Below are 72,089 nucleotides of genomic sequence, written 5' to 3' on the forward strand. Positions count from 1 at the left end.
AGGGCTGGAGGCCGTGGGGCAGACACTCTGAGGACCAGTCGCTGGCCACACTCACACACCACTGAGGCCTGCAGGCCGGGGAGCAGGGCAGGCCCGCTCTGCCTCTCCCTGCGGTGCCGCTGCAAGCGCAGCCCTGCAGACTGTGTGGCAAGGAGGCGTCCAGGCGGCTGCTGGGGAGTCAGTTCAGCGGTTTTCTGTTCCCAACCCAGCATTCCTGCAGGGAGCAGCACATTCAAGGACACCAGGGACACCTCCTCCAGCAGCCACAAGGGTGGAACTAGGGCCACCTTGGGGCTGAGCCCGAGGGAGATGGGGAGGGACAGCATCTCTCTGGGAACTCCTCCCCTCTCCAGCTCTCCGGGCCCTACGGACTCTTCCTGGCTCCTGGCCCCTTGGGCTGCAGCCCTCGTGGAGGCTGCACAGGGCCAAAGCTCGGGTGGGGAGGGATGGTTCTGAATTCCCCCCCTAGGACCAGGACACCCACTGCTGCCCGTCATCCCTGTACATGGCTGAACACGCAGGGCCATCAGAGGGACCCCGAAGCTACCACCACCACCTGTGTTCCCACTAAAAACCACTGTGCCCCCCCATGGAAGGGCAGCCTTTACTTCGGAGGAAGGGTTCTCTCCAAGCCCCCTTGAAATGCAGATGGGTTTGCAGGACAGGGCACACTACGCTTCTCATATCAGAGATTAGCTGGTTAGATACCTAACCAAATGCCTGGAAGGGGCCATAGGGCAGACAACGCTTTGGAAAGGGGAGTAAAGAGGGACAGTCCAATTGGGGTTGGGAGCTGTGACACCCCCAAACCAGAGTGTTTCCATGGCAGCGAGGTTATTTTCGCCTGGAGGAAGGCAGAACGAGGGAGACGCAGGGAACGTCCTGGGCAAAGGAGGGACACCGGGACAACGGCCCCCACCCCCGCCGCACCCCTGTGTCCAGCTCAGACCCACTGGGAAAACCGACGAAAGGTATAACTGAGTCTGACCAGTCTCACTCCCTCTGGGTCGCTTTTTGTGACCTTTGAGTCAACCCCCCTGAAGTCCTCTCCCCCATTTTCACAGGTTTCCCCACCCCAGCCCTTGTCACAGGGCAGCAGATACAACTACTTTTGTTGATTTTACATAAACTAAATTAATGAGTTAAACAGTTCATTGATAATAAAAGTCAGCGTCCCTGGATTTTATGTTCATGCACGCAAAATAATTCTGAAAGTTACAATCAGCCCTTCCCAGCATCCCACCTTCCAGAAAGAATCCTCTGGCCAGTCACCTGTGGAAACAGCTAAGCAGCTCGGTCTTCCCAGCGAAAGCTCCTGCCTCTGGGGGCTTCCCAGGGGAAAAGGTGTCTCCTTCACAGCCTAACAAAGCTTTGCCCACCCAGCACAAACCCCAGGGTGGATTAACTGGACTTCCCTTGATCACAAACAGCACGTGCTAATGTCTGATTGATGTCACAACACAAGATTTTGCAATGAACCGACACTGACAGATCCTACTGAACCAGTCACTGGAGGAATGTGAGGCAGCCCAGGTGCCTTCAGGAATCTTCTGAAGGCATGGGGGGTGGGGGGGAGAAAGGGGGAGAGAGAGAGCCTTGAGCATACCTAACCTGTGAGCCACCAGCGCCTTCCACTGCAGAAGCCACCACGCTTCGGCTTTATTTTAAACCAAAGTGCAGGCTGACAGTGACCGTGACCATGTCATGGGACACGCTGCACACCATCATCCACTGGCAACTGAGCACGGTTGTCTTCGAGACCCGAGCCCAGGACCTTACAAACAGCACAACCTCCCTGAGGCATCACATGGATTTGCGAAGCCCACGCAATTAGGATCTACATTCTGCAGCTGTGGAAGCGACTTTCGGAGAGGCCAAATTAATTTGCTCAAAGTCAGAGTCGGGACGGTAAGCCAGGTGGGTCTGACCCCAGAGCTCCAGGCTTAACCACCATCTCACACCTTGAAGGATCTTTGTAGGCCAACACTCACTCCCTTAACCTTGGGCTCAAGCTTATCCTACCAAGTCTCCAGCACTCAGAAAGGGCTCTGCCGTGGCCTGGTGACAGAATGCCCCTCAGGGGCAGGGGGTCTAAAACATCCCACCTGAACCAAAACCTTAGCTGATTTTAATAGAAAACAATAATTTATTGGACACTGAAAAATTACCTGCTGCATAAATTGAATTAACAACAGACAGCTGACATCTCCTTTCATTTATATTAGGGACGCAGACTTGCTTAGTTACACGCGGTGGCATAAACATACCTCTTTTTGAGATCTCTTTTATGAGTTCTTTAAACACGAGCTCATTTGAAATGTCACTGCGTTAATTCGGTTCCAGCTTGAAATGTTGCTGGCTCATTAGGTTGCCCCTGGAGAGCCCCGGTTTAACCACTGAGGCAAAGACATTAAAGGCCACTTATGCTGTATCATACAACATGTCCATCTTATTAATAAAATATTTTAGGGCTTCCAGCCAAGATGGGGGTGTAGATAGGCACACTGTGCCTCCTTGCACAACGAAAAGAAGGACAACAAGTTTAAAAACAAAAAACAACCAGAACTGACAGAGAACTGAACTGCATGGAAGTCCGACCCCACAGAGTTAAAGAAGAAACACTCACCCAGACCTGTAGGAGGGGCGGAGACGGGCAGCCGGGGCGGAGAGGACTCAGGGCACTGCAGTGGCTGGAGGACCAGGCGAGGCGGCAGCTGGCAGAGCAGGTGGTCCCACATTCGCATGTGGCTAAACTGAGGAAAAACTGGTGAGCAAGACAGACCACGCAACCCAGGGCCCCAGCGTGGAGAAACGAAGCCTCAAAGCCTCTGACTGAAAACACCTGCGGAGGTTATGGCAGTGGGAGAAACCCCCAGCCTCACAGGAGAGCTCACTGGGGAGACCAACAGGGTCCTAGAATGTACACAAACCCACCCACACGGGAATCAGCATCAGAGGGGCCCAATTTGCTTGTGGGTATCAGGGGAAGTGACTGAAAGCCAGCAGAGAGCAGAGCAAGTGGCGCTGTTCCCTCTCGGACACTCCCCCGCCTGCAGCACCACATTCGCAGTGAGTGGGTTGCCCCACCCTGGTGAACACCCAAGGCTCTGCCCCTCACTACGCAACAGGCATGCCAAGACAAAAAAATGGCCCAAATGAGAGAACAGATCAAAGCTCCAGAAAAATTACAACTAAGTGACAAAGAGATAGCCAACCTATCAGATGCAGAGTTCAAAATACTGGTGATCAGGATGCTCACAGAAATGGGTGAGTATGGTCACAAAATAGAGGGAAAACTGAAGGCTATGGAAAGTGAAATAAAGGAAAATATATAGGGAACCAACTGTGACAGGAAGGAAACCTGGACTCAAATCAATGGTTTGGAGCAGAAGGAAGAAAGAAGCATTCAACCAGAACAGAATGAAGAAACAAGAATTCAAAAATATGGGGAGAGTCTTAGGAACCTCCAGGACATCTTTAAACCTTCCAACATCTAAATTATAGGGGTGCCAGAAGGAGAAGAGGAAGAGCAAGAAATTGAAAATTTATTTGAAAACATAATGAAGGAGAACTTCCCCAATCCGGCAAAGGAAATAGACTTCCAGAAAGTCCAAAAAGCTCAGAGAGTCCCAAAGAATTTGGGCCCAAGGAAGCACACACCAAGGCACATCATAATTACATTACCCAAGATTAAAGATAAGGAGACAATCTTAAAAGCAGCAAGAGCAAAGGAAATAGTTACCTACAAAGGAGTTCCCATTAGACTATCAAGTGATTTCTTTAAAGAGAAGGGGCTGGAAAGAAGTATTCAAAGTCATTAAGGCAAGGACCTACATCCAAGATTGCTCTATCCAGCAAAGCTTTCATTTAGAATGGAGGAGCAGATAAAGTGCTTCCCAGATAAGTTCAAGTTAAAGGAGTTCATCATCATCAAGCCCCTATTACATGAAATGTTAAAGAGACTTATCTAAGAAAAAGGTAAAAAATATGAACAGCAAATTGACAACAAACTCACAACTATTAACAACTGAACCTAAAAACAAAACCAACAAAACAGAAAAAACAAACTGAGCAGACAACTAGAACAGGATCAGAATCACAGAAATGGAGATCATGTGGAGGGTTATCAGTGTGGGGGAAGGGGAGCAGGGAGAATGGAGGAACAGGGAATAAGAAGAGTAATTGGTAGGTACAAACTAGACAGGGGGAGGTTAAGAATAGTATAGGAAATGGAGAAGCCAAAGAACTTATATGTACAGCACATGGGCTTGAACTAAAGGGCAGGGCAGAGGGAAATAAAGAGAGGGAAATGGAACAAACATAATATCATAATCAAAATATATTAACAAATAAATAAATAGAATATTTTAGACATGTGACAAGCAGAAAACTTTAACCCACAATCGAGGACAAAAGCAGGAACTAGATACAGATCCTGAAATGACCCAGAGGTTAGACTTAGTATATAAAAACTTTGAAATAGATATTTTATATATGTTCAAAGACTTAAAGGAAAATATGGTCTCAATGAGTGAGCAGATAGGGAATCTCAGCAGAGAAACTGACGCTATAAGAAGAAATAAATGGCAACTCTAGAAACAAAAAACACACAAATCTAGAATGAAAAACTTAATTGCAGGATCAAATTAGATATGGCAAAAGAAATGGTTAGTGAACTCAAAAACAGTGCACATAGTCGTGCAATCTGAAGAACAGAGACGAAGGAGATCAGACAAAACCAAGTAGAGCCTCCGTGACCTGTGGACTAACACACAGATAATGAAGTCTCAGAAGAGAAGAAGAATAGGAGCAAAAAAACGTATTTAAAGAAAGTATGATAAAAAATTTCCTCAGATTTGGTGAAACACATCAACCTACGAAGGCAACAGTCTAGAAAACAAAACCAAGGCAAATCAGTCAAAATTTTTAAACTAAAAAAAAAAAAGAGAGAGAGAGGGGAATCTTAAAATAGAGGGGGAGGTAGAAGAGGAGCAGGAAGAAATGACCTGCTCCATCCAGAAGAACAAGTCAGATGGTGGCTGACTTCTCACCAGAAACAATGGCGGCCAGAAGACAATGTGATGGAATTTTTAAAGCTCTGAGATTCAAAAACAAAAAGTCATTCTCAGATAAATGGAAGCTGAGAGAATTCATTGAGAACAGACCTTCATTACAAGAAATATTAACATAAATTATTTAGTATAAAGGAAAATGATACCAGATGAAGACTCAGAGCTGCAAGAATGATTGAAGAACACGAGGCAGTTAAATATATGGATAAATACAAAAGACAGGTTTATTTCCTCTCTTAAGTTCTATAACAGAGAATTATTGTTAAAGTAAAAATGCTAGCATTATAGGATGAGATTTGTAACATATGTAAATAAAATACAAGACTTAAGCCCAACCATATCAATAATTACATTGCATAAAGAGAACTAAGCCCTCCAATTAAAAGGCAGACATTACAAAGCAAAACCCTATCATGTCCTGTCTGTAAGAGACATGTTCTAATATAAAGGCACAAATGGGCCAAAAGTAAAAGAACAGAAAGACGGAGCAAATGATGAGCACACAAAAACTAGTAAGGCGGTATTAATATTAAACAAAGTGGACTTTAAACCAAGGAGTATTACCAAGGATAAAGAGGGACATTTCATTAAGAAGTAAAAAGGTCTGTTTGAAATGAAGACGTACAAATTCACTGGTACGCTCTTTGTATGGATACATTGGTGTTTTTCTCTTAACTCTTGGTTGTCTCTCCATTCCGCCCTGCTTCCGGCCGCTTCTCTGTGACCCAGAGTCGGGAGAAAGACCATCTGCATTGCTCAGACCCCCCTGCCTCTCCAGGGTCCTCTATGTGACCATGGATTCAAACAAACAGATGTTCTCAAGTGAGTTTGACGCAGAAGTGAGGCCGAAGCTTGGTATTTGCTTCTCCTGCCGGTAAACAAAGAAAAATGCTTGGTGTCTTACTCTTTGTTTTGTTTTGTTGTTTAGTTTCTGTTCCATGCCAATGACAGCAGCGGTCTCAGTGTCTAGGAGTGATCCGAGTGTCCACTGGCAGGGAGTAGGGTCTCCCTCCTTCTACCGAGGATCAGAGCCAGCCCTGGAGCCAGGAGTCCCACCCGCTTTCCTGGCTGTGGTGGCCTCCTCCTCTCCGGGCCCTGTGTGGGGGGCGTGGCCCTGGAGTCAGCCGCTCCCTGGGGGCTCAGGGCTGCAGTGTGCTTTGGGGACATATTCCTGAAAGGGCAACACGCAGCCTGTTCCTTCAACACTCCCAGGGATTCTCTGAGCCAGACAGGTCTTGCTCTCAACTTGACCCTGACAGATGCAGGTGCGTTGCTCTAGTAGCCGAGGTGATCCAAGGCAGATACCAAACTGACCTTTGGTGGTAAAGGGGACGTGCCTGGACGTCATTCCTGCTTCTTTCTTCAGGCGAGTTTCTGTTGTGCTTTGAGGCCTCGCTCTCTCATCTGCGGAAGCTTTCCTGACTTTCGCAGGCTCCCTTACAACTCCTTCGATTGTGTTACCACCAGTTTGCCTGGACCTTACTGTTAGTAGACCTTTACATTGTATCATATTATTGACTTACAGTTTATCATGTAAAAACCATCTTCCTCCTTCACAGGCCTGTACAACCCTTGAGATAATAGGATATCACATGTGTGCCTACATTTCCTGTCCCCAAGAAAAAGGCTAACATACTGCACATGTTCAGTGCAGTATAGGCCAGGTGGCCTAGGGGGCCCCACACAGAGTAGCTTCCTAGTCCCAAAACAAATGTCACCTGACCGATACTGACCCCTGTGGGTGCCAGTCCCTGCGCTGAACGCTTTCTCCTAAAGAAAAGCAATGACTTGTCACCACCCCCAGCCCCGACAAGGCAGCACCATCTTATGCTCATGTATAGATAAGGAAACAGTACTCCTCAAGTCAGCTTCTGCTGGGAGCATGGAGGGATCTGCCCAGCCACCCCACCCATGGCCCCAGCCATGTCACCTGATATGCAAAGGCCACTGGTGGAACCAAGATGGACCCCGGCTTTAGTGAGAAAAGCAGAGAGGAGGACCCGGCCTGGCCCTGGTGAAGCCTCCGACCGCTGCACCCAGGCTGCCCTGCCCCATCCCCACCTCTGGCCTGGGCTGGGCCGTGGGCCCCCGCCAGCCCCCTTGCTCCGTCTGTATCGCTGACCCCCAGTTGTCCTCTCAGTGCACTGAACTCAACTTTCCTGGCTCTGGACAGAGAAGGTGCTTGTAATTCAGTTCTGTTCCCCACTCCCTGGTCCCATGGAGGAAGTCATGGCTTCAGCATTTGCCAGCGGCAGAGCCCTCACCTGAAATCTGGCCTGCGCATGTGCACACCAGCAGCCTGGGGAGGAGTCAGGTCCCCCTCACTGGGTCCGGGGGTGCCCACACCAGTGTCCCCTCTGCCTGCCAGCAGTTGGAATGACACCCACTCCAGCTCCTCAAGTGACTGATGAGTCACGGCCACAGCTCTCTGGTGGCAGGTGCCAGACTGACCTCATCGCCAGGTGGGGCCTGGTTGGGGCTGACAGTGAAATCTTCCACGTGCTTCTGTGCACATTTCTGTTTACGTTTCCAGTGGGTTTTATTAAGTATGATTCCCCATGGCTCCAAAGAGTCTGCTATTATGATCACAACTCATTTAAGGGAAGAAAAATGAAGGCAGAGAGAAAGTCAGCAAGTCCACGGGCAGAAGTGAAGGGGCAGGCAGGCCCCACACCACATGCCTGGCCAGGGCCTTACTCAGCTTCCCTGGTTCAAGTTTTTTCATGGCTCTTTGGACAAGGGGGGACTTTCATTAAATCACGTTCATAATTCGTTGGTCCCAAGAACTCAGTCAAGCCTTGAGAAGCCCACTCTCCTATAAAAGGGCTTCAAGGACGGCTCCAAGCCCTGAGCCTTGTGACAGTCGGTCCATCTCCTGATGGGGGTGGGACGACGTGGGTGTGGCCTGTCTCTGAACAAGAGGTCTGCTGGGAGAATGTTCATCAGACAGTCAACTGCAGCTTTGGGTCTTCGATTTGCAGGGAGCTGGGCAGAGAAAAGGATGAGTGACTAAAAGAAAGGAGATGTTATTTCGGGGGCAGAAGTGTTCAAAATGTCACGAGGGACTGGCTCATGACCTGGCTGGCGCCCATCCAGAGGCCGGGAAGTCCCGCAGGAAATAAGAATTAAGTGGAAAAATAAAGCCCGAAACTTGTAGGATGACCAACAAGTCACTGGATCCTTTGGTTTGCGCCAAAACTATTGAATGTAACACTTTGTTGACACAAAATAGTTTCATCAGTTATGAAACCTAATTATGAAAAGAGCATCCGGGAACTACCACTCAGCTGCAGAACCAGACCGATACTTCACAGCAACCCAGCTGTCTGCTCCTGATGGGCGGGCCTGATAGGCAAACTCCTGCAACGTGTATTTCTCGTTGCTACTTTTGAAAATGGTTTTACCTATGTGTCTTTCAGCACTACCTCATTTAGTTTCCCCTTTGTTGAGCTTTATAAAAATGGTGGTACCATAATGATTTTCCAGCCTTCTTAGATTTGCTTTTTTGCACTCAAAGTTTTTTCCAAGATTCATCCAGTTGCCACGGTTTGTTCCTTCATAAGATGTTATAATATCAATGCAATTGATTTATATATTGATCTTAAGATGAAACCCAATCATCTTGCTAAAACACTTCACTTTTGAGGTTTTTAACCCATATTGAACCTTATCACCTGTCAGTCATGATAGTTCTTTCTTTCCTTTCCTATCCCATTACACATACTTTTATTTTCTGACTGTGCTCACCGATTCCTGCCACAACAGAAACGGTTATTGTGGTATCTCTCTGGTTCTTGAATTTAAAATTCATCCTTCTGGAATCTCACTGCTGAGAACTGCGCGGCTCTCATTGCGATGAACCCTGGGTATCGATCACTAAGGAAGTCTCCTCCCACCCTACTTCACTGCACAAAACGGGCAAAAGTGCGTTTACAGTTGTGACCACACAAACACAGTTTGTCCTTGTATTACTATTTATCGATTATTGCATTATGTATTTGTATTGCTACCATGAACCCACTTTGCCTGGCCCATATACACGGCAGACAAATGCCATGTGACAGACTGAGCTCTGCTTGTTTTCAATAGCTATTTCATTCCCATGGCAACCCCATGAGGCAGGAAGTATTAATAAGGTTTAAGGCTAATATCTTAACTCCTTGTAAATAATAATCAGAACCTAAAACACATTACTCATTCTCTTATCAAATTACAGGCTATTTTTCCTGTATTTCAGTTATTTTTCCTTCTTTGGTTGCTTTCTTTCTGAATTACCTCTTCCAGTCATTCTTTTAGGGAAAGCCTGTCACACACTCTGGTTTTTGTGGAATTGTCCCATTTTCTTCTTTAAAAAAATTTTTTTGCTGTGAAAATTTTCAAACATGGCGAAGTTGACAGAATTCTATGGTGAACACATGTCAACTCGCCTTCTAGATTCTACCATTAAAAATTATACTTGTTTATCAAGATCTATCAAGGTATTGAGCCATTTATCCATCTAGCAAGCTATCTTACTTCCTGATACATTTCAAAGTCAATTGCACACACCCAGACTCCATCGCCATATCCCACAGCCCACCTGTCATCTACACCAGGGGTTCCAGAGTTAACAAAGAACCTCCGTGAGCAAGCCCCTCCTGGTGGTCAAGCCCCCTCACCTGCATAGGTCCTTACCAGAACCCTACAGAGGACACATTCCCAAAGAGGAGACCAGCTCGGCAAGCTGCCCCCCAGTGAAGAGCTGGCATCTGCAGAGAAGACACTTGAGTCCCCACCCTGTTGAGTCCCCATCTGCAGAGAAGACACTTGAGTCCCCACCCATTGATTGAGTTCCCACTGAGAGAACGGAATGCTTCAACTAAAAGCATGCTTTGTAGCACAAAACGTCCTCAGGGAGACATCATGGAGTCCGGCTTCCTGTTATTCACACCTTTGGTTTGGATTAGCTTTGTCTCCGTGCCGGGGAGTTGAGCTGGACGCTGAGGGGGTGAGCATCCAGGAGAGACAGAGAGGCACAAAGTGCGGGACGTGTCTAGAGAAGCAAAGCCTGATGGGTGGCCAGGAGGCCCCCAAGCACAAGGGGCGATCACTACCCCTTCCTGAGCACTTAAGTGGGCAGGTGCCGTTCTTGGCACTCCGCGTGTCCTCATCCAACCCTCACAACTCGGTCAGAGGTTCCAGCACTGCCCTTGTGTTACAGGTGGAGAAAATGCATCCTAAATGGAGAACTCGCTCAGGACCTCTCAGCGCACAGGTGGCAGAGGCAGCATTTAAACTCTGGTTTTTAGCTCCAAAGTTAAGACCTCGGCAGCTCGCCTGCTAGGCAGGGTCTGGGACCAAGCACTCGCAAACTGAGTTTCACTGACTGGCTGCAGCCACGTGTGGGGCAGGTGAAGGTGATGCTTTCTGCCTCTCTGCGCTCCCCTGAGTTGCCCATCAGGCATTTCACTCTAAGGCGTGTACTGCCCCTGCTGAGCTGGACTTGAATCCAGTTAACCTAAGACCGAACCGGGCAGGGTGGGGGGAGTTGCGCTTCAGGTAAAATAGATTCCAGGATGCCATTCTGATCGCCAAAAGGGAGCCAAACTGTGGAGGGACCCAGCAGAGCAGAGCACATCCTGTGAGAGCTCGGCCGCTCCTCCGACGGAACAACAGGTGGAGGCGTCCGACTGCTCCCCGACTGAAGACTTGAGGCATTGCAAGCTACGCTATTTGACAAAGGGATGAGTTTTCTGAATGCTGGAACAAACAGTACACAAGGGAAAGAAGGCGAGGAGCCAAGAGAGATGAGGGGAAGACTGGTAATGTTCTGTTTAAGCCAAAGCAGACATGCCCTGATGTGCTGGCTCCGAGGCCCTGGAAGCAAGGCTGGAAGGGGAGGCGGGGCCACAGCTTTGGTTCTCAGGAACTCGTGGAGGGCTGCAGAGGCACTGGGAGCCCCGAGGAGCTTTAAGAAAGAGGAGCATGGCCCAGGAATTGAAACACAAAGAGGAGCGTGGCCCCGGAGAGCCCACGCAGGTTCTCAGGGAGCTGGCAAACATCCCCAACATGGGTGTTGGTTGTCCCTCCACGTCCAGCCTTGCCCCTCCTCTCTGCATCCCGTGTGTCTGAGTTTGCTGCCCGGGGAACTTAGGTGGATCCCTAACAAGGAAGAAAGACGATTTCCGCTTCTCGCCTCACTTTGCTTGCTCTCGGCCCAGGGTGTAGTCACCCTATTTTCTGCGGTCTGTGGCAGGAAGAGAGGACAAGGTCCCCGGAACAAGACACCAACTCCCATGATGTTGTTCATCTTCCTGGCTGGAAACGGGCAGAAAGGAGACAGACCTCAGTTAGGGCTCCCGGAGCTCTGGGTCGAGGGTTTCAGTCACTGAGAAGGTCACCACCATGTCAATGTTGATGCTGTCTGCATAAACTCATATTCTTCTTTTCTTCTCAATTACAGTTTACGTTCAATACTATTTTGTATTAGTTTCAGGTGTACAGCTTTACATAATCACGTGCTTTACAAAGTGTTCCCAGCTGGTATTTCCAGTACCCACCTGGCACCAGACATAGTTATCACAATATTACTGACTGTATTCCCTATGCTGTACTTTACATCCCCACAGCTGTTTTGTAACAACCAGTCTGTTCTTCTCCATCATTTCAACTTTTTCACCCAGTTCCCCAACCCCCCTTCCCCCTGACAACTATCAGTCTATTCTCTGTATCTGTGAGTCTGCTTCTGTTTTGTTTGTTCATTTATTTTGTTCTTTAGATTCCACATTAAGTGAAATCACATGGTATTTGTCTTTCTCTGTCTGACTTATTTCACAGCATAATACCCTCTAGATCCATCCACGCTGTCACAAAAGATTTTATTCTCTTTTGGCCAAGTAATATTCCACTGTATGTTTGTGCCATGGCTGTTTTGACCACTCATCCACTGTTGGGCACCCGGTGTTTCCCCAGCTTGGCTACTGTAAATAACGCTGCAATGAAGACTCTTTAGCAAGACTGAGTATTAAAATGCTACAAATGAAATTTTATACATCTCTTAAGATATTAAAATTCATTATTTATTTTTGTAAGGAAAAACGTTGCAAAATTAAAGCAATCACACAAATGGCCACTCAGCCCTAAGGAGGGAGGAGGATGCTCTTGTTTGGCTGATGCATTGGATGGTTTCCATGGCGATGAGCATCCCTACATAGAGCTGGGTGAGTGAGTGTGGCTGGTGCACAGGCAGGAAAAGGCAGAGTTATGTGTGGAAAGGCGGTGGCATGTGAGGCTGGAAAAGTAAGCAGGGTCCCCATCTCAGGCCTTCTCATTAAGACTGGTCCTCAAAATCAACATGTGCTCAGTGAAGTGTTTCGAGCAACTGTGTGACGTAGCAAGCAGGCTCCAAGATGGTCCCCAGTGATCCCTCCCCCCACGATATTTACACCCTGGTCTGATCCCCACCCTTTGACTGTGGGCTGCGTGGAGAGTTACCTCTAATGAAAAGAGCGGGAAATGACAGGACGTCATTGCCATTGCTGAGATCGGGTTATAAAAAGACTGTGTCTTCCACCTTGGTACGGAGGGAAGTCAGCGGCCATGCTCTGAGCAGCTATGGAGAGACTTACGTGGCAAGGGATGGATGGCATCAGCCCACGGCCATGTGAGTGAGCTGGGAGTCGACCTTCCCTCCACACAGCCCTGTGATGCCCACAGCCCAGGCCAGAGCTGACCCACAACTGCACAGCCAAGCCACTCCGGGATTCCTGACCCTCGGAAGCTGCAAGGTAATGAGTGCTTGTTGTTCAGAGCAGCTAGATTTGGGGGATGACTTCTTACACATCAGTTGATAACAATTACAGATGATCTATTTGTGCGTTATAAATCCGGGTTTGGCCCATTGTGGAGAATGGAGACTGTGGAGATGGTGGCCTGGTAGGCATTTTAGGGACAGTTAGGAGGAAGGGCACACCCAGTGATGACCAGCTGGCCTGTGAGGCGTGAGGGAGGGGGAGGAGGTGGAGGAGATGCCCCGGTTTCTGGCTTGAGCAACCTGGGGGACAGAGAAACCCCTCACTAGCAGAGTAGCAGGAGTGGGGGGAGCAATGGGGAGCTCAGACTGGGAAAGGCCGATCTGGAGACGCCATTGGACATCCAGGTGGCAGCAGCGCATGGCAGGGGGAGGTGTACGTCAGGAATTCCAGAGGCAGGATCGGCAGCTGGAGCTATGGATTTTGCAATCGGTGGCCTTTGGGCAGGAAGCGGCTGAGGACAGGGGTGCAGGCTCCGGCCCGGCAGTTCCACAAAAGTTATGTAGCCACACCTCAGTTTCCCGGTCTGAAAACAGATTTGTTGAACATGTAAACGAGCTGTCCTGTAAGGCGCCTAGCGTAGAGTAAGTATTGAAGAACAGCTCCTCTGAATTAGCATCTCTGGAGAGAAGAGAATTCCCAACGGCAGGATGGTCTGGAAAGTCCACACGAATCGGTTCCCAGTGTTGTGGTGCAGCTGCAGCAGAGCGGTGCATCTGTCAAGACAAAGCGACTGCCAAGAAGCCCAGCTCTGCTTGGGAAAGGACCACGTAAACAGAGCGCAGCATGGGTCTGCTTTCAGGGTCCAAGACAAATGCAGCGGGGAAAATAACCCCACAGTCCTTTCTCGAGTAGAGCGAAAAGTCTGTTGTTTTAAGGAGTCATGGGTGAGGAGCAGGTGTTTACTGCTTGTAAAGCATTAATCACAGCTAAGAAACACCTTCACAGCAACCTCTGGGCTGGTGGTGACCACTGCCTGGGCCCCGCGGCCCTGCCAAGATGACAGTCAGGGAAGCCTTCCCAGAGGAGGCATGTGTTTATCTTGGTGTGGTTGGTGTAGACGAGGGAGAGAAAGGTCATTCAGGCCAGAGAGAAAAGCTGGTAAGGTCTCAGGGGGCAACTGGGATGCACGCAGTCCTACTAGGGCCCATTTGTGGTTTGGGGGGCTTTGAAGTCCAGCAAACCAGTAAGGAACTTGTGCAGCAAGACACGGCGGCCTCTTCCTGAGCCTGAGCCTGAGCCTGGAGACAGGACCAGCTGGTGCTCATGTTCAAGAACCTGTCGATGGGCTTTACAAGTGGGGTGATTAAGCTGTGTTCCTGCCCAGGCATCTGACCCAGCCTGGTGACATCACTCCCTGACCATCTGTCCCCATTTGGCTGACATGCCCCATGTGGGGGCTGAGCAAGTTCCCCGGGGACTGGAGCGAGGCTCCCAGACATAAAAGCAGCAATGCTCGGGCAGGAGGTGGGAGGAGTCAGCATCCTCTAAGGGTGCCCAGCATCCCCCAAAAGTGGGTCAAGGAGTCCAGGCCAGGGCATTCGCATCCTCTGCCAGCCACACCCCTTGTCCCATTTGCTATGTGACCTAGGCAAACTAATTGACCTCTCTGAGCTTGTTTTCCTTCTCTGTAAATGGACTTAACAACTCACAAGACAATGCACTTGAAGTGCTTAGAAGAAGCCTGAACTCCCAGACTCCTCTCTCCCCTCATCCTCCCTGAGCCAAGCCCAGCAGCCTGGACTCCCTCCCCTTCCCAGCCAGGGCCACTCTGCTTTCTCCTGGCGTCAGCACTTTGAAGCATCTGGCAGAGAGACAAGGTCCACACCAGGGGTCACAGTGGCACAGCTGTTGGTCACCAGAGTCGCCTCTTGTTCATGATTCACTTTCTCCAGAGAGAAAAGACCAGCAGAAGATGTCAGCAACGAGGAGGAGGGTTTCTGCAACTCTCTGGGCTCCAGTTCGTTTCTGACATGAATGTTTCCTCAACCATTTCCCACACGATCCGCCTGCCCGCACACAGTCTTACTGTCCAGGGACAGGCGGCCATGACCACAGTGGCCTTCTCATCACCTTCCTGTCACTGCTGCTCTCCGGAGCCACACAGCTGCCCTGTGCGCAAGGCAATGCCTCCACCCACACTGAGTCTTCCTAAGCAGCGTCCCCCACCACTTCCCTCCCTCTTGACCACAGCGTGCAGGCCACACGTGGGAACTCCATGCCTGTACGTGGCTCACGCTGCTGCCCGGTCCGTGGCCCTTTGTAGCCCCTGTCCATGCAAGCGCCGGCTCTTAAAGCCATTAACATGCTTTTTCTGAGAACTTCCCTCCCTGCTGGATCCAGATGGGAACAGGGTCTCCTAAGAGTGTTAATAACAATTTTAGCGAATGCTTCTGGAGGACTTACTGTGTGCCAGGCACAGTGTTCGGTGGCCAAATGGGCAGATGAAGAAACTGAGGGGAGGAGGGGTCTTCAAACACGGCAGACCTGTGATCAGGATACGGAGCACTTGTGCGGGGCCGTGAAGCCCTCGGACTGAGTCTGCACCCTTCTCGGCCACATTCTCACTCGACACGTCCCAACCTGCCCCTGCTGAGTGTCAGCAAACCCACAGGCTTGGCCTAGCAGGACAGACTCCTGTGTCCACACAGTCAGCACAGAGATCGAGAGTGTGTCAGAGGCAGACAGAGGCCCATGGTGCTGCGCAAACTAACGGAGTGACCATCTGTCTCCCTCCCTCCTGCCCTGGGGGGCCAGGTCACCGGCCACCAGGACAGACATGCAGACGCCACACCTGAGAGGAGAGCCCTCATCACAGGGACTTTGTGCCACTGCCAGCAGGGTGACTGTGCTACCAGCCCGGATCCCATGGACTCCCAGAATCCGGGCTGCATTAGCACCCCAAGAGGCCCCATCCCGGAGAAGACGGTCCCCCCTGCACCCGCGCAGGTCGCTACAAATGAAAGCCCGCCCAACCGCATGGCGCGAGGTCCTGCAGAGCTGTGACTGCACCCAGTAGCCACTTGACCTTTTAAACATCACGTATCAGAGTCTTTAAACAAAAAAACCACTTCATGGGCATTCTGAGCACCCTCTGGGGCCACCCTCCAGGCAGCCTAGCACTTCTTGTCTCTGTATTTACAATAAAGTCCCCTCTTCACTGGAGTGGCCCATATTGGTTTCCGCTCCTTGTCCTGAACTCTGAGTGGCTCAGCCAGCATGGATTTATAGCAGGTTCTGAGCTTAGCCTCTGCCCACAGCCCAGCCCCACCCTCCCTCCCTCCCCACCCCCACCGGTGCTGAGCTCCTTGCAAAAACAGCAACCATTTGCAATGCATTCTGAAGGTGATATAGGCTATGTCTGACCTATTACCGAGGGTCCTCTTGTGTTCCATTGACCAACTCATCGTGAGTTGTTAGTCATATCTCCCTAGACACAATGAGGAAGAGGACACAAACGGGACAGCCCTGGGACCAGGAGACACCAAGCACTGAGCACTGCACTCCTGTGCAGTTTGCACAGCAGGTTTCTCTGCGCGTGCGCACACACACACACACACACACACACACACCTGCAAGTGCTCACTCACATTCAGGGAGAAGAGCAGTAGGTGGCATGCCCACAGTGGCCTCTGGAGCAAGTTGGCAGGGGCGGGGAAAGGTGCCAACAAGAACAACAACATCTGCTTTCGCAGCTGCAGGACTCAACACCCCCAAGTCACTTGGCACATGCAGTGCCTCAGAACTGTAGTCCCATTTCAAAGGGATGAACTCAACCACCATCCTGTACTCTCTTCCCACAGCCGCCTTTGCCAAGGGCCGGGTGCTCAAAACAACGGAAGTGCCTCCTCTCACAGTGCTGGAGGTCACGATCCGACTCAAACTAACACCCAAACTGCCCTGATCTTGTCCACACACCTTGCTCCCGACTCTCAGCGGCAGCCCAGTGGCCTCTGTTCTCATCCCTCTCACCTTCTGGGTGTAGCTCTCCCAGCTGCCGGCCCGCACTCGGCTGGGCCAGTTGGTGCCCACGATCGCTGGCGCTCTCTTGTGAGCAGCTACCATCCCAGGCTCTGCCCTGCACCTTCCAGGCCCTGCTTCGGCACCACCTTCCCCAGGAGGGACTCTGGAAGTCTCGGAGGGCTGCGTCAGCTGCAGGACAAGATCCGCCGGCCACCAGGACCTGGGCCAACACGAAGGCCATTCTTGCTCTGACACTTCCCTGTGAGCAAAGCGCCCACCCAGTGCCTGTGTGAGATGTGAACTCTGCAGGGTGTTGTTGACACCTGGGCCGGCTGCCTCTGGTGGGAAGGGCTCCTCCCTGGGGGTGCAGACAGCTATCCCTTGCTGGGTGGCTCTGTCCCTTATCTTGCCTCGGAAACTTTAAGTATGTTAGGGTACACAATGCACTGCTAACTCACAAAAGGTGCCCAAGGGCGTATGTGGGCTTGGGTCTGGCTACTGAATAAACAAGCAAGGGAACTGGTCCCCTCATACCACCTCCTGAGTTGTCCGATTTGACGCTGTCACTGGCTTGGCTCAGCTACTTGAGCATCTTAGAACCAGTGGTTCTAAACTTCAGTTTGCAAGCGGATTCCCTCAGGATGTTCATTAACCTTCAGATTTCTGGGCCCCAGGAGGTGCAGTGGGAAGGGGGGAGCCCAGGAAACTGCCTTTCAACACGTCCCTCCCCTGGATGACCAATACGGGGTCTCTCAGCTGCTCAGGGAGGCAGTGACGGCAGCACAAGTTTTTAATTTGTGACTTTACACACACACCATGCACACACACACACACACACACACCACATCCATACTTACACATGTCCACACATGCCACACACATACTCATACAGCATGTGCACACACACACACACACCCTCTACAATTAGATTTGCCCAAGGTGATTGGCCACTTTTGCTTTTGGAAGGTTGTGCAAATGTGGGGATAATTGGTCGTTTTTGTCCCTGTGTACAAACAGATGTGCAGGCTGTCTCGCACATCTGTGCGAGCAGATGACAAGCAGGCCACTGTCCTGATTCTGGAGGCTTGGCCTTCAGACCACAGGGAACTCAAATGCTTGGATTAGTGGCCAGAAGTGACATGAGGACACAGAGGAGGCAGAGCTGGAGGGGATGACCACCTGAAGACCCGTCCCCCAAGGGTGGGCCCAGCCTCCCACACACAGAGTCCAGAGGAAGGTGACGACACCAGCCGATGTGAGTTTGTCCAACACCCAAAGGTGGATTGAGAGGCGATCACCTTGTAGCACCTCACACCACGGGACTCACAGGGTTGCTGGGCCAGGCCCTCGGCTGCAGGAGACACGATTCCTACCACAGGCCATTTGAGTGGCACCTAAAGACATTCCCTGTCACTTGAAGACCCACACGCTCCCTCCTTCCCTAGTTTCCACCCATGGCCAGGCACCAGGGCTGGCTCTGCTCAGTGAGCTCTGCTTGACAGGTGTCACTTTGGGGTGAAACATATTCAGGAGCCCTCTTCCCTGTAGCAAGTCCTGAACATGAATGACTCTCAGAGGCTGGGTGGGTGGGGAGGAGGGGCACCAGGCGTAGGAACATGGCCATGCTGTACAGCGCATCTGTGGGACTCAACTGCCACACGAGGAGCGACTAGAAAAATAGATCTAAAATATTTCCTTGGGTGAGAAGCAGGGACGATAATGAAAATAAGTTTGAAAATTCTGATTTAGTGAATCAGGTTGACCCTCATGCCATCCTTGTGAAGACAATGCACTTGAACCTTCGTCTGACTGCAGAGAAAACATTGGCTTGGAGGAGCGAAGTCACTCACCTAGGCCCCACGTCTGGTGAGCGAAACGCCCGATTCTGACCAGCTCATCCGGCTGCCCAGCCTGGGCCTCTGCTCTCAGTGGGCACAGCGGCCAGTGTGCAGGGGACAGCAAGACAGAGGTAACACTCGAGTGTGACTCCAGAACAGGAGGTTCTCGAATGTTCCTAGAGCACACCCTCCTGTTCTGCCTTTTCAGGTTTCTTCTTCCTCCCGCCTCCACTTGGAAGATGTGAGCGTGTATACAGTGGAGAAAAAGTGAGAGGAAAGAGGAGACGACAGTGGTTGCCGCTGTTGGCCAAGTGTCATTTCCTCAGCCACAGGGTGATGAGAAGACACAGAGCAGTTATGAACACAGAGAGAAACTGAAACCATTCGCCAGCCTGAGAACAGTGGTCTTTGGGTTTCTGCTCGCACGCCCATGGCCTCTGCATGGGCTGCAGGGGCTGCTCCGTTTTTCAACTGCTCTCTTCATTTTTGTTCCCAGTACCACGGGGGCGGCGTGAGGGCAATGGTATTCTTATCTGAATCGCCTTTAAACTGTTTCTTTCTTCCCCTTCTGGAGGAGTTCCTGCATAAATGCTCTCTCCCCGAGTTCATTTTCAGGGGCTTGTTTTTCTTTAAAGAAAAAAAAAAGACTACAGATTTTTCTCTGCAGACTTAACGTCTGAAACACACCCAGTTCCCTCTCAAATAGTTTCCTCTGTGCGTTTCTCCATGTGGGTTTTATTCCAAATGGAGCCGGTGCTGCCACAGGCCAGACAGGGCCCTTCCCGGGCCCGTCCGAGAGGCCAGGACAGTTTCTGCAGGTCACAAGCCACAGAGGAAGCTCACTCCCCACCCTAACCCCTGCCGGGGCGCCCTTCTTGTTTGGACAAGTGACATTTCTACAAGTCCCCCTTCATGAGAAAGACAATCTTGGATTCTCGACTGCAGGTCTGGAAACCCCAGCATGCCCCCCGAATTGCCATCAGGCACGACCGTTGACCCCACCAATCACGGCCACTGATCACGGCAACTGCACACCAGCCACAGCCCACTGACTGGCCTTCCCTGGGCTCTCGCCCAGAGAAGAACTGGGCACGCTCACATTGGCAAGGAAGTGGACTGGGAATGTGGAACACATTAGGCTGAAGATGGGAGACTGGAAGGAATGAGCACGCTGCTTCGGGCAGCTCAGTTGCACCTGATATTAATAAAGGAAATGAAGGCCGAACGGTATTTAAAGCAACCGTGCAAATTGGAACAGCCTCATCTAGTCAATAAAACAGGGAGAAAATCCAGAAGTCAGCAATAAATAAACTGAATAAACTCATTCGGTCATTTCTATTATTTTTTGTAAGCTATCCATGGGACTTGGGTTTTTGGAAGATCTCACAAGTGTTTACTTCTCATGTTGAACTTGAATTCTTCCCTTTGCATTGGAACAGGAAGCTCCTTCAGAGCATGAATCAAGAGAAGGGCCTTGCACGTCCAAGGCAACCCGGTCTCATGCAAATTTTGCTTCCTGCTGAACAGTTTTCAGATTCCCAAAAATGTACATAAAGACCACATTTGTTAAAATAACAATGAGGAAGAGTTTTTGAGTATGAGCCAAATACTTTACCTAAATTGCCTCATTTAACACTCACCTAACCTCATTTTATGTTATGATTTCCATTCTATATGTGGGAAAACTGAGACCCAGGGAGACCCAGGATCTTGCCCAAGGTCACACACCTCAGTGACACAGGAGCTGGTAGTGACACGGAAATTCAGCTCCAGTCGGGCAGCCGGCTCCTTGGCCCATGCGCTTATTTCCTAGGACTGGCACCTGACACTCAGTTACTCAGGAGCTAAGAGTGTGGTGTTACCTTTCCATCATTCCAGCCATACTGAGAAATGCCTGGCATGTAACTTCAGCAAAATGATGACCACTGCAGCATTAGCTACTGCCCCCATTGTGTCCCGTAGTTACCATTGCCTCTGTGTGGTGACAGCGCTTAACACCTACTCTCTTAACTTTCCAGTACAGGGAGGGGCAGAAGTAGGTTTACAGCTGTAGATGGTAACTAAAATATAGTCTATTCTTTTATTGACTTATTAATTATTGCATTATTTCCCTTATGAACAGCTGTAAACCTACAGAGCCAGCACCGTGCTCCCACACAAGTCTGACCAGCACAGGGGAGACAGGGTTGCCTGCCTCATTTTGGACACCGGGCTCCTGCCGATCTAACCCAAGACCACACAGACTTTTCTGACCTAACCCTTCGTCTTACATCAAGGCCCTGGACAGGTAAATGTCTGACCCCTTCCATTTCGTGCCCCCCAAACCCAGGCGCTTCTCATTTCTCTCATCCCAACGCAGTGAGTTCGAGACGATGACAGGGTAGAAGGTTATGTGCTTCTCCTCTAAACGCTATCTTGTGGGATTCAGCGGCTCTTTAGCCTGTCACTGTGTTGTAGGGTCCTGATTTCTCACCCAGTGTGACGGTTGTCCCTCCCCGCACCACACCACATGCAGCATGACTTCCATGGCCTGGCCAAGCCGCTGGTCTCAGTTCCGACCGAGGAGACCAAGCAGAAGTGGCTCCTCCCAGCTGATACTGCTTTAGGTTGACTGCAGAACGGGCGCCCTTTAGGTGGAAGGTGATCAGCCCCGGTCTAGTTGGTATTGTGGCTCTGGGCTCACACATCTGCATCTTGGCAATTTGAATATCATACAATTCTTTCTTAAGGAACTGGCTGAAGCGTAGGTACCCTCCTTCTCCAGAGAACCCTTAGTTCAGTTTGCCTTACGGAAACTAGTGCAGAAAGACAGATTTTTGTCTCAATAATTCAAGCTGCCCAGGAAAGGTACACAGAGGTGCTCCGGGTGGTGATGAGCTCCCTGTTATTGAAGGGCTCCTAATGTCTGGCGGGTCACGGACCAGGAGTAAAACAGGGAAAACTCAGGTGTTATACAAGCCATTGAACTCTGCCTTCCGTACGGTGACTTGCAATTCCAGAACTTATTGAATGTAGACAGCGTCCAGTGGGTAACGAATAAGCCCAGTGCCACTTTAGGGACAGTGTGACTCAGAGCTCAGCGATGCCACCGAGGCTGTGCCTGCGCATGCGTGCACGCATGCGTGTGCTCTCGCTCTCCGCTTCCTTGCTGTGTTGGCTTTCCCCTCGGCCTGCCTCCCCTCCTTGCCACGGTCAGATGTCACAACAACTTACAGAGCCTGTGTACTCCTGCCTGCAAGTCCAGGGGAGAAGAGAACATCTGTGGTCCAGCATTCGTGGCAAACAGCTCAAGACCTGAGCTGATGAGACTCCAGCAGAGATGGCCACAGAGATGAGATGCACTGTTCCGGTTATCCACGACTGGGTAGCAAACCTCTCCGGAACCTAGGAACTAAAACAATAATCATCTCACTATCACTCATGGTTCTGTGGGTTGGCAATTGGAATAAACTTGACTGGGTGAATCTGGCTTGAAGCCCCTCTCAGATTTGCAGTCAGACGGTGCTGGGAGGTGCCGGGAGCAGAAACGGTAGGGGAGGGGAAGATGGTGCTGGGAGCTGATGGGCATGCCTCTCTCATGCCGTCTTCCCCCATGCGGCCTTCCCAACTGAGCCAGCCTGGACCACCCCCCCCCCCCCCCCCCCGCAGCATGGAGGTCTCAGGTTGTCAGGCTGCTTCCCTGGCAGCATCGAGAACAAGATCTAAGCGTTTGGTATTTGTACGGCCTGCCCTCAGAAATCACAGTTTCACTTTGCCCTATGCTACTGGTTCACACAGTTACAAAAGCTGATTCAAGAGGGGGGTACCTAGACTCTATCTCTTGATGAAGAGTGACAAGGTTCTAGAACATTCTAGAAGAACAGCCATCTTTGCAAGATAATATCCACCACATATCCGGATGGATTTAATTCAGTCGAAACCCAGTCCTAAGCTAAGAACCCCAGGGTTGACAGTCCCCCAAGAAAACACGGGGTTATGGATGGAGAAGAGGGACAGGAACAAGGAGGAGAGGGAAGGACCCCTCACTTCAGAGTGACACAGGCACTGAAGGACCGGGGAGGCAGGGAGGAGGTCGTTGCTTTCTTCCCAGTTTAATTTTTAAATGTACATCCCTAATTAATATGTATGACTTGATTTTGTAGAAAACTTGCGTTTTTAGCCAAAACTAGATGCAAAAGCTTAATTTTAGAAAGAAGACATTGTTAAGTTCCACCCCGTTAACACGTCCACCAGCTGAGAAGAAATCTGGTCCACGGGGCTGAACTTCCTTCGTGCTGGGATAAACAGGGCAGTGGCGTGAACAACGGCCGCAGTGGGTAAACTGTTTCTAGGGCTCAGACAGACCACTTTAATGTTGACAAACAAGGTGCTAATTGCAAATATTTCTGAGACTCTGATCATTAAGCACTTTTGCGATTACAAAATTCTTTTCTATCCTCATCCTGTTATAATATTCTTAAATTCAAGTAAGAATTTAGCAAATACAGGCAAAATGTGTAGAAAACAAAGCTTTACTGCTTTAAAATCATCCGCAGCTCAGTGTTCTCATGCTTTGGCCAAAGCGACTTTGACCCTCTCCCAGGCACTCAGGCATTATACTGTTTTCTAACTGAGGGGAATGTCTACCAAAAGAAATAGGAAATGTATTATTATAAACTCACCATCGAGAGGTAAAAATCTACCCTGTGCTTGCATGCTTGTTGTTATAAAGATTCCTTTCCTTCCAGCCGGATGGACTGAGAGCTTAATCAGAGCAACCCTGCTGTGAGCCTGTGTCTCTTCCTAAATAAATGGAAAGCTTGTTAAAATAAAAGCCCTCCACCCTCCCACTCTGACGGATGGCCAACTGCAGACCATCACCTGTTGGTGGCTACTGTGAATCTGTGTCTCTCCTGGAGGCCTGCCGCCCTGTGGGAACAGGCGACTGGGTGGGTGCTGGGAGGGGATCAGGGGCTAAGCTCCCAGAAGGATGCTCGGTGCTGCATCCCTACCTCCACCCCCAACACCCACAGCCGCTTTCAGCAGCGCTCAGCCCAACTGCCCAAAGAATGTGCACCCGGCTCTACTGTTTGGCGATGGCCCTGTGGGATTTCTGAGCAGCTCTCTCCGCCCAGACGCAAGCTGTGCCAACAATGCAACAAAGGAACCAGCTCAAAAGTTCAGCGTTCAGACAATGGCCCATTGTCTGCTCTGCACAAAGTCCAGCAGCAGGCTTGCCCGACTCCTTTTTGTTTTTAACCACATTGACTACATTGGCCTATTGTTTTACCACTACGTACAATTTTTTGGGTCACAAAAACCTACCACCATTTTTAATTTCTTGCAGGGTACACTTATTCTTGAACGTGCGAGCTCTTCGCCTGTGAGCAGTATGAGACCAGCTTTCGCTGACAGCGCTTGAGCCCTCCCTGCAAAAATGGGGAACCATGCAGGCCTGAGAGCCAGCCCGGGGCTCTCCTGCTTGCTGTCCAGTGTCACGAGAAGCTGGCTCGGTCCTCCGAGCCTCCCACGTGCTTCTCCTGGGGTGCACACAGAACCCGCAGACTGGCATCAGGGACTCCCCATCCAGGCGGGCTTCCCTCCTTTCTCCCCTCCTCTGACCTCCCCAGCCCCCTTGGAGTTCCCGTTTCCCCCATCACCTCCTAAAGATGCACGTACTTCTCCGTGACTGCCTGGACCCCACTTCACCTTCGCACCAGGAGCACAGGTCCACCAGAGAGCCTTTCAAGGCAGGACAGGGCAAAGATCGGTGACCGCCGCGCCAAGGGTGGTCAGAGCGGCCTTCCCAGTGCCTGCTCACTAGAGGCACTTCAGGACTGTGCACGCCGGGCACTGCTGCTTACAAAGCACCACAAAATCTGTGGCATGGTGCTCGGACTTCAGAACTATCTCCCCATCTTACAGGTGCAAAGGGGGAAGCTGCTTTTCTTGTAGACATTGATAAAGAAAGTCTCAACTAAGATTAGAATCAGGGCGCCCGTAGGCGGAGCTCTCCTGCCCTGCCTGACTCTCATGGTCAGTTGCCCCAAACAGGAAAGCCCTGCCTTGCATCTCCAACAGAAGATGTTCTCCACTATACTACACCAGCCGGAGGAAGGAAGACTTTCTCCTCCCCCAGCAACAGCCCAGCCAATCAGAGACTGTCACAACCCAGAGACTGTCATTACACTGTCTGTCACTACAGACTGTATAGTGACAGTCTGTCACAACCCACAGTCTGTCACTATAGACTGTGGACTAGTAGATTCCTCCAAAGGACTGTAGATGACAGGTCCTCCCAACCTCCCCTCCCCCCTATAGAAGAATGTCCCCCTCTTTGTCCTCTGGACTTGCCTATGGTCTTGCCCTAGCTCACACGTCCTGATTGCAGTTATTTGCTATTCCTGAGTACACCCATTTCTGCTGCTAAAATAACTAACTGTTCTGTTTTTAAACTCAACATCAGCGAGGTTAAGTGGCTTTCCCTAAGGTAACCAGCCAGGAAATGGCAGAGAGGAGCCTCGGACCCAGGCCTCTCCATTAAGCCAGAGCTCTTCTGAAAGTCTAGGTCACTGACCCTATTCCGGGGGCCGCCTTTGCTCCTCAGGAAGGAGTCTGAGGTTGGGTCTCATAAACCTTAACCCCAGAGCAATTTCAAAGTTTAACTAAAATAATACTGAGGTTGCGTGCATAGGAGTAAGATGATTTGGCCCCTGCTTTGACCTCTGCCATGAATTAGCTGTGTGGCTGTGGCCAGTGACTCACTCATTCATTCATTCAACAGTTTCTGAACACCTTTAAGTGCCAGGCACAGTGCCAGACTCTGGGGCAACAGGGGGCATCAAACACGACCAGGCAGCTCGCGAGCACAGGACAGACGGACACCATGCAGTGTGGCAGGAGCGTTCAAGGGGATCCTGAACCTGCTTCAAATGAAGGCATTGGATTCAGGGGCGTCCAACTTTTGGCATCTCTGGGTCACACTGGAAGAAGAATCGTCTTGAGCCACACGTTAAACACACAAACACTAACAAAAACTGATCAGCAAAAAGAGGTTTTAAGTAAATGTACAATTTTGTGTCGGGCTGCATTTTCATAGCCATCCTAGGCCGCATGTGGCCTGCGGGTCACAGGCTGGTAGATGATCCCCGGGACCATCGTCCTCCGGTTCTGTGATCACCTCTCCCGCACGCCCCGCATGACTAACAGCGTTGGGTGGGTAACACAGGAAATCAAACCTCACAACAAATCCAGGTAGTTCTCCTAAGCTTCTCAATTAAAACACCAGAACTGAGCCATTTACATTCCATCCTTCATTTCTCTGTTCCATACTATGGAGAAGGCTGATAGGACAGGAAAGGGATCCAAATCAGGAGACAGAGGGAAACGAAAGCCCATTTGGGGGTCAAAGGCATGGCTCCCAAACATGGCCTTCAAGGCTTGGAAAGCTAGGATTTAAAGGTACCTGCCCTTGGACTCCGGGTCATTGCCCAGTCACACCCGCCCCTCACTCCTTTGCTGCATTGCCCTGAAAAGAACCATAACTGATAAATAGGCTCTAAATCCCTGCTCAGACCCCAACAAGTGGAAAGGAATCACTGACATGGGACTGACCCATCGGTCCCCAAACCCAGATGCTCAGCGGAGACAGCTGGGATGCGTCAGGAAGCAGGAGGGCGGCAGGCTGCCGGCAGGGCCCTCCCCCGGGGCCAGGCTCGCCGCAGCCTCCCCAGCAGCCCTGAGCCTGCAGGACCAGCAGACAGCGAGTGGGGCAGGAGCTGGGGCAGGAGCCAGGGCATCTGCAAGCCAAGGGCAGCAGCCAGGGGCAGACAGGTGGGGACACTTCCCTGTGATCTGTAACAGGGAACCTTTCTTGGGTCCCCTGGTACTTTGGAGCTTGGTTCATGCTGATTGGCAGTTCACAGGGAGCCCCCTGCGTCCCACAGGGTGCTGGGGTTACACCGCCAGGATGAGACTTCCCTTTGCAGCACAGGGGCTCCCTCCCCACCCCACTGCTGTGTGAGCCCTGGGTTTCTGATGTTCTGACACCTGGGGTCTTGCAGGCTCTGGCCCGGGTGACCTTCCCAGGGCCAGCCTGTTCCCCATCTCCTCTTGACTCTCACACTCAGGTCCACTGCCCCTCAGTCCCAATCACCCAGGTCCAGGGACCAGACACCTAGGGACAGAACCTGCACTCCAGAGCCCCCTGGAATTATTTCGACCAGCCAATCTTAAACCTGTTCCCAGGGGAGCGGCAATGAAGGCTCTGGTTCATGGTTCCCCTCACTCTTGCTGCCCCTGCCCCACTCAGTGCCTCCTCGTGTCACTCATTCTGCACGATGTGTATCCCGGCCCCCTTCATCCTCACACCGGCAACTGTCCCCTGACCTGTTGGCCTTGTCATACCTTATCATCAATAAAACCTCATAATAAAACCTGCATTTTAAAACACCCCCCATACGCTTTCTCATGGAAAATCTCTGTCAAAAATTCCTTCCTGACCAGCTCCCCTGGCTGTTAGGATCACAGTCATCGACTCACTTTGCCCATGTGAAGGAGACAGTGACAGAGTGTGACCAGTCAGCCTGTGGACCCACAGTGAGCTCTCAGCCCAAGGCTTGGTGGTGGACGTGTGCTCAGCACATCTCAGGTCTGGTTATGATGTTAACAAATCGCCATTTCTGACCGAGCAAGCCAAGTCTCACTTCAGCTCCTGCTCAATTTTCTGTCGTTCCTTTGAGTGGTTCACGTCTAACCAGTGAGCTCCAGCTCTGGGAAGGGAAGGCCTTTTGAAATGCCCCCTCTGCTGCTCCTGCTGCCACCCCTGGGGGTCCTCAGGTCAAGGCTGGTGGGGGTGGAGCTGCAGGGTCTGGTCCCCTGAGCGCTCTGGGGGCCTCAGGAGAGGGGCACATCCTACCTAGAGAGGGCCAGACAAGCTGCCCAGGAGGGGTGTCTTGGTTGCTGGAGAGAAAAGGCAGTTCCTTCGCTTCCATGTGTTCCTGGTCCCACAGCCCCCAGACTTGTGCCTGATTGCTGAGCAGAGAGAGGGCTGCGGGTGAAACAAAGTGAGCTGTTTCTCTTCAAACTCCACACAGCACCAGCATCCACCTCTGGGCACCATGGCCGGTGATGAGAACGAATGTGAACTAAGACTGAAGTCCAGTTAGCGGGCACAGGGATGAAGGGCACAGCTTACTGCCACGTGTAGAGGACAATCAGACGACTGATGGATGGGCAGGCGGAAGGGGGAGAGGACAGTGCAGCCGAGTGGTGCGCTGGGTGGACCTACTCGGAGAAGCCTTGGAGACCCACCCCCAGGACGGCTTTGGGGACCCTGCCAAATCCTGAATCCTGCCAACAGGGGCCAGGGCAGCATGAGGTACAGCTGAACATGTCTATCATTTTTTCAACTACTGTATAGATTTGTTTTGATAGGAAATGTCAGATTCTGAACTAAAATTATATTTGACATTTTTCAAGATGAATTTCCCTTTTGTAAAAAATATCGCCTTCTCTGGGATAGCAGGGTTGACATTATTTAACAAAAAATTTAGCAAAAGACAGAAAACATTTCAAATTAAATGTTATAGAAGTTTTCTCTCTGATCCCTCGCCACAATCCCCTCTCCTTTCTTGCGGTGGGTCTGTTCCCATCCAAGGGAAACTCTGGCCCAGCAAACTCCCCCAGGCTGGGGCTTAGCTCCCGCACGACCGAGAGCCATGTTCTAAGTGTGGTGGCGAGAATGAGGGGATGTGTTTTTGCCAAACCACTGCCGTGTGACTCTGATCCTCCCCACCAGCAGGAGCCAAGTAACGTGAAGTGAACCCTTGATACCCACTCACCCGCTACTAATCTGTCAGCCAAACAGCCCTGACAGTTTGTGGAACTATCAGAATACTTTCCAGGTAGTCAATATTCCTCCAACTTTTTTCTCACATCTAAGCATGAATAACTCAGGAACATTAATCGAATCATCCCTACATGGAGCCAAGTTTTAAATCAACATGAAAAAACACATAACTGATTGATGTAGAGGCAAAGACATGAAAGATTAGGACTTCCGTCCAAGATGGAGGGGTAGGTAGATACACTTTGCCTCCTTGTAAAACCAAAAGAAGGACAACAACAAATTGAAAAACAAAAAATAACCCAAACTGCCAGAAAATCAAACTGGATGGAAGTCTGACAACTAATAAGTTAAAGAAGACACATTCATCCAGACTGGTGGGAGGGGCGGAGGTGGGCAGTGGAGAGGAGAGGACACGTAGCAAAGTGGCAGCTGGAGGACCAGGTGGGTGAGGCGGGGGCTGGTGGACCGGGCAGTCCCACATCTGCATGTGGGTAAACTGGGAAGAACAACTGGAGAGCGAGACAGACTGTGCAATCCAGGGTTCCAGCCCAGCAAATAAAGCCCCCAAACCTCCCACTGTAAAAACCTTCCGCAGTTGTGGCAACAGGATAAACTCCTACTCTCACAGAAGAGTTTGCTGAGAGACCCGCAGAGCCCTAGAATGTACACCCACACACCCGGGAATCGGCACCAGAAGAGCCCAACTTGCTTGTGCGTAGTGGAGGAAGGGACTGAAAGCTGTGGAGAGCAGAGCGAGCAACACTGTCCCCTCTCGGACTCCTCCCCCACATACAGCGCCACAACACAGCAACATGAGTCACCTCGCTCTGGTGAATACCTAAGGCTCCACCCCTTACGATGCAACAGCTGAACCAGACAAAGAAATACGGCCCAAATTAAAGAACAGATCAACACTCCAAAAATAGAAAACTAAGCGATGAAGCGATATCAACCTATCAGATAAAGAGTTCAAAACACTGGTAATTAGGATGCTCACCGAAACGGTTAGTATGTTCGCAAAATAGAGGAAAAAGTGAAGGCTATGCAAAGTGAAATAAAAATATATATACAGGGAACCAATAGTGAAGGGAAGGAAACCAGGACTCAATTCAACAGTTGGGAGCCGAAGGAAGAAATAAACATTCAACCATAATAGAATATGGAAACAACAATTCACAAAAACGAGGAGAGGCTTAGGAACTTCCAGGACAACTTTAAACATTCCAACATCTGAATCATAGGGGTGCCAAAAGAAGACGATGAAGAGCAAGAAATGGAAAACTTACTTGAAAAAATAATGAAGGAGAACTTCCCCAAGCTGACAAAGGAAATAGACTCCCAGGAAGTTCAGGAAGCTCAGAGAGTCCCAAAGAAGTTGGACCCAAGGAGGAATACACCGAGGCACATTACCCAAAATTAAAGATAAGGAGAGAGTCTTGAAAGCAGCAAAAGAAAAGGAGACAGTTACCTACAAAGGAGTTGCCATAAGGTTATCAGCTGATTTCTCAAAAGAAGGGGCTGGAAAGAAGTATTCTAAGTCATGAAAAGCAAGGACCTAGATCCAAGATTGCTCTATCCAGCAAAGCTATCCTTTAGAATAAAAGGGCAGATAAAGTGCTTTCCAGATAAGGTCAAGTTAAAGGAGTTCACCATCACCAAACCCTTATTATATGAAATGTCTTAAGTACTTATCTAAGAAAAAGAAGATGATCAAAAATATGAACAGTAAAATGACGGCAAATTCACAACTATCAATAACTAAACCTAGAAATAACAAAAACAAAGATAAACTAAGCAAACAACTAGAACAGGAACATCACAGAAATGGAGATCACATGGATGGATATCAGCAGGGATGGGGAGGGGAAAGAATGGGAGAAAAGGTACAGGGAATAAGAAGAAGAATCGGTAGGTACAAAATAGACAGGGGAAGGTTAAGAACAGTATAGGAAATGGAGAAGCCAAAGAACTTATATGTGCGACCCATGGACATGAACTAAACGGGGGGGGGGGGGGCAAAGCAGGTGAGAGACAGTATACAGGGTGGAGGGGAAAATGGGACAACTTATGAGGTGCTTGCTCCATTTTCCGGACCCAACCAGAAGTCACGAGGTGACTTATGCTATTCGTAATAGCATAACGAATGAAATACACTTTTAAAAAGGTTAATTTCTCTACAACCATCACAGACTAGATAGTAACAGTCTAGTTACCTGAGTCTGCTGATTTGCAACCGGTCTCCTGAGCTTCTCGGCAGCCAGCCCTTTCTTCCTTTGCAAATGCCATCTGAGATCACTGGGGTGGTGGCACCAGCAGGGAAGGCTGGTGGAGGGAGCGCAGCGAACACACAGGCTCTTGCCAGCTGGGTGCACGGGACCTGCCACACACAGATTCCAGGCTCCACCTTCACCCTGACATAAACCCCTACGGGGGACACTGGGCTTAGACACATGGGGGAGAGGAGATGAAAAGCAGCAGCAAACCAACGGGACGAGCATCCTGTGCACCTGGCAGCAGAGTGCCAGGTGGTAGGGCCAGGGGCTCCCAGAGGTCCAGGTGGCGTATGGCCAAGCGTGACAAAGTCAAAAACTGCCCCTGACTCTGTAGTTCAGCTGCAGAACACAGTGCGGGCTCTCAGGGTTGGCTGGTCAGTTCTGGAGCGGACTCCCCCAGAAGGTGGAGGCAGTGGTCAGCATGCAGGATAAGAGAGGGGGCTCCACTAGTATCTCCAATGGTGAGACTGTCACGGTCACCTCACCCTCTCTTTAATCCAATGACATCAGTTTGCCACCAGTGGTCAATATTTCACAATTAGAGGTTCATTTCTTTGACTTTAGCCATTATTCACTATTGTAATAGTCATTACTGTAAGAGCAGTACTGGTGGTTCCCAGCCGAGCAGACATGAGTCCTCTGTCCTGAGAAGTGAAGAGCACAGGCAGTCGGGGGCCTGGGTTGGGGCCCAGGGGGACCACCGAGAAGGGCCTGGGAGGCGGAAGTCACGGGCCTCAACGGTTCATCTAGGGTCTTCCTCATTAGGCTTCTCACTTGACTTAAGGCTAGAACTAACAAACTCATACACCACAAAAGGGCTCTTTCTTCTCCTTCACACTGGCCAGAGACACATAAGAAGAAGCTCTTGGCCAGAAATGAATGACTCTGCTCAGCCTGCTCTTTCCCCGAGAAAGAAGCCGAAGGACAGTGGCTGCAGAGGCGTGTCCCAGCCTCCTCTTCAAAGCCACAATGGGCCAGATGGGAGGGGCTGTCCTGGGCTCACCCAGGGAGGAGACCTGCAGGGCACTGACTCAAAGGCAGGTCACAGAACCCATGAATGATGTGAAAGCAGAGTTGAATTTTGAAATCAATAAAAGTCATTTGAGTCCATGACATATATTATGAAGGTTGGGTCCGGAAAATGGAGCAAGCAGTGAGAAGAGAGGCAGATCCAGTAGGGTGGTCCCAGGAGAAATGGAAGCAGATGGTTACCAAGCACACGGTGCCCAGGCTGGGCCAGGCCACCAGCAATCGAGTCCCCAACGACTCCATGAGGCACAGGCTACTGCCACCTTGACCTTACAAGCTAGAAGGCTAAGGTCTAGAGGTTAAATGATTTGCCCAAGGCCATATTGCTAATGAGTGAGGAGCTGAGCTTCTGCTCCAAGTTAGAAGAGCAAATTTTTCTACAAATGAGGACATGCAATTTATTACTCCTAGGAAAATGTTATTGGAGGATTATGAGTCCTTCTTGTGCAGCGATTGAGAATTCTTGCCCTGGAGCCAACTGGTAAAGCATCCAATTTGAGCTGCAAATCTGGAAAAACCCTGTCCTGGGGGGAGTCCATTCACAGGAAGTGTGCAGGAACCAGGGCTAGTCACACGGGCTCCGTCTCCGCTTCATCAGTGGGCTGCCTGGGGAGGTCCGTTCTGCAGCAGAAGCAGCCTCAACTTGCCCCCAGCTGGTAGATCCGTGGCCTCAGGGAAAAAGCCTGTGCTTCTCTGGGGATTCAGAAAGAGTTCACATCGCCCTGGGCCTGGGCAGGAGACTGCCACCCTCAAACCTAATGAGAAGACAGAACATCGATTTGATGGGAAAGTAGATCAGTGGTCCCTGCCTCCAGGACCCATGATGAAAAAAAGAAACCTATTCTATGCTGACAATGTGTTATTAACAATCACCATGTACTGGACACGCACCATGTGTCTAGCTCTTACATGTATTTTCCAATGTGGGTAGGGACAGCTCGGTGGGAAGTGACAGCCACCTCTGCACAGGAGGCCACAGCAGAGATCAGAGCACTAAGGACAAGACTCTAAGCTGTAACCTCCAGGGCACCCCCTCTGGGCTTCCTGCCGCACCTGCCCCTTGGGCTGCCTCCCACTCACCTTTGGCTCACATCTGACTCTGTCTCCTGGTAGCTCTGACCCTCCCTGGCTTCCACTTTCCACGACCTGGAAACTCCTGTGCTCAACTCTCTGACTTTAGTTTCCAGGCTTCTTAGTTTGTAATCTCAAGAGAAAACCAAACAGGCTCACCCAAGCCTGTGAATTTGTCCACTGGGGTCACCTGCCTGCCTGTGGTCCCATTTGCTATGGAACAGGGTGGCACTGAAACCACGTGGTGTGTTCATGGCCTCCTGGGACCAGCCCTGCGCCTGGCTTGTGGGCAATTCCAAATTAAGGGGCATGGATGGCAAGGTCCTCCAGGACACGTCCACTCCTCCTTTTAGGAGGCAGGTATTGTCATTTTCATTCTACATATACAGGGAGAGGCCAAGTTTGCCCACAGTCACACAATTAACAAGTGCAGAATTGAAATAAGCCTACATCAGTTTATATCTGCTACCCATTGCTGTGTAACAAGCCAACCCAAAACTTGATGGCTGAAGAGGAAAACCATGCATTTGCCCACAGTTCTGTGGGTTGACTGGACCCGCTCACCAGGAACCGTCTCTGCGGCACAGGCTGTGGCCTGGCTTCTTCCGGGCAGCCGCAGCTTCGTGTGGAAGGTGCCAGATGGCCTCACTCGCACGCCTGCGCATCAGCAGGGCCCCTCTGCTCATGGTTCACGGCTTTTCATCCATCCCCAAGGCTGCACGGCCCCCAGTCCTGGGGTCCCCCCCACACAGAGCTCTTCCAGAGACACAGAAACACAGAGGCGTCTCTCTCGGGCAGCGCCACAGCCTGGAAGTTCCCCGTTACTCACACAGTAGTTTCTAGCTTCTTTGACATCTTGGAACTTAAATGGTTTCACCCATGTGTGTGAATGCACTGCATCCTCAGAGGTTTTTACAGCCTCTCAGCCACACCTGGAGGTTCAGGCTCTGGCTTCCTGTTACCTGCAAAGGGGCCCGAGGGGCTGATCTCTGAGCCACAGGCCAAAATACGGTAAAACCATCTGCTGGCCCGATGTGAGGGAACCAAGCTGCAGAAGTGAAGATATGACCTCCCAGCCACTGGGATTTCAGGATCTTCTCTGTCCCCAATGGCTTGCTGGGCGACTTTTAGACAGGAAGCTGGCTTTGCTGGGCCTCATTACCGAGCACCAGGCATGCTGGGGGTGGGGAGCTTGGGGATGAAGCAAGGCCAGGTGGGTCATTTCAGAGCTCTGGCTGGGGTCCCTGTCAGGGCGGGTTGCTGTGGACACACCTGCACAATTACTCCTGTCACCTGAATGGATCCGAGGTGAGTACCTTAGTCACTGTGGAAGAGGCGATGAGATGGCCGGACTTGTGTCTGAGGGGCGCTGTGGGCCTTCCGCGCCCCCAGTCTTCTCTCTCCCCACCTTCCTGGGCTTCATCCACCCTCCTCCCCCTCTTCATCCTGGAGGACTCTCAAAATACACGTGCGCTCTTTTAAGGGTGACTCGGGAAGGCATTTGTTCGTGAAACGCTCAGCCTTGTGCCTAGCGGGCCTCTTAAAGCTTCAGAAGCTAATGAGGGCTTCCTAGTCCCGACAGCGGCCGGAGGCAGAGCTCAGAAGAGTCCCCGGGGGACAGTTTCTAGCAATCATCCAGCCGCCTCTCCCGGAAGGGTCAAACTGCGAGGCCATTGGCCAAGAGCCCATCAGCTAAAGGCATCGTGCTCCCGTGGAGGACATCCTGGGACCCAACCTCCTGACAGTGAAATGCTTTTCCGGGGGCAAGCGAGTCTGACTGGATGGCCCGATGGAGCTGGGGGGATCTCAGAGACCCCAGAGTCATTTCAGTGAAAGAAAAGAAGACGCTCCCCCAAGTAGCCTCATTGTCTCCTCTGGGTCCGCAGTGGTGGTGGTGGCCAAGGCGCACGGGGGGACGGGAGGTAAGGCTGGTCTCGAACGCACTTGCACCAACGCTGTCAGGGTAAAGTCAGGGGGTGACGATGCACAACAGTTCCAACCTAGAAACTGAAAATCCAGCGGGGCTCCAGGGGAGAGAGTGAACATGGGGAAACTTGCTCCACGGCCAGGGGCAGGCCTTTAAAGACAAGTCCCTGCAAACGTCTTCTCCAGCTGACCTGGGCCCTCGGGACAAGGGAGGGCCTCTGAAGCAAGCCCCATTGACTGCAGTGGTGCATGCCCAGGGCTGGGGAAGCGGCCCTGTGCCTGGGAGGACCCCCGTGAGGAGTGTGTTTCTGAGCCAGAGAAGTGGGAAAAACCACCAGTGCTTAGGGACTAGAGAGAGCCTCTTGCAGGAAGCTCTGCAAGGAAATTCTTCAGTTCTCAGGTTGACTGGCGGCCTGAGCCTTGTGCTCAGAGACCCAGACCAGCCCCTCCGAAAGGTACTGCCGACTCACCTGGAGCCCTTGCGGCCTCTCCTACCTGGGAGTGGAAGGAAGCTCGTAGAACTCAGCGTTGGTGCCCGGAAGCTAATTGCAAAATAAAAAGACCCCACCTGCTTCCTATGACCACAGGACTCTCATCCCCCCCCCCCAGGTACCTGCTCTGTCTCTGATGCCGGGGGTGAGTCCTCCCTCAGGTGGGGCTGTGGAAGTTTTGCAGCAAATGCCCTGCTACTCTTTCCACAGGGGAGGCGGGGCTCTGGCCCACGGGAGGCGTCCGTGACAGCCCTGACCAATAGAAGTGGTGACAGTGTGACCTCCAAGGCTGGGTATAAAAGCATCTACCGTATTTTTCAGAGTATAAGACACACTCCCCCACAGTTTGGAGGCATCCTGGATGCCACCATCCCTGGAGGAAGCCCAAGCCACACAAAGAGGCCACATACAGGCGCTCTGGTGGGGACCCCTCTGAGCCCAATTTTCATGCAGCCCAGGCACCAGAGGTGTTTGAAGAAGTCTGCAGGTGATTCTGGCTTCAGTGACTCAAGTCCCCCTCAGGCACTCTAGTCCTCCCAACCGAGACCTCAGACTGGAGCAGGAATGAGCCACGTGCCATATTTAAATTTCTACCCCACCGAATGCGTAAGCATAAAAAATGCTCCTTGTTTGATGCCACCAGGCTGTGGGGTGTCTGCTACACAGCACTAGTAACCGGAGGGTAACCTAAGCTGCGTCTCTCATCCCGGTCCTCATAGGGAACCCGCGGACTGCTGTGGCCCCGGCAGCAGCAGGCGTCTCTCGTTGGCTGAGTGCTGTGCTGTCAGGGATGGGAGGGAGGCGGCGAAGGCCTCCCACAGCTTCCAGTGCCTTGGGGAGACACACCGCCACAGCCAGGTGCTCCCTGCACGAGTGGAGGCTGTAATTAGGGGCAGGTCACGCGCCCCGAGAGGGGGCTCCTCCCTGCCTCTGCTCTGGGAGCCGCACTCTCCGGGGGCAGAATTCACCTAGAATGCAACGTGACTTGCGTCCCCTGGGATTTAAAAGCTCTGCTCTGACAAGTGTTGTGAAGGGCCTGGGGTCTTCTGGAAGCTCATTAAGAGATTCTCCTGCCTGCTCAGTGGAAAATACACAGCTCTTCCCAGGTGGCTGAGGCTGACTAATCGAGGGGAACGGGGACAGTAAGTGCTTGAAAGAGGCAGGAGGAGCACCACTGCAGGCGCCCCTGGCAGCACATAAAACAGATGAAGATCACATTTTATGAGTCATGACACCAAGGCAGAGAGCCCTAGCAGAGCCTTCCCTCATGTCCCCTGGCCTGCCCAGGGTCCTGTCTCCTGGCAGCCTGCCTGCTTGGAGACAAGCCCTAGGGGCACCGAGGACACAAAGAGTCCAGAAAACCAGACACTCATCCAGGAGTTAAAGAGCAAATTCCAAGGGCTGAAGTTCGCTGGCCAACAATGACTTCACATTCTTGGGAATAAACCACTGACCAGATGCATGAAGAGAAGGTCTGAGAGCACAAACAAGCACAGGGACAGGGATGGGATTCCGAGCCCAGAAAGCCTGTCACATAGAAGTCCGCCCTGAGAACCCAGCTTCCCAGCCCCAGGCCCCTCAAGCCCCTAAAGACGGGCTCACACCTGCCTGGGGCTTTGGACTTAGCCCCAAAGACTGCGTGTCTTCAGCAGATAACTTCCAGGAAGGTAATACCTTTGGGCTCCATGTACTTGGAAGTCCAACTCAAATATGATCACTGTCTGGAAAACTAGCTTTTTTTTTTTTTTGCCCTGGCAAATGTCCTTTCTATCTGTTTTAAATTTAAAAGGAATAAGTGTCCTAGAATGTTTACAAAATATAGCTCCATATTCCCTTCCATGGGTCGAGACTTCGGCAAATCTGAAACAGTTTGATTCTACATCTCACACTGGCAGCCGGTGTCTATAGAAAAAGAGACTGAGGCAGCAATTATGGGAGAAGGTGGAGAAAGTCGAGATGTTCACAAGACCGGGCCTTGCAGCAAGGAGCTCCTTGGGCGGGGGGCTGCGTCTCGTCCCTTTCACTGACAGCATCGTGATGCCGAGCACTGAGTGGGGATTTCAATGAGGATTTGATGGATAAAGGAATGAATGCATGCACACACACATGCACACACATCCATGCACACACATGCATACAGGTGTGTAGAGATAAGATGACCCTTGATAAAACTTTCTCTTCTGCAAGGATCGAGTTTCAAGCCTGGTCCTGTATCTCTAAACACTCTGGCCGTAGCTTATTGGATGACCTGGCATTACTTTAAGATTATATCTAAATTCATCAGTATCTCATTGCCAAATCCAGTCTGTGTCCCATCTCACCCCAGAACATCATTATTTTCTGTTGAAGCCACCACGCAGTGAAAAACCTCAGAGTCTCCTTTCCCTCCTGCCTCCCCTGAGCACCCGCACCTACCTGGGTCCTTTGATTATTTTCCCAAAGTGCCCCCTGTTCCGCCCCCCTCCCCTTTCATGCCTCTGGCATGGTCCCACCCCTGTCACTGTCACCCCACAGGCGCGTTACCACTGTGCCACCCAGCTTTGCAGCTGGAGCCCAGCGCCAGTGTCTCTCAGCCCTGTTTGTTATCCACAGAGTAAAAGCCGAGCACCCTAACCAGCCAGTCAATGTTCGGAACAGCCTCATGCCAACTCGCCTTCTGGTCAACCTGTTTGCCCTCGTCCCGTGTTTGCGAATTTGCCTGTTCCACCGGTCTCACCTGGGAAGGGCACAATTTCCTTTCCCTGTCTCTAGAGACGACACCCACACTTCAACACTCAGCTCAGTCCCCGCCTCCCTGTGGAGGCTTTGGGAGCACCACCCCGGAAGGAACCCAGCCCCCCGCATCTCCCTCCGGGGGCGGTCACGGTGCTGTCACCTTGCAGCCGCCCAGCCCACCTCACTGTTGCGCTCCCTGTGGTGGGGTCAGCTGGTCAACCCTCACTTAGGTCTCATCTCCCCTGAGACACTGGCACCAACAGTGGTCATTGGCATCTTGTCTGTGATTGGTTATGACTGCAAAGGTCCTAATTCTTACATTCCTCAGGGATGGACTCTTCATTGGATCACTTACCACACATTAATCTGTTTGTCTTCACCAGTTGATTAGAAGCTTCTAGAGCAGCACCATTACCTTGTCTTATCTTTTTATCACCAGCACCTAGCACCTAAGCAAATAACACGGGTGAACTAATAACTACCCTTTGCCCAGCATACAACACCCAGTGCACAAGCTGCCCCTAATCCTCAGGGCCCTTGGGAGTCAGCTGTCACACCCACCATCTTACAGATATGGCGCCCGCTGAGGAGATGGGATTCAAATGCAGGCCATTTAAGTTTACGATCCATATTCGTTCCTTGGCAGCCCCTTCTCATTTCCTTCTACCCCCTTGTCTTCCTTGTGCCCAAAGGACCCCAAACAGAGGCACAGAAAGCCGTGTATGCAGACTACAGAGGCACCTGCCCATGCAATGCGATTTGGGGGACATGGCGGCCAGGCGGTCAGGAGCCCCCGCCCCCCACACTCACACACTTTACCTGGCAGGAGGTGTGGCCATCAGAGGTTGGTGGTGTCCTCGAGCAGCACACAGGTTTCTCTGACGTCTTTACCACTCACTGTCGTCCGCGGTAAGAAAGACAGTGATGGGCATACACTGCACCTCTTTGACCTTGACCCGAAGGTCCCCCGCCTCCCCAGACAGCTGCAGGTGGAGCTCAACTTAGGAATCTGCAGACACTTCCATGTCCAACTGGAACGCGAGTTTCTTTGCTAATATGTGAGTCTTTAGGGGAAATAGCTGACTTCAGTTATAGCTGGTTAAGCCCCATAAACCTATTACCAAAGAGTTCATGAGAAACAAAGGCCAGAAATACGAAAAAAAAAAAAAAAGAAAAAGAAAAAGAAATGTGAAGAAAAGCTCTGATTTAAATAGCCACTTCTGGTGTCTTTTTTAGATGAGTGCCTGTTTTAAAACAGCTGAATGGTTTCTTAACAGCAAAAAAAAGGAAAGAAAATGGTTATTTAACAGTTTAGTACTTGCATCCATGTTTGCCCTTTTGACATCCTAAAATATACTTAAGAAAAATGTGGTTTATTTCACTGGATTAACTGACCAAATAAGTGATTTAATAATGTTTCTAAACACATGCTTAAAAACCTATCTGTTTCCACCAGCTTTTAAACAGATTACATTGCTGCTATTGCCAAGACTTCTGTGAAGTTTCTGAATTGTTCTAACAGAAGGGACAGAAGCAGTTAATTTTATACACGCAAACGGCAGAACTCGAGGGGCTATCGTCTCCACAGCGAAATAATGAAGTAAGTGTTGCAAGAAAGCAGTGAATGCTTCTGTGCACACAGTGACTGACTGTGAAGGACACGTTAAAACGCAAAAATAACGGGGGAAACATGGAGCATTTCCCTGTACGCTGCGGTCTAGTGTGGACACCTCGATCCCCACACCTGCCACCTTCTCCGAGTCAGGACCCACTTGCGCCCACTGTAGGAACCTTCAGACGAGCATCGCTTTCTCACCCATAAAAGATGCTCCGATTATGAACTGTTTGTGACTTCATCACTTGGTTCTGTTGAATGCCTGGGTGGGTTTCCGCACTGGCTAAGGTACTGGAATAAATATCCCTAAGATTCCTATTAACTTACAAGTGCTATGGCTTACCCAGCCATAACTCCTTAGCCTGCAAACCAGAGCAAACTAGGAATCTATGCCTCGCCTGGACGGAAGATTTGTTGTAGGTCTTGATATGAATACCATGTGCTTGTCTAGAAGCCTGAACACTTTCAGAGTGCTCCTTAAAGTGTCATTCATAGAAATAAACTCCTAGGCTCCCAGAATGTAAGCTGCTTATCTTGGGTCAGCTGGACCTGTCTGGTCTGGGCCCTGTGACCAAGGGTGCCACCGTTTCCAGAGCTGGGAAGGAAAAGAGACAGGAGGGGCTTTTAAGCAGCCTTAAAGGACAAATTCTAAGGGCCAGAGGGGACCGAGTGGATTCCTCTCCTGGCTCAGTAGGAGGTAGAGATGAGGAAAGAGGTTGAAAACCAGGAGGCTTCTGCCTGAGCTTCGAGGCTGCACCCCGGGGACACTGTCCCTGCTGGAGGAGGTACTCTCTTCCCAGGAGGCCCCGTCTGGACACAGATGAACCGCCCACCTCCTCCCCGTGCTCCAGCTGAGCAAGTCTGTGAGGCCCACGTAACTGACCAGAGACAGGCAAGCACCCCAGGCCACCCATGGTGCATGTTTACACTGCTGGTGACATGTAGACCTCTGGGCAAACCGTGCCACATACCAACCTTTAAGATTATGTGAACTGCCAAAAAGTGAGCGGACCTCCAGCCGAGAGCAGAGGCCTCTGCCTTCCCAGAGCATGGCACCGACTCACGCCCTGGCTGCTTTCTCAGTGCACACCACAGATCGACTGCCGGCAGCGTGCCAGGCACCTTTCTGGGCCAAGTGCCTGGAATGTGCTGCACAGAGCCCCAGGTGTGCTGCACATAGCTCCCAGGTACGCTGTGCAGAGCCCCAGGTGTGCTGCACAGAGCTCCCAGGTGTGCTGCTCAGAGCCACAGGTGTGCTGCACAGAGCCCCAGGTGTGCTGCGCAGAGCTCCCAGGTGTGCTGCATAGAGCTGCCAGGTGCGCTGTGCAGAGCCACAGGTGTGCTGCACAGAGCTCCCAGGTGTGCTGCTCAGAGCCACAGGTGTGCTGCACAGAGCTCCCAGGTATACTGCACAGAGCCACAGGTGTGCTGCACAGCACTCCCAGGTGCACTGTGCAGAGCCACAGGTGTGCTGCACAGAGCTCCCAGGTGTGCTGCACAGCACTCCCAGGTGCACTGTGCAGAGCCACAGGTGTGCTGCACAGAGCTCCCAGGTGTACTACACAGAACCACAGGTGTGCTGAGCAGAGCTCCCAGGTGTGCTGCACTGTCCAGAGGCTCATGGAGTTAAAGTCTTGATGCTGTTGTGTGGTTAAATCAATACCGATTTGGTAGAAGAAAGAAGTGTATTTTCATGGAAAAATTCAAACACAGACAATAGTAGAGAAAAAATGATAGTGACCCATCATTCCCCCTGATCCAGGCCTGACAATTATCCCAACATTTTGCTGATCTCTCTTCGTCTTTCCACACCTCACTCTTGTGCACTCATGTGAACACACACATTTTTTTTCTGGACCATTTTAAAGCACATCTCAGACATCATGTCATTTTGCTGTAAGTGCCTCCTAAGTCATCTCGGATGGCCCTGCTTTTCATACATCTCCCGTGACAGTGTCACACTCCACAAGACTGACAAGGACTCCTTGTCACCAGCTGGCATCCACTTTCCATGCCGATTTCCCCGTGGTCTCATAGAGCTCACTCCCCATTGATGTGTGGGAATGGGGACCCAAAGCAGCCCCTGCTGCTACGGCTGCTGTGTCTCAAGTAACTTCTCGTTCTTCTTTGTGCTGACTTCTTTAAGTCCCACTGTTAAAACCAGAAGTCAAAGCAGCACAGGGTATTCATCGATCCTTCAACCTGTTCAAAAATGAACTCAATTTGTGCGCCCCTGTGGCATTTGGGAAATCACCACAGTCTGAGCAAAACTGGAGCCCTTTTCCCTTCTCTGCCTTCACCTGTCACTCTCCATCAATTTTCCCACAGCATACCTTCATTCATTCTTTCCAACTTCCAGGCTCCGATTTCTGGTGCCCTGTAAATATTTTTGGATTTCTTGCTTTGGGCAATGTTTCCTCGTTTTGACTTCACACGCCAGCTTCCAAAAGAGAGGGGCCAACACCTAGGCCATCGGCTNAGAGAGCCACAGGTATGCTGCACAGAGCTCCCAGGTGTGCTGCTCAGAGCCACAGGTGTGCTGCACAGAGCTCCCAGGTATACTGCACAGAACCACAGGTGTGCTGCACAGAGCTCCCTGGTGTACTGCACAGAACCACAGGTGTGCTGCGCAGAGCCACAGGTGTGCTGCACAGAGCTCCCAGGTGTGCTGCACAGCACTCCCAGGTGTGCTGCACAGCACTCCCAGGTGCACTGTGCAGAGCCACAGGTGTGCTGCATAGAGCTCCCAGGTGTCCTGCACAGCACTCCCAGGTGCACTGTGCAGAGCCACAGGTGTGCTGCACAGAGCTCCCAGGTGTGCTGCACAGCACTCCCAGGTGCACTGTGCAGAGCCACAGGTGTGCTGCACAGCACTCCCAGGTGCACTGTGCAGAGCCACAGGTGTGCTGCTCAGAGCTCCCAGGTGTACTACACAGAACCACAGGTGTGCTGAGCAGAGCTCCCAGGTGTGCTGCACTGTCCAGAGGCTCATGGAGTTAAAGTATTGATGCTGTTGTGTGGTTAAATCAATACAGATTTGGTAGAAGAAAGAAGTGTATTTTCATGGAAAAATTCAAACACAGACAATAGTAGAGAAAAAATGATAGTGAGCCATCATTCCCCCTGATCCAGGCCTGACAATTATCCCAACATTTTGCTGATCTCTCTTCGTCTTTCCACACCTTACTCTTGTGCACTCATGTGAACACACACATTTTTTTTTCTGGACCATTTTAAAGCACATCTCAAACATCATGTCATTTTGCTGTAAGTGCCTCCCAAGTCATCTCGGATGGCCCTGCTTTTCATACGTCTCCCGTGACAGTGTCACACTCCACAAGACTGACAAGGACTCCTTATCACCAGCTGGCATCCACTTTCCATGCCGATTTCCCCCGTGGTCTCATAGAGCTCACTCCCCATTGATGTGTGGGAATGGGGACCCAAAGCAGCCCCTGCTGCTACGGCTGCTGTGTCTCAAGTAACTTCTCGTTCTTCTTTGTGCTGACTTCTTTAAGTCCCACTGTTAAAACCAGAAGTCAAAGCAGCACAGGGTATTCATCGATCCTTCAACCTGTTCAAAAATGAACTCAGTTTGTGCGCCCCTGTGGCATTTGGGAAATCACCACAGTCTGAGCAAAACTGGAGCCCTTTTCCCTTCTCTGCCTTCACCTGTCACTCTCCATCGATTTTCCCACAGCATACCTTCATTCATTCTTTCCAACTTCCAGGCTCCGATTTCTGGTGCCCTGTAAATATTTTTGGATTTCTTGCTTTGGGCAATGTTTCCTCGTTGTGACTTCACACGCCAGCTTCCAAAAGAGAGGGGCCAACACCTAGGCCATCGGCTCTGGCCCGGTTGGTGCAGTGGGCAGGAAACCTGTTCCCTGTGTTCACACCCAGGACTAATGGGTGCTTCCGTGCATTGTCTAACAGGGCAAGAAGCAGGAGGTCGTGGGTCCACAAAGGTCTGCTGTACGTTGACTGGGGCCAGACCCTAGGCAAGGTCTCTGTCCTTGTCTAAAAGACTGGTGTGGCCCTGGATGCTGTGGCTCAATGGATTGAGCTCTGGCCTGAGAACCAAAGGGTCGCTGGTTTGATTCTCAGCCAGGGCAAAGGCTGGGGTTGCAGGCCAGGTCCCCAGTAGGGGGCTCAGGAGAGGAAACCACACATTGATGTTTCTCTGACTATCTTTCTCCCTCCCTTTTTCTCTCTAAAAATAAATGAATAAAATCTGTAAAAAGAAAAGAAGAGAGAGAGGTGTGGTTCTGATCCCAGGCCTGTCCCCCACCGGCGTGGGCTGTCCCACGGCCTGTGCTGTGGCCACACAGCACAGCCAGGCCTCCCCTCCATGGAGCTCAGCATTCAAAGCAGGGAGGGCAAACCAGGCCGGTCTTCACCGAGGGGACTGGCTATGCAGCTGCACGTGAGGCTCTGTTGAGACCCAGCAAACCGCAGTGGGCAAGTTTCCCTGAGGGGGGGCCATCACCTTCCAGAGAGGCTCGAAGTGGCCATCAAGTGGCCGGGGCGTCACATGGCAAAGAAGCTGGGTTAGGATTTACGTGGTGCAATTATTAAAATGATCCCAGAGTGTGGGTTTTGTTTGTTCATTTATTTTTCTTTAAAAGAAGCATTTCGCCACATTTCCATCTGGTATCGTCCCTCTACAAACGCCTGGAGGATCCATGGCCCCTGGCCACCTGCTGCTCCTGGCCTGGCCTGTCTGTCCTCTACAGCACCCCCCCACCCCCCGGTAGGCTACCAACCAGCCAGCCTGGCACTGAAGACACAACCACAAGAGCTATTCAGTTACTTGTTAATCAAGCCACACTGGTCTACGTCCATCTCTGAGGGTGTTCATTAACAAATGAATGCATTTCAAAGTAAGCCAGTCCCAAAATGACAAGGACTTATGGTTGCACTCATGGGAAGTAAGTAAAGTGGTCAAAATCGCAAAAACAGCAAGTGGAATGGTGGGCACCAGAGGCTGGAGACAGAGAACTCGTGATCAAGGGGCACGGAGTTCCAGGTTTCCCAGGAAAGAAAGTTCTTGAGATCTATTGTACAGTGATATGAATGTACACTCCTGCACTGCACACTTAAAATGGTTAAGATGGTAAATTCGATGGTATGTGTTTTTTACCACAATGAGGAAAGACCCGCGGACAGATAAATAAAAACAGTTCAAGCAAGCTCCCTTGATTTGGCCCCAAAGTGAATAATACCTTCTGCAGTTTTGCAGGTGTTGTTTTTATACCACTCTACCTTTTTTCATAAATGGGGAGACTGAATACTTGTCCAGACAACTTCTGTCTCACCAAAGTCAGTTGACCATTTTTGGTATTGTTGGGGGCTTTTAAATCTGTACTTCACTGGAGCTCACAGGTTTTTTGGGGAATCCACACCACTTCCTTGTATGCAATATTAATTATTCTTTTGCAGTGATTTTCATATTACTAATTAAGAAAGATTTGAATTTTTAGCACTTACTAACTTCTATCTCTAAAAAAAATCCAGTTTTGGAATCTTCGGGAGTTTCTTATAGACACAGTCAGAGGGGCCCGAGCCAGAAATGATGTCCAAATCCTCCATGGCTTCCTCATTGTTGACCGGTGAACCCCCAAATGCCAGATTCTGCATTCACCTATGAGTGTTTTCCAATGGCCGCTCCTTGGGCTATCAGGAGGGCAGCCTACAGAGTGCCCACGTGGCAGTGGGGCAGGGGAGCTGGGGCAGGACCCTGCATCTTCTACTGAAGATTATTCTGGAACCAACACACATAAGGCTGAGAATATGCTTCAAGCAGGTGGGTCTCCTGGGCAACGGGGAGAGGCCCAGGGGCTACCACCAGGGGCAGAAACATCCCTGAGCCAAGACTGACCCCCCAGTGCAGGTCAGGAAGGAGCCAACTGAGGTTTCTTCTCACCTCTCACGGCCCAGCAAAATGCCCCGGAGAGCTTTGGGAGAGAGACACCCAGGACCAGCTGAATGAGTCTCTGCGAGGTGGAGCCCAGCATCTGACTGCGCATTTAAAACCTCCGGGTGATTCTGGGGCACGGTGAGGATTAGGAGCCGCTGGACTAGCACCGTGGCCTGCAGGACTCCGCCGCTCCTACCGCAGGGACACTCGGCAGCCTCCCTGCTCCCACCTCCTCTCTGCCCGGGAAAGTGCAAAGCCTCTTCAATGTCCTCTGCCTCTCCTGTGCAGAGTCACAGCAGCGTCTGCATCCCCACAGGGGCTGGACAGAAATGCAGAGTCTCGGGCCCCACCCACGTCCACGGAAGGAAAAGCTGCGTTTAACAAGATCCCCAAGAGGGTGGGGGGCGGGCAGGGTTGGGAATATAAGACAGAAACCTGTACTTGAACAAGAATTAAATAAAAATTATATTGAAAAAAAAAAAGATCCCCAAGCGACTGCTGGGCACGCTGCGGCTGGGGAAGCCCTCTTCTGTGCCATCTCAGTCACAACACATTGCCAGGGCTCTCCGAGGCCCCCTAGACATGAAGGACACTCCCTGAAATTCGGTCTCCTGTCTCAGCGATGCCCGCCAAGGACCGTCACTCCCAGATTCGGCAATCCCCTGCGGTCATGCTGACCCAGCAGCGATAAAGGCAACTTCCTCTGCGGCTAAACGTCCGTCCAGAGGATCCTCCGGGCCTCTGACCTCCTTCTCCGCAGGAAGCAGAAGCCCCACCCCGTCACTGTCCCAAAGGCCGGGAGAGAGGAGCTGCTTGTGCTGGGGCTGTGGGGGCATTGTTACATCTTTAAAAGGTCATGTTCCCGTCGTGTCCAGATCGAGCCCAGGAAGTAATTTATTCTGAAGTTTTTAAAAGTTCCCCATTAGAAAATCTTGGAAAGGAGTTGACCTATATTTACTGTAACCATATTTTCCAAATAAAATCCCAGACATGTGGTCTGATAAGCCTCTGCGTACTCACCACACTATTTAAAAATAAAGTGTGTTGCTTTTTCTCCTGCTTAAAAATAGTAACCCACGTTCATTTTAGAGACTGAGGGAACGTCAAAGAGGAAACACGTCTGCAGACCCACCGCCCTGCAATGACCTCTGTTAACTGTCCACACTTCTCTTCAGTTTCCGTCCACACAGAAGATGATTTGTATTGAGTAACACACTATACATATAAGTCTGCATCCTGAATTTTCCATTGAAGTTATGCTGCAACATTTTCTCACATCACTGGAGATTCTGTGCAGACCGTACTTTTAATGGCTGTATAATAGTCTATCTTTCTAAGCACTGTACTTATTTTAATCCACTCTAGATGTTGAAAATACATATTACCATTATTTTTGTTAATGTTAAACATTATGTGATAAACATTCTTATACATACATCTGTGCTCACACTTCTGAACACTTCCATAGTGTATCCAAGAAGCAGAAATACTGCATTAGGAGATAAAATCTTTTCAAATCTCTCCATAAACACCAGTACATTTTTTATGGGAACATTTACCAACTTATCCTTAACACCTGTTCCTAACGGTACCCGTGAGAAAATATTTTAAATCAGTACTGTTGAGATAACTTGGAAAGTTGTAAAAGTATATTTGCCAAGCACTCACTACGCGCCAGACACTTTGCCAAGTGCTTTGTACGCACTGTCCCTCAAGACGAGATGCTGCTGTGATTCCCATTCACGCAAGAAGACAACCGGCTGATTTCCCGAATTATCCAGCCTTTTCGGGGTAAAGCTCGGAGTTGGTGGTGAGACAGAGGTGCAATGGATCGCCTCTGCTTCACAGCCGTGAGGGAGGACCAAGCATCGCACTTCTAGAGTAAGCTTCAGCCCCGTCTCCACTCCAGGGAGAGCCTCCTTCAGAGCAGCAGGCAGGCCACGCACCTCCTCCTCTCCGACCTCCCCAAGAGCAACTATCTAACAACTACAAAACCCCTGGGAGGCCAAGCCCCAGAATCCACCTTGTTAATCCATCTCTGACCCATCCCCTCTTCTCTTTCGCACGTGGCTGGACACTGGGTGCGATCTCTCTGAGCGACGCGACAAAGCGAGCCACTCCCGGGGTGGAGCGCTGTTCAGCCCACAGCTCATTGCGAATGCCCGAGGTCATAAACGCCTTTCTGAAGCCGTCCCCTCTTCCCTCACCAGGCGCTGGCAGACAGCACACACAGACGGTGCACAGCGTTGGGGCAGACTTATTTTTTTCCAGGATCTGAACAAGCAACTTGTTGTACAGGTTAGGTTAAAATAAAATAAAATTCTGATGATGATCATGAAAATCAAGAATGCCAAATGTAAAAGCTATAATATGAGCCCATATTCTGTGTTCTCAGCTAGATCAGGAGCGGAACCATAGAAATGAAGAACACGCGGAGGGTTAGCAACGGGAGTGGGAGGAGGAGAAGGTACAGAAAATAGCATAGACGGTAGGTAGAAAATAGATAGGGGGGAGGGCGAGAATAGTGGGGGAAATACAGAATCTAAAGAACTTGAGACACGTGGTTATAAACTAAGGGGGGAGAATGGTGGGGAAGGGGGTGTGCAGGGTGGAGGGGAATGAAGGGGGGGAATAGAACAACTGTAATGGTATAATCAATAAAATATATATTAAAAAAAGATACAAAGTGCACAGTCTCTCAGAGATCCTTTTGTGGGTGTCAGCAGTCTGTGAGCCCCTAAAATTATATACTTGTTTTTGTGAATAGATGCAGATACATATTTTGGTGTGCTCGCATAAGATTCTCAGGGGGATGTTTTCCCCCCAAATTACTGAGAACCATTGATTTTTGACAGTCAAAAGTTTAAAATGTGAATGAGTGAAGATCAAACTTAACTTCATAATGTGCAATACAAAGTTTGTGATAAGTAATTGTATTTACAGCATTAGTGCTTTCTGTTCTGAGAGGTGCCGTTATCAGAACAGAATATCCTAGCTAAGTGTTCAGTTTGGCTAACCATAAACAGAGCATAATAAATTAATTTCCCAATTGTTATTCCTTCCTGGTGAGAAGATTATCATCTCAGTCTTTCACCATCTCCCTCTCTCTCTCTCTCTCTCTCTCTCTCTCGGTCTGTACAAAACACCACAGTGGATACTTTGAACCACATTTTTTGGATAAAGGGCCTGAGACTCTAAGAGTTAAGCAACTTATTAGGCCCTTTGGCTGGTAAATGCAAGAGCCAAGATTTTTAATGCAGACCCAGTGGGTCCTGAAGTTTGCGGGTTTTCCAACAAGGCAAACCACCATCTTTTGATATTTATATTCCACTTTCTAAAATCAGGATTTTTCAGTTCAAGTTTTTCCTTTAATGGTGGGTGGTTACACTAGAGTATTTTATACCAGCAATTATATTTACCAACTGTATTCATGAAAGGTTTTAAAATACCAGTGGTTCTGACAGCGTCAGAGGGGTCCTAATGTATTTTGTCTGACGCTGGCCGCGAGTGATAGCTCGATGGTGGATGCTGCTGTGACCCGGTCCAGAACGTCCCAGGACCCTCCCTCTGAGTCAAGAGAGGCAGCCCACCGTGCCCGTGAGGCCCTCCTGAGTCCAGGACGGCCGGCTCCGCTCTGCCAGCAGCTGTGCCAGGAGGACGACCGGAATGGAGCGAGCACCTGTCACCCCTCTCACGGTGCAGGAGTCCTACCGCCAACCTCTCTGCGGCTGCGTGGGTTGAGTTAGGGCCACGTCTGCCCAGTGGTGAGAGGCTTCTCAAGAAAACATATGGCTGCATGTGTGTGTCATGAAGTGAAGGTTCCCCAGGAGAAAACGACTTGGGAAGGGAAGGAGACACATTTACAGTGTAAAGTAGAAGGTGTTCGAAACAAGAAAACAGCACGTCAGTGGTTCTCGCCACTCCCCCCACGTTCGTGGTACTGGTCTTCAGTGGGCACCCACGGGTCTTCGTGAGGCCCCATGGTGACCGCCCATGATTCCTGAACACAAGTCACCGTCACAATTTCCAAGTCATTGGGAAGCATTCAATCCCCAGAAGCAGCAATTTTCTCATTTAGCAAGAGAAAGCAAGGAAGTTGGGAGGCTTGGCTCGGCGGGCCAGTCTCAGAGCTCCCGGCACACACAGGCTCCAAAGCGGCCTGTCTTGATGGAGACGTTGGAAAGCACAGCTCGCGCTACCTGAGCCAATCACAGTTTCCAACACAGCTTCCAAAAACCCATCTTGTGTGTTGCCGGCAGATCCACTTCTAAGGTACTGGACTCCAACTCACTCGGGTCAAATATCAGCACGTGTCCTTAGAACAGAGTCACCAACCTCACAGGCTGCCAAGGGACCCAGCTGCCTCTCGTCTCCTTTTACTGTGTCACTGTGTGGGGACAGCCTCGCGTGAGTCCAGGCAAAACTGGCTCGCCTTAGCATGCCCCCCTCCTCAGCACACTCACTTCTCACACAAATGGAACTGTGGACATTTGCTTGCCAATGACAACTCTCATCCACGCTGATTTACCCTGGACAAATGTCATTTCTAAATCATCACCAAAAGTCTAACCAGTGTTCTCAATGGAGAAACACTGCCCCCTAGGGAGCACTTTGGAAATTTGTGGAACTTTTTTTTTTTAATTGTGGAGATCGGGTGTTACACCAGCCTTTAGTGAGTGAAGGCCAGGAATGCACGGGACAATTTTGTTCAACTTTTCAATCTTCCCCCAGTTACACAGGTGAAAAACTTGTTTGTAGTTTTCTGAACCCGGAACCTCGCTCCACTTTTACATAGAAATACAAAGTATTTCCCACAGTTTCAGGGGACACTGGGTTTTCCAAGCCTGCAGCCATTGTGTAAGCCAAGAAGAAATTTGCACCTTGTGTCCTCGAAGTGCTACCAAGGGTTGTTCCTCATTCCCCAAAATTATGGCATCAACAGCGGCCCAGCTCACGGCCTCGGGCCACTGGCCCCGCATCCAGCGTCGCAGCGGCAGGAGCGGCCACCGGCAGGCGGCGCTGGCGTGAGCCGCGCCCAGAGCGCGCCCAGCCCTTTAGTGTGGCTGTGCCTACAAGCTTTCACATTGAACAAAAACCTGCATTATTTTATTACAAATTATTTTCTTTTTACTTCTCCTTGATTTATCACCCAGGGCACTAGACTGATTTTTTTATTAACCTGTGTAGGCGAGTGACCTAACTTATGAATAGGATAAAACAAAATATTTGTTTTTAAAAAGAGCCTTTGGTTCGAGTCAGATCTAAACACTGGTGTGAACAACAAAAATTCCTTCACTTTAAGTTTTACCTATTTAAACAGCCTTAGAGGACTTTCAGATGGAATGTGAAGTGTCCTATTTCCATCCAATGGTTCCCTATGAGGAGCAATGTTATTATGAGTTTCTCATATTCAACCATAGGTACCCACAGGAATAATATAGGAGCTTTTTTAAAATTACCATAACCCAAACCCCTACCCTGAACAATAAAACCAAAATCTAAGTACCAAATGCATGTACTTGAACCATAAGAGAGTCGCTTAGAGCAGTGATTCTCCACCCCAATCACACATTAGGAGGAACCCCCAAACGGAGCAGCAACCCCAAAAAGAAAGTCCACGTTACTTTTTCTTAATATTTCCCAGGTGGCTCTAACTCACGCCAGTGTGAAGAATCACTGCTCCACACCTCGCTGGGGATTCTGGGAAAGCAAGGCATTGCATTCTGGAACCAGTGCCTCAGGCTTTGTACCCACAAGGTACCACTTACCTCTCTGTGCCTCAGTTTCTTCTCCTGTCAAATGAGGATCACAACAGCCTCTGCCTCATGAGGTGTGGGGATAAACAGGTTGATACACAGAAAGCCCCCCACAGCACCAGCTGTCCTCTGTACTCCGCTGCTGCCCAGTGGGAATTAGATCCATATCAGAAAACTGTTCAGTATAATAACCCATTCCTCATGCAGTTGGCACATCGTGTTCGCATCTGTTTCTAAGGCAATAAAACACTCTGACTTAAAATTGCTTTAAGGTGGCAAACAACCATCCTTCAAATCTCCACTTCTTTTAGTCTCACTTCTTATTTGGTTAAAATAAGACCTTGCGAAGGCATGTCTCTTGTGTTCTACTTCACTCAACTGCTCGCCACCATCCAAGGCCAAGGTTAGAAGCTGGAGTCAACCCCAGAAACAGCCTGGAAGAAGAAAGTATCCCACCATTATTTTAACATAAGCATCAATAGCCCTGGCTGGTGTAGCTCAGTGGATTGAGAACAGGCTGCAAACCAAAGCATCACCAGTTCGATTCCCAGTCAGGACACATGCTTGGGTGGTGGGCCAGGTCCCTGGTGGGGGGCATGCAAGAGTCAACCACATGGTGATGTTTCTCTCCTGCTCTTTCTCCTTCTTTTCGCCTCTCTCTAAAAATAAATAAATAAAATATTTTTAAAAATAATAACATAAGCATCTATAGTGTCAAGCATATTTTTCGGTTCTTAATATTTTCAAGAGCATGTTTCAACGTATATGAAGCATGTGCAAAATTTTAGATCTTTGCAACAATAGAGAGACTGCAAACTAGGAGGCTGCAGGAGGCGGAGGATGCAGGGACTCCAAGATGACTTGGAAAGGAGAAAATCGCTGCCGAGCTCAGATGGTGAACTACACAGAGGAAATTCGTTTCAGCAGCCGTCCAGCGAGCTCCACGCATGCACAGACGCTTTAGTATTATTTTCCTGGCACTCAGCGACTCATTCCCCAGATCTGAGAACATCATCTAAATCCTAATTGACGCCGTAGCCACACTCAACCGGGAGAGGAAGATGAGCCAGCGCTCCTCACGTGTTTCAATCACATATCATAACTGGAACAACGACTTGCATTCTCTTCTTCACTTTTTCTGTTTCAATTCACAAGAGCAAACGTATAATTTTGTGTGCACAAGCAGTTTTATAACCTGCGTGATCTGCGCCTTCTCAGAGGTGAGGAGGGCCATAAAATGTGTCCTACCGTGGAGGCAGAGTGAGGGGTAGCGTGCTCGCCCCGCCCTCCGGCGCCACCCCCACCCATTCTGGGGATGGCGTTGCTGCTGTTTTTCTACAGAGGTGACTTTCCCTTATAATGTGACTCAATTTCTTCTAGAACAGGAGTTGGCAGCCTTTTCCTATCAAACCCGAGAAAGTAAATATTTTAGGTTTGTGGGCTGCCTCTGTCTCACAGTCTTTCTTTTCCTTCTGTTTTTTTTTTCCAATTTAAAAATTATTTCTAGCTCCAGAGATGTGCAAAAACAGACTGCAAGCTAGATTTGGCTTGTGGCCTATAGTTTGCCAACCCAGCTCTTCATGGAGTGAAAACCGGGGCTCCCAGATGGAGCCCAGGTTCAGGTTTGTGTTCCTGGGCTGAGCAGGAAGTGGAGCTGGAGGGAGAGGGAGAAGGAGGCACAGTAGGGACAACCAGCAGGGCGGGGACAAAATCTGGATCCCTAATCCAGAGGGGGAAAGGCACCTACCTCTTTAAATTGGTCTGTGGCTTTATTTCAATGTGGACCTAGAGAAGGGTGGGAGGAAAGTGTTGGGGGCAAATTTCCCACGCGTGTCAAACAGCCTAGGCAGACAGAGAGAAGACCTCCTTTTGGAGAAAAGGGCAGCCACGCTGCCTCTGTGAAAACGTTGGCTTCTCTAAACTCAGGATCCTCTCCTATAATGCAAGCCACTGTGCGTGGGGTGTCACCGGCCCTCCGGGCAGCGCCCTGGGAGAACAGAGCTCAGGACCAGTGCAAAAAAAGTGCTGACAGTGGCTGCTGCTGTCGCAATAAAGTCCCATGTCTCTGACCCAGGACAACTGTGTCTTTCTGGGCCTGGACTTTGAACAAAGGATTCTGCAGAAGCAGGAACTGCGAGCCAAGAAACCGTCCCCAAAGCATGCTGTGACATCTTCCAATATTTTTATGCTGATGAAAGCAATTTTATATTCTTCTCAGGTGGCCCTCTTGAAAAGATCCAGAAGACGGTGAGACATGAGAGCAGTGACTGTTGTTCACTTTTGTGTCTGATTCAGAACCTAGAACAATGCCTAGCGCATAACAGATCCTTAGCAAGTTTGGGAGGGAGGGAGGGAGGCTGAAGGGCAGGAGCACTCCCTTCAGGTCTCACTTGCATAATCAGTGTCATAAAGATATTCTGTGGCTACTCAATGTTTCCAACCAGAGGGAGCAATCAGACATTTCTAGTTCCATCTCTTTAAAGTAAAGGATGAACTTACCCGTGACTCTCCTTACTCACAGCTGGGGAGAAAATCCAGGAGGGAACTAAAACAGTACAGACTGAAGTGCTTGGGGGAGGAGGGGAGAGAGCAGTATTTTAACACAGTTTCCAAGCGTGTGCCGCATGATCGGGGGATGAACATGATGAAGGGGCCCAACTGCACTGTTTAGGGTGGGTGGCTTCAGGAGCGAAATAGCTGGTGCAGACCCTCTCTGGGCAGTCGCCGTAACCGAGTTACTCAGTGCGCTGCTCTAGTTCTGAGATCTGCGTGTCTCACCAAACACATAAAAAAGTAAACGGGGCCCCAGAGGAAGTGTCAGTTATGAGGATGCTAATGACCACAGCCTGCCCCAAAGCAATAACAGATGCCTTGAAAATGCCCCGAGGGGACAGGCATGCTTAGGGAACACAGGGCTTGAAGTAGGACAGTTGTTATTCTCATTGAGCTATTTTTCCAAGTAATTGCCCGTGATCTGTCCCAGCTCTGAGGAGGATCTGTAACATTACTGCCCCACACAGGTGAATGAGGGCAAACGGGGACACAGGAGGAACCTGAATAAGCAAGTACGGAGACTGATGGTTCATAGTAGCCATTATCACCAAATAATATTTCACAGGTCCCCTTCCCCTGTTCAAGGCATTGAGAGCAGAATGCAGCGTGGGGCCTGACTTTCGGGGTGTGTGAGCAGGCCCCCATGTGGCAGGGGCCTGTCCACCTGGTCACTAGGACCAGGACCCCCCTCTGGTACCTTCCTCATAAGCAAAGAGGACAAGTGCGACGACCCATCCGCTCCCACGTGTTGCTCCAGCCTTGATTTCAGAGTTGGTCTGTCATCTATGGTATTTTCCAAACAGTAACTCACAGCGCAGTGCTGGGCAATCTCTGTAAGAGTTTCCTGGAAAGCTCTTCCAATTTTAAAAGTTCAAAATCAGAGATTCTGCTTGAGGCGTGGAACTCGGGAATACATATTCTTTTACATTTCCCTACTGATTCTTAAACAATCAAGTTTTAAAGTCACTGGTATCGACTAATTAATGGAACTTAACTAGATTGTCTTGGTGTTTTCTATTGCTATGGTATCTATTGATGCATTGAAGCTACTCATTTCAGACTTGAGGGCTATATTCCCCTATTCCTATGAATGGCATCCTAAGTACTTGCCAAATGAATAGTGAATGAATAAATGAATCAACCAATGAATGAATGAATGGATGGATGTGGATACACCCAGAGCCAGGGGATCAGGAGGAAGGATGTTTTCTCATGGTCTTCACATGACCATCCTCACGTCATTTCCTCACATCCACCCTCTGCCTCGAGCCACCCCCCACTGGGGGAGGAGGCTGTGCCCCCCACCCGGCCAGGAAGCAGTGCATTCTGGGATCATGGCAGCCCCTAACCACCTCTCCCGAGGAAGCAGCAGCGCCGTGCTCTGTGTTTGGCACAGCAGACCACCTCTGCTCCAGGGCACAGCACGCAGGACCAGCAGTCAGGACCTGAGCAGAAAGCAGCTCAGCGGACAGGGCAGGGGGACAGTCCAGCAGCCCTGAGGGGGCCTGGACCCAGATTCCTGCCTCCACTTTGTTTTCACACTGAAGCAGGAGGGTGACCTGAAAGAGGGGCAGCCTGTCGGATTTGCTGCAGGGAGGGGACAGGAGGGAAAGGAGAAAAGAGGAACACCAGCAGGATACGCTGGGCCTTGATGGCCGGGAGCAGGGGCCAGTGGCAGCCGCTGCTTGACGGCAGAGCCCTCTTTGCCTTTTGAGTCGGGCGGGTTGCTGAGAGGCTGCCCCCACCCAAGTGCATCGGTCCTAAATATACTTAGGACCCAAGTGCACACTGAGTGCATCGGTCACCTCTGCTGGGCCCCGGTGCACTCGGCACATGTGGTTATATACTGGTTTGGTTTGTTGGGACACAAAGCATGGTTTTCAGCCCAGATCAACTCTGCAGACTGGAGACAGTGTGAGAGGCAGCTGAGCACGTCCACCCCAGGGATTCGAAACAAGGCTGTGAGGGCTGTGGGCTTCCATACCAGGAGCATTGGGGGTTCTGTCACTCATACCGAGATCTCCAGGAGATGCAGGGACACAGCTGACGCTTGTATTTATACCCACATATGAACCCAGACAACTCCACCACAAGCAAGAGCTGGAAGTCTTTCTGGACAGTGTGGTTGGTTGAAAATATTTGTGCAGAACGTGGGTTTTGAAAGAGAAAAGGAAGTCTGTCTCACGAAGAGCAGTGGTATTTCCAGATGGTGAATGAACACCGTCCACAAAACTCAGAGCCGGGAACCAGCAGGCTATCCGAGGGCTGGTGGCTCGGGTATGGCAGGCGTGGAGGCACTGATGGGGTGACAGTCACCTGTTGTTTGTCAGACAAGCACACCCTTCTCTGGGGACCGTTTCCCCCCAACCCACCTCCACCCACATGATTTCCATAGCAAACACGTCCTCCGTGACCCACCCCTGCTGGGTGCTGGGGCTGTCCGATGTGACACTCTGTTGCTGGGTGGCCACAGTTCCTACGTGGGTGCTCTATCCGATGTGGGTGCTGTCACTCTGGTTTACTGCACAGGGCACAGGGACACCTTGTGAGCAGGGAAAAGGAAGAGAGAGTCTATGTGGCTTCTACATCTCTGGGTTCAGTTAACCACAAAACATGTCAGAAAGCCAAGGGCATGCACTGAAGGTCAGGGGACCAGTGAATTAACCCAAAGAAGACACTTGAGCCAGCCTTTCCAAAAAGAAAATGAAGCAATTCAGCTACCAATTTGCCAGCAAGTCCTACTTTCTCCAAGTAAGAGAGAGGCTGCAACTCCACGGGGAGGGGCAGGGTCTGTCCCAGAGGCCCTGGACTGGTCTCTGGGGAAGTCGATCAGCGGAGAGCTGGATCCTGGGGGGCACCGCACCAACAGAGCCAGTGGGCGGCCAGTCTGGACAAACACCCCAGCTCATCTGACCTGCCCTGTCCAGCCACCTACACAGATGCCTGTGGGCCCTGCCCTGCGGTCTGGGCTGATGATAAGCTTTTGGGAAATTGATAAAGTAGAGATCTTATCAACTTTCTTTGTACCAATCTTTCCTTTAATTAAGATCTCTGCTGTTAATTATGAGACGTATAAGAGGGATTCCCTTCAATACTGATTCCTTCAGGACCATTTTTATGTTTATTTTTTTAAGTGTACATAGCACTCCATATTTTCCACATTCTCAAAAATCGATTTCGCTGTCCTGTCTGAAGTCATTTCCTAGGGCTGCCGTAACAACGTACCGAACCCTGGGTGGCTGAATGCAACAGAAAGGTGTCCTCTCCCAGGCCAGGAGGCAGGGTGTCGGTCACCAGGCTGTCTGCAGGACCCTGCGCCCTCTGAAGGCTCTAGGGATGGGTCCTTCCTTGCTTCTGGTGGCTTCCGGCAATCCTTGGTTTGCTTTGGCTTATAGATGCGTCGCTCCAAATCTCTAACCCCATCATCACCTGGCCTCCTTTCCTGTGCGTATCTTGTGAGTCCTCTCTGCTTCTTATAAAATCACCAGTCCTCAGACTTCGGGCCGACCCTAATGTAGTATGACTTCATCCTGACTAGTTTCATCTGCCAAGACCCTATTTCCAAACAAGAGAATGTCCTGAGGTTCTGGTGGACACATGTTTTGGGGTGGGGGTACTACAACCCACTCCAGTGTTACTTGCAGGGGTCTCATCCTGTAACTAGCGCCTCTCAGATGGGAATTCAGCTGTGGCCTCAGAGCCTTTTTTAAAGAAAAGTTTGTGCAGAATCTAATCATTCCATGGCATGAAGTGTCATCATCCATCAGTAACTCAGGGATCTCTAAAGAAAACACGAGTGCCTAACAAAAAGAACTGGGTCTACAGCACAAGTAAATAAGCTAGCTCTCTGGCCTCCCAGCAATCAGTTTCAAATATAAACATTTGAGTTTCTGCACTGTAAGGGGCGGGGAGCAGCCTGAATCAGTCAGGGCAGGCTACATGCTGTGCTGCGGTAACAAAAGACCCGAAAACCTTAAGGGCTTAAGCAAAGGCTCACTTCTTGTTTGCGTTCTGTGAATGGACCAGCAGGGGAACCCACCCACTGCAGCCACACAGTGGCTGTGGCTAACAGACCAGCCACCATCTCTGATCGCTGATTAGAGTGCCAGAGGGAAGGAGATGGGTAGAAATTCGTCTCACGGTCTCTCAATGCTTCTACCTCAAAATAACACATAACAATCTCACTCTCATCTCATCAGCCAAAGTAAGTTGTGTGGCCACACCTTAGTCTTACTGGGCCTGGAAGGCAAACCCTGCCGTGTGGTCAGATGGGAGAGAACCAGAAACACTCGGCGAAAAGCAGTGATGACGACCACAGTGCCTGTCCTTGGAGACAATCCCAACACTCAGCCATCTGCAACTAATTGCAAATGAAAACAATGTTTAGAGAAGAGCCTAAACAATTGAGAAGATTTCGCAGAAAAGCTGGATCAAGCTTGGTCTTCAGGAAGGAGCTGGGTAAGCTGTGAGGAAGGCACGAGGTGCAAACTGGGGATGACCTAGACCGTTTTGACTCAGGGGGCAACCTGAATGTGGCATTCACAGAAGATAATGAGGAGACTGGCTGGGAGTGTTCATGTCACCAGGACTCTCACCCCCCTAAATGTCTGTTGAGTAGACTTGGCATCCCTGAGACAGAGTAAAATAAAAAATATAGTTTAATCTGACCCATAGAATATTAGACAAAACATGTCACTATGCTTTATTATGCTTATCTAGGACACAATAAAAAGGAACATGACCTCCAACATATGTGGAAACATGAACATACATGCCAGCCTCCTTCCACTTCTGCTCTGCTCTGGTCGTCATGGCCACATGTGACCAGTTGTTCGGACCCACAACAGTCTGAACACTTACCACGAGAGGTAACAGGGAAAGAGTTTTCTGTCTTTCTCTTCAAATGCTCATCTCTTCTTATAGGTGTTGGGACCTGCCAGTCTGTAGTCCAACGACCCTAAGTGAACACTTGTACAGAAAACTCTTAGGAACAAGTCCGCCACCCAAATCCGCTCCTTTCCCGATACCCAGCATTCATTCCTCAATTTCACTAACTCTCAGTAGCAACTAAAGGAAAGCCAAAGAATGACATCAATGGTTATGTCACTGTACCTGCACCAATAAGGGAAGCCACAAATGGGAAATGCAGAAACCCACCAGGAATCCCCAGCTCTAGCCAAGAATCTGCAGTCTGCTGAAGGGGCTCTTATAAATAATTTTAAAATAATGTGGTGGAAGCCTGGTTTGGGAAGATTAACCTGAAAGCAGTGGGCAGGAGTCGCCGACATCACTCCGGTAGTGGGCTGGAGAGATGGGGCCACAGAGTCCTCATAGAAAGATACCGTATTCATTTACATACAGGGCAGAAGAGCAGAACTCAGAGAACTCTGTGTAAATAGATTGATAGAGAACAGACTTAGAGGACGATGAAGGCAAGTGAAAAATGACTCAAAGCTTTCTAGCTTGTGAAAGGTCACCTTCACCAGGAATGGATGGGGAGAAGGCAGGGGCGCCTCGCCCCCGGGGATGGTGCAGATATTCTCACAGAAGCGGTGCACGCTGGGGGTGAGGAGTCCTTTCCGCATGCAGGCCACTCAGAAACGATCAAAGTGTTTACACAGTTTACAAAGGAAAAATATCCTCATTGATTCTAATTACAAATGTCTACAAAGACATATATTCCTATAATTTAGGATATTTACTTCATTGCATAGAAAAACAGTTTAGGGTAAATTTTTCTTAATTATTAAGCACTAATATCTGAGGCATCTTTGAGTAGCAGTAATGCAGAAGCGTGCCGTCACCCAGAAAACGAGACCAGAGGCTGTGTTGGGAGGTCAGGTGAACAGACTAGAGACTAAGACCGGTGGGCACTGCCAGCCGTCTGAGAGCAGTCATTTGGCAATGACCTGCAATGCACTGGAAGGCTTCCAGGGACACGAATGCACCCAGGAGCAGCTGCTGAGGGCCAGTGTGGGCTCCGCTCTGTGCCACAGGGGACATGTGAAGATACGGACTTCAGAGCCTGGGGGGCGGGGAGCCCCATCAGAGAGCACCTGCCAGCAACAGGACGCACGCACACACACAGGCAGGCTGAACACAGCACGGAACAACAAGCAAAGCAGGGATCCATCCAGCCCCGGGGAAGAGGAGGGCAGCATCGGAAAGGAAGGTCGGTCTGAGCAGGGCCTGGAAGGAAAAGTGGATGTGGCTGCCATCCTGTGTTGAATGTCTCACCGTGATTGACCTGGTCCGGTGGAAGGGGGCTGCAGGGACACCACCGTCGGCCTTGTAGGGACCACCGGGGGAGCCAGTGAAATGTTTTTGTTCAGTAAAACAGTGAAAGAATTCTTATTTTGGAAGACTAATGGAATCATTGAAAGAACTGAAGAATATTGAAGAATACTGAAAGCAACATTAATGATCTAATTGTCTAATTATCTTTAGAGCCTGTGGTCTAGGGACAGCATCTTTGGTGCTCCTCTATCCAGCCAACACGTGTGTGGCTGGGGCCTGTGTTTACCAAGTTGTGAAGATGAGGACAACCACTATGTAAAGGAACTCAGAAGCCCTTTACTAACAGGAAAAATGCGACCGTAGTTCTAAAATTTACACCCCCCCCTTCATGTTACCTTGGCTTTGCTTTTTCTTTTTCACTGGGTTATTATATTAACACCAGGTATTTCGACTTCAGAGAAGGTCCTCCACCTTCTCTGCCCTCACCACTTCAGAGCATCCCTGAAGAACAGACTGGCTGCATCTCACTGCTTTAATGCTTAGATGGGAGCCCTTCTCTAGTGGGTTAGACACCTAGTTCTCCATGTCAACTCTCTATATTTGGTTCCAACCAAATAGAGTTTAAAAAGCTTGGCCTCGGGACAGTCTAAAACCTGCTCTAGAAGGAAAAAGTCACAAAATAAACCAGACGGCACATATTTCTGGGTCCAGCTCGTTGAACACTTTTTAAGTCTTACTCGATGACATTTACAGAGCAATTTCAAGAATGCTTCGTAGAACGGGCTCTGAGGAGTGTATCTTCATCTGCAGTATCCATTTATACATCATCAGTGCATGACTGTAGTTCAGTACTTATGCTAAAACTTTGGCAAAGGAGGCAAACTTCCTCTGTGGGCCCAATCAAGCTGAGTTATCCGGGGAAACACCCTGCAGAGCACACGCGATGGGGCCCCGCCAGAGGTGCCCAGGCCCCTCCCTCCATGACGATGGATCCCAGATAAAATGAACTATATTCTAATTTTTGACATGGCTAGGTTCTAGGAAGCAAGGGAAATCTCCAAGGATAAAATTTCTTTGTTAAAAAAAGTCTTCGAGCTGAAATCAGAGCAGGGAGGCACGAGCTTTAAACAAAGGCACAGGCAGGGGTGACAAGCACAAGTGGTGACATGACGCTACAATAAAAACCCAAGCCCTGCGCCTGCTACTTGATGGAAGGAGGAACTTGACATCCCTGAATCATGTCTGGCCGCCAGGAGACACTACAGTGCCCTGGATCCGGACAGAGGTGGGTGGGAGCCTTCTCTGGAGGAACAGCCCCAGTCAGGCTCTTGAGATTCCCCAACAAGAGCCAATCAGATTAGAGCTCACAACCAAAGACCAGTCCAATTAGAGCTCACAACCAAAGACCAGTCCAATTAGAGCTCACAACCGAAGACCAATGCAATTCAAGTTCACAACCAAAGATCCAATTCACATGTAAAAAATGACTGCCAATATGAATTAACAGAAATAAAAACAACATATTTTGGTCCCCACCCAAAGACTTCAGATATTAAAGTCATCAGACATAGATAAAGTCCTTCTGTATTAAAGGTTTGAGGGAATTACACATAGAATTACTTAAATTAAACAAGCAGCAACAGATGATTTAAAATGACCAGACAGAAATTTTAGGTATTTTAGGAATGAAAAATACAGTTGTCGGAAACAAGAAAGAGTGGTGCGCACAGAGGTAACCTGGAAAGCCTGTGTCGGACGAGCAAACTGGGTTCCTCCGGGTCCCACTGGGCGAGAAAGATGTCACTGAGAACAGGGTCTCAACAATATCCGGAGAGGCAAAGTCACCATGGAACTTCATAAGCACCTGGCCTGTGTTTAGAGCTAGAATTCAGGTGACTCGGGGGTGGGCTTTCAACAGCAGGTCACAAGAAAGACGAGGAAGTTGTAAAGGGCCGGTCACTTCTCGCTGGTGGGGCCGCAGAGAAGGCTTTCCCAGAAAGTTGTTTCATGGGCTGTGCAATGTAGTCTCACTTTCCAGAGTAGGTCCTGTGAGAGAGCCAGTTCCTGGCAACTTGAAGGTGTCCCCTGCTGGGGAAGGTTCCCATCTGTCACCTATATCCCTACAGTACTTGACAGTAACTCCTTTACAGGACTTTGACCTCACCTCCAGGCTACTCTCTCTACTGGGTCAGTAACTAGTACCTAACTTTGAGATGAACAAGGCTTCAAAACATGGTTGTGAGAAAAAGGAAGGAAGGGAGGGAAGGAATGAGGCAAGGAGTGAAGGCTGCATACCACTTATGCGACTTATTTCTTGGGCTGTCAGGCACCCAGAGCGGGGCTTGCCTCGTAGAGAGACCTGCATGTTCCACGAACACGCAGACCACTTAGAAATTCCAGGAGCGCTGTTCCTCAGATGGAGTTACTATTTCTGACTGCCCATCTACGAAACGCAAGCCTGGGGCACTGCTGAACGCCGGCTCCCTTCCTCCGTCTCCTCTGAAAGCTGGTCGGCTGGGTGCGGAGGGAAAAGGCAAATGGGCCTGAGCATCACCTTGCCCTTTATTCCTCGGACACAAAGCCCTAAGAAATTATGGTGGATCTTTGTACAGAATGCTGACACCTAAATAACTTCATGCCAGAAACTTCCCAGCAGGTTCCTACATGGTCTGGGATCTCCATCTTCCAACCCTGGGAAGGGGAAGCAACAGGAGGCTCGTTTATCCAAAAGCATCCGTAGAGACTTTTTGTTCATTCTATCAGTCCACAAAAAGCACTGAATGCCTACTTGTCTCCAGCACGGCTCCAGGCACCAATCAAGGAGTATGAAGCAGTACTAGACGTGGCCCTCGCCCAGCAGACTCAGCCAATCTGGGAGGGTTGGTTGCCATATCAGTCAAGGTTCAGTCAGGAAACCAAAGCCACATTTCAGGGATAAGGGATTTAATGGGAATTAGACCTCACGTTCACGCAGGAGACACTGAAGCTGTGAAGGCTTGGAAGGCAAAGCTGGAGTGGCACCGACTACACCCCTTAAGCACCAGCTCTGGTGGGGAAGTCAGAGCTCAGAGCTTGCAAATCTGGGAAGCCACAGGCAGGCAGCCCCAGGTGAGGCTGTTGTAAACGAAGATTCCATTGGAGGAAACTGGAAGTTCCAAGTGTGGTGACTTCTCATTGGCTGAGCTCTGGTTGCCTCCCATTGGCTGAGCTGTTCCTGGAGCAGGGGGACTCTTCCTGCTGCTGAGTAGTCACATAGGGTCACTTCCTGTCAGAGATGTGTCAGTCTGTGTGTTGAGGGCATGTGCATGACAATTGTTGAAAATGAGGCTCCTGTTTATTAGTTTTCACAAGTCTAAGTAGATAGTTCTTTCTCCCACTCTCTGTGTGGAAACAATATTTCCACTGTTTTCCACTGTAAATGTTTCATTTTTGGATTCTCGGTCAAACAAGAAAACACGAGGTCTGTTTTGTTAGTAGGTACGCCTGACCACATACTTGGGCAACCTGAGTGTCCCTGGGGAGGGACTCCGCAGGTCAACGGGATGGAATTTGCTTGAAGAAGAGGGATTCGCACTGACCACAGGAAGTGAATAAGTGATTTGACAGCCACAGAAGGAATGAATAGAAGGTATTTTTCACCACAAGATAAAGCAAAAGAATTGTTAAAATGTGTACAGAAAGGTGATAAGATCCATTTTTATTAATGATGTTGTTCAAAAACAGAATTAACCTAAAATAAGCAGCCTGAAATATTTTCATGTGCAATGACAAAAATGAAAATTACTGGCCCCTGTAACTCCTTAGGGATTACTTGTCTATGAGCAGCATATGAAGAAACCTTTGGAACTGAATCCATATAACAGAAAACATCTGTTTGGGCATCTTTCAATTTCAATATGTTACAGGCAGAGAAAAGCTGAAATTCAGAAATACTGATCTGACATGTAAACTGGCCGTTTCTGATTTAAACATTTCATGGACTTCCTTGGCAGAAAGTTATGAAGATCCTTTAAATTTGTCTCTTTGTCTTTTGCAATTTTTAAAAGCATTTTTCTCTCTATCTTCTTCTGTGGTAAATAAAGTCACCATACATACAAACAAAGAGTAATTGCGAGGCCGGGATTAAAAACATTTCCCTGTTAATGGGGAGTAAGAAGGAAGAAATGGAAGCACCTAGGTTAACATTGCTTAGTTATATGACACAAGTCCTGATTTTAATGTTTTCAGGTGAAGGACTCAAGGAATGGTGGGGGAAAATCCTGCATTTTCCATCTTTTAAAAATCTGTGGTTAGGGAAGGGTTTACAGGAACAAGTATAAAGGACACATGGTCAAACACTAAGGGGGTAGAAATGGGAGGGAGGTGGGGAGCACTAGGAGGTGGGCTGGGATGGGAGTATAAGACAGAAAATTGTACTTGAACAACAATTAAAATAAAACAAAATTTAAAAATTTAAAAAATCTGTGGCCCCACGATGTCCCCCGAGGCTGCGTGCCCTGCTTCCCAGGCCCCCAGCCACATTCTCACGCCAACTCCAGGCACTCAGCTCCATTTACTTACAATCCACAGAAACTACGCTTTCCCCTAAAGTCTTTCCAAAGTCACAGATGATGGCCTCATGGCCAAACACAATGCATATGACACAGAACACTGTGACTTTTCCTACCTCCCGGAATTCTCTCCTGTTTGGGCTGTTCCTCCTTGTCCTCTCCATCCCATTTGCAGACTCGCCTTTAGCCCTTCGCCCCTTAAATATTGTCATTTCCCAGAGCTCTGTCCCCTATCCTCAGCTTCCATACCCAGGATGTATCTGATGGGCCCCTCCTACTCCATTCCCAATGTCAGGGCCTGGGCTCGGGCCTTCGCCCCTCCTGCCTGAATGGCTTCATCTGCCTCCTCACTGGCCTTGCCAGCTCCAGGGTGCATCCTGGCCCCGCCCCAACTCCTGGTCATTCCCCAGGTTGCAGCCAGGACGATCAGCCAAAGGGAAAATCGGTTGTGTCACTTCTTCCCTGCCTTCGAATTCTCCAATGGCTCGCCCTGGCTCTCAAGATAAAGCCCAAATGACTCAGCTTTCCCATCCCAACCTAGACTCCCCTGGCCTGGCCTGGCCTGCCTCTCGTCCTGCCAGTCCCTCCAGCCGCCTTTCACTCCGCCTCTGTCCTTGGTACGGGCGGTCCTGGCTCGCCCAGAGGGCCCTAAGCCTCTGTCTATCACCTCCTGACTCACTCTCATCCTATGCGCCCTGTTTTCCTCTCTAGTATAGACATTTGTGCCTTCTTTAGGTTTTTATTGATCAGTCTCACCCATGGGTTATCAATGTTATTTATCTTTTCGAAAGACACATTGTTTGGCTTTGTTGATCTTCTCTAGTCTGTTTTTTATCTCAGTAGTTTTTGCCTTTGTTTTTGTTATTCCCTTTCCTCTATTTTCTTTGCATTTATTTTGCTTTTCTCTTTCTAATTTCTCAAAATGAGCAGTTAGTTCACTGAGTTCCTCCAGCTTACGCCCTTCCCTAATACAATGTCGTAAGGCGAAGACACCCCTTCAAGCGTTGTGTTTGTTACATTCCATGTGTTTGGAAAACAGTATTTTTGTTTGTTTTTGGTTTTCGGTTTTTTGTTTCTTTTTTGGCCTGTGGGTTATTTCAATATTTTTCTTCACTTTGAAACATACAGTGATTTTCCAGTTACCTCTTTGCTTTTTAGCTGTGGTAACATCACATCTGTCATTTTGACCCCTTGACATCATCAAGACCCACTTCATGGCCAAGTTTCTGCGACTGTTCAAAGTGTCCTTGAAAACTAGGTGCATTCTCACACGGTCCCTTGGCGTCTCAGGGTTCCAGTTATGTTCACGAGGTCTTTCATACACTCGCGGATATTTCATCTGCTCGACCTGCCAGTTTCTGGGGGCACCTGCTGCAGACTGCCCCCGTGGCTGGGGTCTGTCCTATCCCTGCTTAGCTCTCCAGTGGCTTTTCCTTCCAGAGGAAGGAAGGAAAAGGGGCCAGGAGGATGCACATCAACTTCAAACTATCTAATCTTCCTGCTGAGTCAAAATAGGAAGTGACTCTTGAGCTCCAATAATTTCTCTTTGCTTTAAGCTCATTTTTTTATATTAACATAGATTTACCAGCTCTCCTTTGACTGCTGTTTGCAGAGTATAATTTCTTCTACTCTTTTCTTTTCAAACTTTTTACCCTTATATTTTAATTTATGCCTTGAAAATAGAGTATAACTTGGCTTTCATTTGTAATAAATCTAGGAATCTGTCCTTTAACAGAAATACTTAATCTATTTATATTTAATAGAATTACTAATATATTTTACCTTAAACCTACTATCTTACAAAATGCTCTCTATTTGTCCAGCTCACTCCATGTCCTTTCTCTCTTTTCTTGCCTTCTTCTAAACTATTTTTAATCATTTCATTTTTTTATTTTTATTTTTTACCCTCGCCCAAGGACATATTTTTCATTGCTTTTAGAGTGAGAGAAACATTGATCTGAGACTGAAACACTGATTGGTGGCCTCCCATGTGGACCCTGACTGGACCTGAACCCGAAACCTGGACATATGCCCTGACCGGGAATCAAACCCGCAGCCTTCTGGTCTGCGGAAGAACTCTCCAAGCAACTGAGCCACACAGATCAAGGCTAATCATTCCATTTTTATTCCATTTTATCACTCTCTTAATTTTAAAGTTTCACACTTTTTATGATGCTTTCAATGGTTACCCTGGAAACCAAAACAGGAGTCCTGGGCTTAACCGAAATCTAATGACAGTTGGTACTGTCAGCTCCTCTTGGACAATGTGAGGACCCCCGAACACTGAAACCCTTCCACCCGTCCCCAACTCAGAGATGTGTGTGGCCCTATGTCTTTGGACAGATAGAAAAATAGATACCACACACACATACACCCCACAAATATTACTGTTTTATAAAATCAGTGTCACTGGAATTACTCATATTTATACTTTTCTTTGCTCCCAATAACTCCTTTATTTCTAACCTTTTGTCTAAGGTGATTTTCTATCTGCCTAAATAACTCTCTTAAAGATTCCTTCACAGCAATCTGCTCATGACGGCTCTCTCCATGGCCGTGGGTGTTATTTCTTGTTTTCACTGGGTCTTTCTCAGGTGAGTGTGCGCCTTCATATGCCTACTGTGGGGGTTTGTCCGTTTGTTTAACTACGTACTTGACCTTGTGTATTTTTTTTAAATTGTAGAAATACTTTGAAGCCTACAATGTTGTCAGTGTTCTTTAGGTATAATTTTCATTTGCTTCTGCCCAGTCTGGGGTACCATTCCTTCGTTATTCTCATGCCTCCTTGGTCACCCGGCTGAGCCAGAACGGGGCCGCAGCTCCTGCAAGAGCCATTCGACTTCCATTTCACCCTCATCTTCGGGAGAAGTGGCTCTGCTGAGTCTGAGGCCACAGTATAGGCTGGGCCCTGGGCCCCACTTCCTGCCCCCATCCTCGCAGGGCTGGTGGGAGCTGCTCACCCTCTGATCATGTGTTCCAGATTTTCTACTGCCCCTGGGCAAGAGCGATCCCCAACACCAGCCTCACTTTCCTGGATTTTCATCTTCTCCCGAATCTTAGTCCAATAAGTCCTCATTATCTTGTGAGCTCTTGGATGCCTTTGAGGAACTTAAAAATGTCATTTAATTTTGGGGGTGATTATTTCCAGTGAGATGATTGGTTTGAGTTGCCCCATCACTATTACCAAAAGAAAAAATATCTCTCTTTTCTTTTCACAAATCCTCACCCAGGGATATATTTATTGATTTTTTAGAGAGAGGGGAAGGGCTTGGGGAGGGGAGCAATAAGCTAAAGAGAGAGAGAAACATTGATCAGCTGCCTCCCGATGCACCTTGGAGATCGACCCCACAACCTGGCGATGTGCCCTGACCAGGAATCAAACCCACGACCTTTTGGTGTATGGGACGATGCTCCCACCAACCGAGCCAGCCGGCCAGGGCACGAAAGGATCTCTTTTGGCACTTTCAAGCAATGTTATTCATCTTGCGGTCACTGCTATGAAGTACCCAGTGGCCATGCTGTGCTGGCCTGGGGACGTGGCACTGCGGTAACCCAGACTAGAGCTAGACACGCTGACGGGCCCAGTGCTGGGAGGAGGGCTGGCAGCGTGGAGACACTCTGCTCCGCCAGCCAGCTTGGGTCCCCTCGCTGGGTCTCGCTCTCATTGCACACCACCAAACCTCATCAGGACGTGCGTCCCCCTCACGCTCCCTCTGTACCCCCTCTCCCCCCCAGTGCCCCCGATCACCTGTGCCCCCTTTAAACCAATTCATCCTACAAATGGCTTTAGAATCCATTCTCATTTTTTCATGTTTTCCATCTTGAAAAATCAAAAGCAATTGTTTTCCTCCATGAATTCAAATGACTCTTCGTTTCTTTTTCTAAAAAGGAAAGGTCCAGTTGTGTGAAACCGAGAGAGACTTTGAGAAATGATGTTAAAGGAGTGATTCATCACGGTGACATGAACCAGGAGAGCCTCCAAAGCACACAGAGAGTAAGTATCACTTAGAAAGATGACTTTTCGTGTTTAAAATCATAATAATCATGTTACCCATGTACTCTCTGTCGCTTCCTCCAGCGCCAGGCTAGAGTAATTAGGCTTTACACTCGGTGCAGAAATCTGCTCAGAAAGCCGCCGCTTCTCGGCTGCCTTTATTGCCCTGGTTCCCTAACCAGGACGACCCTGCCGCTGGGGAGACAGCGCCGCTGTGCCGCCGCCCCTGTCTCTCCTCGCCGCTCGGCCTCCCTCCCGGAGGGACATCTGTAAACTCCATCCTCAGACAAAGGTCCATAAAACTGAAACCCACGAGACTGAGCTTATTAAAGTGAAACCCAAAACAAAACCCCACATTCCTCCCGTCTTGGATTGTCTTCCAAAGAACCAACAGCCTTCAATCCCACAAACGGCCCCTGTGTTTCCATCCCAATAAAAACAAACATGCTTTCATTGAGGAATCTTCAAGGTCACAGTAAAGAAAGGCCAGGCAACTTCCCTCAGTAGAGACACACACTTGTAAATAATGAGGCAAGACAGTGAATCTCGAGAGGCATTCGTGCCCCCATAATTCCTCGAGCATTCCCCATGGTGCCGGCCACCCCACCCAACACCCCTCTGCCAGCCAATAAACCCCCTAAACTAACTGCTCGCTGTGGAAACGTGTCCTCTGGGGGTGGCGGGGAGAGGAGGGGGCCCTTCAGCAAATGTGGCGACGTGGGTGGAGGACTGGCAGGGTTCTTTGCATGCTTCTTGCAACTTTTCTACGAATCAGAAGTCATTTCCAAAGAGAAAGTCAAAACAAACCCGGAAGCAACAACAATAAACTCTGAGGCTTCACTTCCAGCTCATGTGCTGAATAAACAGATTTCCACGCCGTGGCGTCTGTTAAAACAAGTCACCACAAGCAACATCACGTCCTACAGGCGAGTTACAGTCACCTGTGCTATGAGCTTCTGTCATGTCCTTCTCGGTCATCCTTCCTGGAGCCTCGTCTTGTTGCCACGATAATGCTCAGGGGTTTTGCAAGTCTCTGTCGGGCACAGGTTAACAAATCATCTCTCTAGGTAGGGAGCTTCTGCAGATGCTCCTAAGCACAAAGAAAAAAAAGATTGAGAATTAACAATGTTACTTGGTTAAAGAGAAACCGACTTCACTGCTAGCTCCTTAGAAGATGAGGTGTGTGTCAGCCTGTCGTTAGTGTCGTGTGGGCGCATGTCGAGGGCTGAGGAATGCAGCTGTACACCAAAACTGCCACGAGGCTCAGCAATGTGGCCCCAATGTGATGTGGGTGCTGGCCTCTGGCCTGTCTTGCTCAAGGTTGGCCCTTCTCCCAAGCTCCATCTTGACTCTACTCTCCTGCCGCCCACGTCGGGTCCCTGCTGCTCTGCTCCCCTCAGGCCCTCACTGCGGAGAAAGCCACATCGCCTTGCCTACCAATTCTCACACTCAGTCTTTAGTGCACAAAACCGCTCAGCCTCAACCACACGGACTTCACAAACTCTCTTTTGCTCCACTTCTTTTTTCTCTGCAAACCCATCAGCTGCAAGACTTGCTGGAGGTGGGATGCTCTCCAAGTGGAGCCCACTCAGCTGAATGCCAGGTGCTTGTGAAGCCCTGTCCAGCGCGGCCAAGGGGGCTGCCGGCCTTCCTGGGGTCAGACGGGGAAAGCCGTATCCTCCATGCTGAGCTAGCTGGGTAGTTAGCCCCTCTTCTCCCATGGCTGGCTGCCTCCTGACTTTCCTATGGCTGTGGGTAAAACCTACTTACTTGCTAAATATTGTCTTTGTTGGACCTTAGAGATTTCCTATTTTATTGACTCACACTGTGTGGGTTACAGTCACTCAGCAAAATGTGTTCATTGTCTGCAACAGACCAGGCACAGGGAAGGAGAGTGCAGGGTCGACCATGAACAAGACCCAGGTCCGGCCAACACGCATCTGGTCTTAGAGCCAGCACTGTGCACGCTAAGGAAGGGGTTGGGTGGGCTCCAGTGCTGGAGTGACACGTGCCAAGTCACGGTCAGTACAGCCCACCCCTCTGGAGGGGTGTGTCATTCCTGAACTGTTCCCCCCCTTTCTCATGAGGACTCTCTGCTGAGGGCTTTGCTGGTCCCTCGGTGACCTTGCCTTGTGGGACACCATAGCTGTGCAGACACGGACCCCTGAGTGACAGCAGCTACACCTCCGAAGAAGACCCCGCATCACAGGCCTGGCAGGGCTCCCAAGTCTGCAACAGGAAGTGCAGACAGCCCAGCTTTGAGCAGCAGGGACGTCGACAGGGATGGGGCCAGTGGGGTGTTTGAGAGTGTGAGGGCAAAGACTCGCCCGGAAGTCACGGGATCCATGTTCCTGGGGGAGACTGTCCTGGCCCAGATCACCCTATGGGCAAGGGGGTCTGGACCAAACCCACACCAGGCTGGTCAGAGTTCCCGCAGCATCAGGAATGTCAGGATGTGCAAAAAGGTGCCGAGACCTGCATTGGCTGAACCAGGTGCAGGGTCCACTCCGGGAAGTGCCACCGGAGGCAGCTGCTGACCATGCATTTGTGAGGTGGCCTGCATGCCTGGAACCCTCCCTGCGGCCCCCTTGGCCCCAGGCTGGGGCAGACAGTGGGAGGCAGTGTTGCCAGTCAGAGCAGGCTGTTAAAGACTCACAGGAGAATGCCAGACTCGCTGAGTGATTCTTTTTCCTTCTGGAAAGCAGACTTTCCTGGAATAACTAAGCCAACGTGAGCTTCCGCTCCACCCTCCCAAGTCTGGCCAGGCGGCCCAAGCTCAGTGCCTGCAGCTCTCTCCTTGACCATGACCTCACCCCTGAACACTGCAGACCAAGCCTCCCCAAGCCAACATGGCAGAGATGGGAAAGGGAAACGACTTTCCACGGGTCCCAGTTCAAGGACAAGGGCACACTCCCTGTGGGTCCCTGCAGGTCGTCCTGCCCTGTGGCATCATCAGGGACAGGTCTCTAAGGGCTCATACCCCGCCCTGGACCACCACACAGGTGCCCTGAGATGCCACAACAGTGAGCCCGGCCTGGGTGCCCCAAGTGGCCCAAAGAACATTTGCCTAGTACCGATGCCCAAACACCCGCTGCCTGAACCCCTACATCCTGATCTCCAGTCCCCAAGGAGGGGAGAGGAGGAGACATGCCCACACTCTCAGAAAGCCTCAGGTCACTCCGAGAAGCACTCACAAGTTCAGGTGGACTAGCCCTGAACTCTCACAGTGACAGGAAGCAGACACACCCCTCGCTCCGTTTCACTGACAAGGAGACAGGGGCTAGAGTTCTGCACTGTGATGGGCCTATAAAGCCCCACCTCATAAAGCTGTCAGGTGAGATGGGGCGGGGCGAAGAGATGGGGTACAGAGGACTTCTAGAACAGAGAGGTCGTTCTACACGATACTATGCCATCCTTTTGTTCAGAAACATGGAAAAGTGCAGCCGAGACTGAACCCCAGTGTAAAC

Source organism: Sturnira hondurensis, unplaced genomic scaffold (genome assembly GCF_014824575.4).
Source record: "Sturnira hondurensis isolate 20B ecotype Veracruz unplaced genomic scaffold, ASM1482457v3 Scaffold0000167, whole genome shotgun sequence".
Lineage (NCBI taxonomy): Eukaryota > Metazoa > Chordata > Mammalia > Chiroptera > Phyllostomidae > Sturnira > Sturnira hondurensis.